Below are 72,089 nucleotides of genomic sequence, written 5' to 3'. Positions count from 1 at the left end.
CACTGCAGATCAACATTTTTTGTCATGTTTAGGCATCATGCAAATTGACTTCAACATGAAAGATTAGATTTTTTTCATTATCTTTTATATAAAGTGAATTTTGTTATTGGTTTTATTGGTAAAAAGTCACAAATAATCTAGTCTACATTACAAATATAGACTAGAAATAAGTGAATTTTATGTTAAAATGAATATATTTAAGAAAACTTGAATACTTCGCACTGCTCTACTAGAAGTGTTGAAACAGCACAATTCATGCTGGAAATTTATAACACTAAGTTCTTATAGATATTAATGTATTGAAGAAGATCTGTAACCGTGCTTCAAGCAAAATCTTGTTGCAAGTGGAATACTTTCATACTTTGAAAACCAAACAATTGGTTATGTTATGATATTATTATGTTAATGTTTGCTTGAAGTAATGCTGATTTTGTGGACCAATAGTATATTGAACCATGTATAGTCTACAAAATATACTTATACACATCCAGAGGTGATTCAAAACATTATCAGCTCGAGCCCAATTAAGGAAAGGTTAGCCCTGTCCTACAAAGCTGTCCTGATGAGGATTGTGTATCCTAAACATGTCAGCAGCTAGGGAAGAAACCCAAGCATTTATAAATTGTTTGTGAAGCAAGGAGCACACATGGAGTCAAAATAAGGTACTCATGTTTATGTTTTAAAACTTCTCTGCATGTGCATAACTATGTTTGACCTACTTTTGTATATTGTTGTTTATATATCACTGTAATACTTATTATTTATGATAAAAATAAAGAACACTTAAATTTGAATTCTTCTAATGAGTAATTTAAGATAATAAAGTGGGATATATACCTCCTTCTTTATATGCCTGATTTGGCTAGTGCAGTGAAGATGGACAAGGCCATGCAGTGTCCAATGAAGGATATTATGACATTTTCAACATGCACGGTCTGTTTGGTTTATCATTTTTCTTTGCCAACTAGAACTAACTGTTAGCACTTTCAAAAGCAAATTTAACCTATCCTTGGGCCAAGAAATCCCAACTAAAGATGATTTTATTGTTCAACACATCTGATTGGTCAATTACCAAAAAATGATTTTAAATAAAGCTATTCTCACCGATCAAGTTTTTATATTTCTTAAAATCTGGTTTTTATCTCTTAAATTTTGTGAAACATAGTCATGGGATTTAACCCTGGACCTGGGCCCATATTCTCGAAACGATCTTAGCGCTAGGATGTTCTAGGTTCTTATCGTCTAACATTGACTCTAGGACATCCTAGCGCTAAGATCGTTTCGAGAATATGGGGCCTCGAAGTCAGATAACTATTTTACTGAGACAACACGATCTCCACGCAAAAATATAACACAGTATCTCATATCTTCACAAAATATACATTTATTAACATTGTGATATACAGAAAATAATAGACTCAGTTCAGATATTTCTACAGATCCTAGGACAGCTTCAAAACAATAACATTGACAATTTCTTTTGTATAGAACTATAAACAGTCTGCAAATTATAACTGATAAATCTGCCCTTTTACCTTAGCTAAAAATATGGAATTTGGATTCAATTACCACAAATAAATATTAAGTTAAAGCTGGATTGACTGGAATTTATTGAGTGGACTTAAAAATGGGTTTCCTTATTTTTTTACTGTCAAATTAAGCAAACTAATTGATTAATTGGTGTTTCTAATGAATTATCATGTATTCTTAATCATATCATTATGTTCTTATTGCATATAATTATGAGTTTTAACCAATAATATATTTCCCTGTATGTACAGTCTGGATGAACAAAAAACACTTTTTGACCTTTCTTGATCGGTCACTCATTGGAATTCTACTGGTAATTCTCTTCTAATTTAGCTAATTATGAATTAATTATGGACAAGCGAGACAAACTGATATTTTTCCAAGTCATTAGAACACCTCTACTTTCTATTCATGTAAGTATTAGCATTTTCATTTTCATAAATGAAAATAAGGGAACCCATCTTTAATGCAAGGTCAAGAGACTTTCACACTCCGAGCGAGATTATGCCCCAAAAACAAAATAGACTGTTCATATCAATGTTTTTAGCTGTCCCTGAATGTAAATAAATATCTTTGTGTGATATACAAATAACTAATAGAGCAAACTAAAGTAGTCGATACAAAGAATAACACAAACACCGGCTGATAGAATAGTATATCACTCAAGAGTGGCAGAGGAATCAAATTCTTCCAACACTAGCCATGACTAAAGTGTTCAAGGGCTTAAGAAGAATTTGTATGAAGAAAGAGGTCTTAATATAATCTTCAAGACCATTTATTCTATTCTATTTCCAATGTAATGTTTCATTTATATAACAAATGAAATAACATAATTAAATCACTAACAGAAGATATTGCTCAATATAGAAAAACATAAATATTACACAGAATTCAAGATTACTAATGGAAAGCAATTAACATATCTTATTCAAACTAATTAATAAATCTTCTTCAAACTAATTAACAAATCTTATTCAAATTAATTAACAAATCTTATTCAGATTAATTAACAAATCTTATTCAGACTTGTTAACAAATCTTACTCAGACTAATTAACAAATCTTATTCAGACTTACTAACAAATCTTATTCAGGCTTGTTAACAAATCTTATTCAGACTAATTAACAAATCTTATTCAGATTAATTAACAAATCTTATTCAGATTAATTAACAAATCTTATTCAGACTAATTAACAAATTGTGCACTAATTATCTAATTATACAGTAACATTGTTCTTTTACAAAACACATTATCCATTCCACTAAAAAATAAATATAATATAAAATATTAGTAAATTGGGTGAAAAACACCTAATCAGAGGCCTTATTCTTCAAAACTTTAACTAACTTAAATCCAGATTCAAAATACAGTCATCTGATTGGATAAAAGAGCTAATTCTTAAATTAAATTTAGTGATTGACCAATCAAATGTCTGGAACACTAGAATCATTTAAGTCAAGTTCTTGAAAATAAGGCCACTATTCATATGATTGATGTTTAAACTGATATTGTTAAATGTCTAGTGAAATAGAGATGAGAGGTTCTATTGAATATAAACTCAACTTAAAATAATTTCAGCATTCTCTAAATCTGATTGGACAGTCTGTAAAATTGATATATAAATTTAGTTTATTATCCAATCAGATCACAGGATTTCTAACAGCTCTTACCAATTGTTAAGGACAAACTACTATCTTAGGTTTATGGAGAAACTGGTCCAGAATTTCAAGATTTTCACAGGAAAATAACAGAATGACAATGACTCACTCAATGAATATCAAAACAATAAAATAAATTATTGAAAATTTTCAAAAAACATTTTAATAGACAAAATTGTAACCCAATTTTTAAAGTAAACGAAAATTTGTTTAAGTAGATGTTAATAATACTTGCTCAAATAATCAAACAAAAATATTTACATACATTAGGGTCCGATTCAATACGGCCCACTTTATTTTTGAGGTAGGAGAAGTAGTTATGAACACAATATAAGTCTAGTGTATATAGGACTCATTGCTACTTTTCCGACCTCCAAACAAAATAGACCCTGCTTGCATATGTCTTGAATCATACCAGGATATGCATAATATCTCAGCTCAACTACAGGTTTTATGTGTATTTAGTTCAATTAGGACAATTTTAATACAAACTTGAACGTCACAAGAGATTTTTATCTTAGTAGATTTAATATGTGTCATTATGTTCACCTTAAATTACAGTAGAGAGACGATAATACTAAGAAAGTAGGACAAAGGTATTTCTGCACCTTCATCGATGTTTACAAACATCGAGAACAATCCACTAGGTTAATGTCCATTTTGACCCGTGATTTGGTTGAAATCATTTGGACCAAAACAGGGGCCATATTGACTACCTAACCCATCTGGTACACACTCATTGTGAAATATTTTTTATCAGGCAAAAATATTGGCTCACATTAAACGACGATTTAAAACAAATTCATGACCAGTCCATTTCAACTTTATATAAGTCTGACTTACCCAAAACTAAATAGACTGTTCTGATTTACACTTTTGAATCAAACTCTGTCAACCAGTTGAACAAAAATATTGGTGCAGATTCAAACAAGAACAGTTCACTTTTATTAATAGGTAGTTAAAGTAGTAATGAACCTGGCTTGTTCACTTGCGAATAATATTCAATCTACTAAAATAATGGACTGTCCTTGTGAACGTTTTGAATTAGATCTGGACGTGTACAAATATCTTTACCTGACCTAAACCTCAGAATATCGCAAACTGTTCGTCATTTGGTAATCAGATTCAGTTGCCACTTATTCCACCTTTAGACAAAGTGGACTCTTCTTGTGACTTTCCTGGATGTGCATTTATAACAATGACCTATATTTTACGATCATCTCTACAGTATTATTCATCTTTTTAGAGAGAAATATACAAACATATTATTGAGTTTTATTTACATTATTTTATACAGCTAAAACTTTATTACTATACTATCATTGCATCAGGAATTTTGATCCAATTTTATACCAACCGGTCATAACAAACATGCCTGGCGTTCATTGTCACAAATTCTGAATAAGGAGGAGATAGTCATCAAAAGATGAGCTTTAACAGCTGAGAAGTTTAGTTAAAAAGATGAACTTCAATGAAGCATTTTTGTTGAATATAAAGAAACCTCTTCTCAAATTTTAATTCTGAAAAGAGCTATGGTGCCTTTATATATATCACTCATTCCTGGGTCCAGTGCCACAAAATATCTTTCGATCATTTTTGCTGAAAGCGTAATATAGCTCAATGTAAAATTTTACGCTCATGACAAATTCTTATCACAAGATGGAAAAAGGACTCTTGGCTTTCTGTAACAATTTCAGAAATAATCAAGCTACTAACTGCTTATTTTTGCGTATCAAGCTCAAAGGGTTAGGTTTATCAGCTGATGAAGTAAATATCTAGACGACTATACCCCTTCTGATCAGTCTCATCTGTCTATTGTTAGACCTCAGTTTTATTCTATGACGTACAATAAAATAATAATTATTATAAAGCAAATAACGGGTTTTCTTCATCATCTTTTTGTATCTGTCTGTTACTACGAGTTGTTCCGCGCTGTGGGGTTCCCCCAGTCTCAGCAGGTATACTAGGTATACCACTATTACCAGTTGTTGATCTTTCATTTAAAAATCTATCAAATTCTGAAAAAGATAAAGTTACATTTAAGCTTTTAAAAATAGAATTTCTGTAATTGAAATAAAGTAGTAAAAACAGTTAAAACAGAGAAAACCAACTTTAATATCCTGTTCACAAAATTATGATTTATTGCCTAGTTTAGGACACCCAGACTTCTGTTCCCAACAACGCTGTGAATAAACAAAGTTGGACTGAATGACCAAGACTATATTTTCTAATTTATCTGATATTCCATGTAAATCTGTGAGCAGGATTAATTCTGCAGGAGTTGTCTATAATATTAACATCTATGTATTAGTTATTAACTATAAAGTTATAGAACAATGACTAATTTTATATTTCTAAGATGTGAGAGAAGAGATGAAGATTTTAACTATAAAATTGAAAGAAAACTACTCATTTTTAATTTTTTTTGGACATGACTGAGACCTAGAGAATACAGCTACAAAGTGAAAAGACAACTATGTGAGACTATTGTGAGTGATGCTCAGCACACTATTGAGATAAGTGAAGATATTTTTTAATATTAATCAAGAGATCAACTAGTAAGAGTTAAAAGATAAAGACAGGTTATTAATGTTTCTAGTCAATCATAAAAAAAATAAAATCAGTATTAATTTCAATTAAGTATATTAACTTCAATATACCAATAACCATAGCAATATACCTTAAAGGGAATGTAAAGAGATTTTCTAAATTTTTTTGAGTATAGGGGACACTGATAGCATCAATTTACACCATTCCAATTTTCAATCAGACGGCTGTAATTCCTGCAATTCTACTAAAACTAAGCGTTTTATGTCACTAATCGTAAAGTCCTTACGTGACAAAGCATATTTTACAATTAGTGACGTCATCAAACACTTAGTTTAAGTGGAATTGTATGAACCACAGACGTAGTTGGAAGGGCACAAATTGATGCTATCAGTGTTCCAGATACAGATAATAATTTTAGAAAACCTCTTTACAATCTCTTTAAATTAGTTTTTAATCTACAGTTAAAATTGGAGATCAACTAGTAAGAGTTAGAGAAAACAATAGGCATTAAAATTCCAGTCTAATGATTAACAGTATAAAATAAGTTATCTACAGGTTCAGTTAGATTATTATACCAAATACCAGGGCAAAATTCTTAATATTCAAAATTCAAAATGAAATAATAATAATGATAATATTTGTATTGCGCAGTAATTCACTCATTTAGGGAATGCTCAAGACTCAATGGAGTTTAACATCCATTTAGAACCTCATTCGTCATAAAAGCAAATGAAATGAAAAGGGATGTATGGTCCGTTAAGAATTTATCTATCGAAATAAAGATAGTGGACCACAGCAATATACGCCCACCACGGCATTCGGATGGTCAATATTCAAGATTTTAGGGCAAGGGCAATAACTCTGCTTCTAACGGTCGAAAATAGCTCAAATTCGAATTGATCTTCGTTTAATGAAAATGTATACACATACCGAATTTCATTTGATTCCATCAAAAAATCTAGTTTTAAGATCGTTTACAAGCAAATGTTGACGGACAGACGGACAGGAGTGCTAACAATATAAGTCCACATAGAGAGATGTGGGCATATAATGAAAAGGGATGTATGGTCCGTTAAGAATTAATCTATCAAAATAAAAAAGTGAATATGAAGTCAATCACAAAGCTAAACATGAAAACTTAAGAAATAAAATCTACCTGGATTAAGAACATTATCTACCAAAATCAAAACAAAAATTCAATTTCATTTTTTAATATAAAAATACTTTTATCGTATTTTTTTTTAGATAAATTTATAAGTTAGTTCTGTCTAAAGAAAGAATTAAGGAAAATAAAGGAAGACATAAATCACATCTTGAATACGTTTTTTCCTTTGTATCTTAGATCATTTAAAACATAATATAGAATATACTGGTGAATTGTTAATATATAATGGAATTCTATAGGTCATGCTCTTCATGTTAAATCTATATTGTATCTATTGTATGACAGACTGGAAATAAAGTGAAATGTAACAAAAACACCACTCTTAATTTTGAAAATTAAATTTTCTAGGCAAGAGGCAATTCTAAGGTTGTCTAAATATATCTGTTATGAGAATTTTGGACAAATACGACATACTATTTTTGACCTTCAAAGGAAGAAAATAATTTGTCGGACAAAAAAATCCTTAATTTGGAAAATGAACTGATCTAAAGATACATAACACTGTATCAAAATGATTGATGTAATGCATGTGTGGAAGAGTTCAATTGAAGTTTTAAGGGATCAAATAGATAATTGGAACATTAATTCATGTGACAGGCAACAAATGCCAACTTATTTTGACAATGAATTAATCTAGACATACAAAACAGTATAAAGTATGCACATGAGGAAAAGTTCAATGCTATTTTAAAGGGTATTTTGTCTTTAACAAACAACAATGTTTCCAGTCTATCTATGTATATCTATCATAATAAATGAACCTATATTACCTGAACTAGATATGGTATCTGCTGTTGCTGAATACTGTCAAAAATACAATAATTTTCATTAGTTATTTGTTAAATATAAACTAAAGTCTTTCAATTGTAATAATCTCTTAATCAGACAACAAGACAGATTTCTTGGCATTGATCTTTATCAGTACTCTTTCACAGCTGGGTTGGCCACAAAAAGTGAAAGCAGATGATTTATTCAAAGTCAGTGAAAATCTCATGGTAGTTATAGATTCTAATCCTGGTCGGCATGTGAAAGTCTGATGACCTTCAATAATTTCATCTTTGCTCATAATTCCAGTCGACCCAGCTGTAAACAGAAACAGCTAATTCAGGAAAAATCAATGCCAAGAAGTTTGACTGAGAACCAGACAGGATCCTTGTAATCCTACGTTAAATTTTTATCGTTGTGCATGTAGATGTGTGTTTACTTTCTTTTCAGTCTTGTGTCTGCTTCATTTTCAAGATTATTTTCGCAATTTAAGATCTGATGGATCATAGGATGAATATCAAGATCAACTAATCAGAATAAAAATAATAAATATTTACCCCTGGGTTTGTTTCTCTAATATAAGCCTCCATTTCATCATAATCACTCTCTTTATCTTGTAACTAGAAATAATAAGATTTATTAATTAATATTTTTAAATTACCACTGTCAAATTATTAAATTTTATGGCCATTTCACAAATATATGTTTCTGTATATATACAATACTGTACGCCACACCAGTATTATGACTTGTGAGTAAAGTGAGAGATTACAAAACAAGAATTTTGATGCCCTGAGCAAGATCAGGCCCAGTATTCTCAAAATGATCTTAGCCCAAGGATGTCCTTAAAACAGTTTTAGACATTAAGACCTTAGGACATCCTAGCGCTACGATCGTTTCGAGAATATACAGCCAAGAATACACAAATTTAAATCTGCATATTTAAAATTATATGCCTGCATTGACAAATCACAGAAAATAATGATTTTACGGTATCAAGCATGTTTAAGGCAGAATAAAAATGGATTATTACATTTAAAACATCTGGTTGTGCTTTGACATTAACAGCTTCTCCTAGCGAACCTTTCAATTGTTCATCTTGTTTAGAGTACGCCCTGTTAAAAAATATACAAAATAACTCAAATATTATACAAAGTTCTACGAAAAACATGTATTCATTTGCAAGAAAATTTAGAAATGAAGACATTTTTTCTTTTAAAAAATCAAATATATATGGCCAGATTTATGTAATTCTCTTATTTAACTTAATTCACTAAAATCTAGGAACATAAATCAACCCAACTACTAATGATCCGAACAGCAAAACGAAACCCGAAATCTGTAACAACGTATTGGCAAAATATTGATAGCAGCTAATGAACTTTTCACATGAAGAAGTATATCAATTTTAAGTGAAATGTTTCAAACTTTGATCAAAATTTAACCATCTCATTTAAAAGATAGCATCCAACTTGTTTATTATGGCTTTGAACACACATTGAATTTTCTTCAAAAGAACATACGTACCCTTTATTTTGTTTATTTTCATCGAAGGATTGTCGAGATTGAGCAAACATATCGAAATCATCAGATTTAGGCTGATATTCAGGTGGTTTACTAGAATCTGGTTGATTACTAACACCTATAACAGATTATATATTTCCTTTCAATAACCAGAAATACAATTTATTCTTTTACCAGATCAATTTCCATTATCCACAGGAAATCAAATATTATCAATCAATCAATGTAATTATCACCATTTTTAGTTAGAAACTCTTGTAGAAATATCATTATAAAAAATACAAAAACCTCTCAGCATGTGTATTTAAAAATTATGCAACGTTTTAATTTTCTGTGTGTTTCCATTCTACAGATATATTTAAGAATTGAAAAACAAACACAAGTGTACAGAAGCGTTGAAAAAAATTTCATGATTACAACAAATCATACTGGTACAGACAGATATTTAAATGTTCTGAATCAAGGTTAGTAAGTTATAATAACTGATATCAAATATACAGAGCAATATTTTTTACCACAAAATTTACTACAAAAAATAACTTTAGCCCAAAAATAGCATGAAAAATATATTTATGCACATCTATAGAGGCTTTCAAACAAAAACAGCCTAGTTTATACGTATCATAAATCATGGTGAATTAATTTGAAATCTGAAGTATGGAAATTTTTGTACAATTAATTTAATCATCAATTTTTTTTTCAAACAAAAATTCAAGGGATCACTTCAAAGAATAATCTTACGATAATAATTTATTGTAAGTGTGGAATTTTTCATTGAAAAATGTGGAGAAGCCCTCGAAAAAATTTTGTGATTAGGACTGAGATCTTTAATTTTTTCAGGACTGTGCAGGAGTAGTTGAAAGGATTAACATAATGCAATTGCAAAAGACTAGTTGAAAGTTAACAAATTTTCTCTCCATATAATGCACATGCATAAAACTGTCAATCATTCTCGGATGTGCATAAACATATTTGACCTATTTAAACTACAATATTGCACTACAACTAAAGAAACAAAACACCATAAAATATTGCTGTAGTATATATAATATAAGTTTTAAAATTATCAAAATTTGTTTGTCATTTTGAAATGAATGACTTACGAAGAGCGCCAAGTTTAGACTGAACATCTTCTGCAGACATTGTTGAAGGGGTTTCCCCAAAATCTATTAGATTACCTTCTGGTTGTTTACTGTTTGTCGTACTGGCATTTGAGGCTTGAACCTAGAGAAGTAAATATATACAAATATGACACAATAACAAAAAAAATCTATGTTAACATTGTGCTCAATACAATAATTATAGAGAGATATAGAAATATCACAAACAGAACCTAAAACATGTTGTTACTCTGAGTTTCAAGCTATGAATCTTCAGTTGTCTGTAGGTTCTGTTTTAATATTTCTACAATTATAATACATGGAGATGGGGTGCGCGTTATACAAGCCTGCGCGTTATATTCACCATTATACTGTATAAGTTAGGGATGATTTAGATTTGACTATAGATTTGTTGATAAGTATAAATCACACCTGGAAACGTAACAGGAAACTAGGGATATAATACAAGAAGTTGATATGGTGTAAGGGAAGAAGGTATCATTTCATTATTAAAAGTTTCAATATCTATACACATTTGTCTGGTTTGTCTGGTATTGTGAAGTATCAATTTCCAAAATGTAGTATTGCTATTTTCAATTGACTGATATATCAAGCTAGCATAAATATGTTATATTATGTCTGATTAGAATTCTCAAAAACACCAAGATAGAGAGATGTGTGGATAGAAAAGGCTTCCATATAGGTTAAATTCACAGAAACAAAGACAACATCATCAATTAGACACAGCAATAGTTAACATCAACATCTAAACTGCATGATAAATATGATATCTTAGATTTACATAGACTTAAATCAAAAACACACACACTTATAATTGAAGAAGCACAAAATTTCGTGATTTTATAAAAGCACAATTTTGAAGAAAAACAACTATTTTGAACAGTTAATATGTGAATTTGTATTGTCAATTATAAATATTAAAATCTATATATAAAACAAATGTGAAATTGAGCACAATTCTAACAGTAAAAAAACACTGTTACTTTATTAAATATTTACTATTAACATTTGTTGCTCAGTTTGAATATTTATGAAAGAATGGAATATTAATTACATCTCTTCTACTTTTCTACTAATTTATGACCCTTGACCACAAATTCATTCACTAAGGTTGGTTTTTGAAATTAATAAGGTAAATGTTTCAGTAAAAACACTGATATATGTACCTTTTTTTTCAGAAATCTGAGTGGTTTTGTCGGTTAAAGTTGGCTATATATTGTTTAGAAATGGATGAAGGAGACACTTTATTATTTATGAAGAGTATGGACGAATGTTTATATTTATGAAAGGTGATTAGACAATAAGTGAGAGGGCTTTATTCTGTGTAAAACTGAGATAGAGGAGGTATGGTGTACAGTGTGATGTACAGTGCAGAATAATCGATACAGATGAAAATAGAATAAGTGAAAACGAGGTACAGGTTTCTTCTATTTTCTACGTATCGATAATACCGCACCCGACACCGCACATCGTCTATTCCCACCTTTAAATGAAATGAAATGAATGGAGTTTTACGTCCTACTCTGTGTAAGCGTGAACAGGAAACAAATACAGATGTATAGTGAAAGCTGTGATATTTCTACCAGATGAAACTGTGTTTCCACAGAAATGAAATAGTAATCTAAGTTAATGACTTGACTCCAAGCTAGCTCTAATCCAACCTAGAACTTTCAGTGGAGACACGGATAATGAAATGAAATGAATGGAGTTTTATGTCCTACTTTTCTGCACCTTATGAGCTAAACGGATACAGTTAATAAAGCAAGGAAAGACAACAACAAGGCATATTTCTTACCACCCCTGGTTCAGTAGGCTGGACACTAGGTGAACTTATAACCTATAGAATACGGTACTTTATATTTATATTATCAATTCAATATCAATCTTAGGATTTTTCTTTAATTTTTTGAAATTCTTATCATCAAAAGAGGATTAACAATGGGGCCCCTATTAGTATGATATAAATAATAATCATGTTTTGAATGTTTATCAAGGATAATCAAAAAAATTCTAAAAGCTAAAAACCAAAAAGAGGAATCCCAAAAAGGTTTCAGGTACATTCTCAAAAAAAAAAATTATGGGATTTTAAATTCCATGCTTGATAAAAGGGTTTGAGAATACAAAATTCGAAAAAAATTAGTGATATAAGTAAGCAGGGTCACTGAATTGGCTAAGTCCAAGCTGTTGATTTGGCTGTATCTACCATATCAATGTCCTGCTGTCAAAATTTCAAATGAACGACCCTAAAGATAAATTTACCTGGTCGTAAGATGGAGGGAGATAACTCTCCTGTTGAGGAGGAGAAGAATGTGTTGTGTCTGGTGTTTGAGCGTCAGTTGTAGAATTACCAGTTCTGTAACGTTCGAAACGTTCATATCTTAAGAAAACATTGTTTAAATCATCGTTCACTCTCAATAACTCATCTATAAGAGATAAAATATTAAACACATAACTCACAGTGACAAACGACCAGATGGTGAATACTAATTACTATAGAAATTGATAATTCGTTCCTAATCATAGCCGTGCAGAACCAGGAATGTAATGACCAGATTAAGAAGTTATTTTACATTATAAATATTCAGTTCCAGTAAAAAGCGTGCAGATATCTGGGTTTCCAGATTATCGGCAATCCGATAAACACGGCTCCTATGTATCATTGTCAATTTTTTTCCTCGTAAGAAGGAAGAGTTCAATTTCAGCTCTTCATATCACTTGTTAAGATGAACACCCCACCCTCTGTTTTTTCTAAATCCTAAATCAATGTACAAGCATCAAGAATATATGAAGAAATTATGATTAGTTCCTCTTGCCACAGTAACAATACAATTGCATGCTCCACACGTGATTATCTACAAGGTGGAAAATGACAGACCGGAGATTTTTGTCTCCTCGTGTGCCTGTGTCAGTCGTTGACAATCAAGACAAGACTCTAATCGGCAACAAAAGTCTCCGTCCAAGACCGCTCCTGTGCCCGCACCTTTAAAGAGCACAAATACAGCAGTCTCCAAGAGAATAATATTAACTTACTTGTGATTTCTTCATTTCCTACAGTAGTTATTAATTCTACAGTTCTCTGTTGCATTTGTCTACATGTTCTATTTAATTCCTACAAATAACAGTAATAATTACAAGTTTCAGAATAACTTTAAGATAAGAAGAGGGCATTGTTTGTATGTGCTGTCATACAGTCATTGGATTATCAAAACACCAAGTGGATATACAAATATCATAATCACAATCAATAAATAATCAATAAATCATATGGGTATTAACTGTGAGGGTCTCATCTCCATCTAATACTTTGACATCATTAGGCACTGTTCTTTTACTGAGGAAGTTTTGTATTTGATTGGACTGTACCATAGTTAATACAGCCAATCAGAGTCCTTGACAGAAAGACTATAAATAATACAGCTGTACATGACTGTATTACTGTTCAAGGGTTTTGATTGTCCAAATTCACTAGCATAAAATCCATTCACATAGCTGTGATACAAGAAAAGTGCCTTTGATGCCAAGGTATAAGAAGTTGATGCGAAGTACATAATACCTTGACATTGTGAAGATGGCATATCAGAAGAACATCTGAAGTTAGTTTACCTGTAGTAATTCTAAATCTGACTGGTCTACAGACGTGGGAGATAATTCCGTTAACATTTCAGACATAACTCTCACATTTCCCTTCACAACCTCCATTTCACGTGTAATTTTAGTAAACTGATCTTGTGACGCTGGAACTGGTTCTTGTGATGGCATGGTCTGAGGTGTTTGAGATGTCTGGAAAAAAGAGGCAAAACATCTACTTGTGAATAATTATATACATATCTGATGGCATAATAAGAAAGATGGAACTATATTTTACAAGGATAACAACTTAGTTTCACAGTTAAGGATCCTTTTTACCAGCTGGTTCTTGACCAAACCTTTTGACATTGATCTTCCCGGATTATCTGTACCTATTTACAGCTGGTAATTATGAGTGAAGATTACTTATTCAAGGTCATCGAACTTTCACAGGCCGATCGAGATCGGAATTCACAGTCGCCATTTGCATGAACCAACGCTCTAACCGACTGTGCTATAGAACTTCACAAAAGCATTTGGACCAGCAGGTGGAGTAGAGACAGGGAGGTTTGGCATCTATAAAAAGCCTAAGCTTAATTTAGAATAGCTGCAACGTGTATCTACCCTAATCTTGAATTCTAATCAAGTATCTGCACGTCTTGGGACCAGGCCAGGTATTTTCGATATGATCTTAGCGCTAGGATTGTTTTGAGACTACGCGGCCAGGCTTTCTTGGGACATAAGAAGATAGAATAAGATATCTGCACCATTTCAATTTGTTCAAAAATGTTCCCAGTAACCATAATTTTGATGATTTTCAGGATTCAGGTCATGTCTCATTTGCCTATGTCTGATTATCTTTAGATGTTTATTATAAATTACTAATGGTGCGGGCACATGAATGCTCTAGAGTCTTGTCAAGTGTTTCGACCGTAAGCACACACACCAATGGACAATAAATCTCCAGTCAGTCGTTCTCCACCATGTCGATAATCTTGTGCAGATCATGCAATTGAAAAGACAATGAATCTGATTGGATAATGATACTCTGTCTTGCAGACGATAATACAATCTGTGACAAATATCGAACATGTTTGATATTATAAATCCTGTTGGCAATGCAATAACCTTGTGCAAGCTCAGGCACACGTGAGATTTTACTCAAGATTCGAGTTTGTGCCTGCACCTCAAGTGTTAACCAGAATAATAGTGCAGAGTAATAGGGACAAAGATTTTAGGGAATTCATTAGGTAAAGAGAAATAATGTGGTTGAATTGAAACAAAAATGGAAAGAAAGAGAAAAACTAATCAAGATAATTCTATATCCAGCCCATTGCAACCAGATAACAACCAGCTTACATTTGGCAAATCAGTTTTTCTGTTAGATCAAATAACAATTAATAGATGTGAAACAGGAGTTATTCTCAACAAGTTTTACCATTTCAGGTATCAAGTTTGTTATCGTCATGGAAATTTTAAATCCTTGGACCAAAGCAAGCGGATACAATTACAGGCATTGAGCATTTCAGAAATAAACTTTTTAAATGATGAAAAATAAAATAAAATATTGGTGTGAATTTTGAATTTTGACTGATCAACTTGGTTGAGAATTGCGGGAACTAACGACGTCAGCTTTTGTACGTCGCCAATTAATCTTATGACGTCGTCTAACTTGTAACTAACTTAACGTTGTCATGTCAGAATTTGAATAAAATGTGAAATCAACACAAGTAGTTTTTCCTATCTCTTTAAAACCAAACACAACGTGAAGCAAACAAACCAATCCCGTAAACTTCAAGGGGAGATCAAATCACTCATAGAGAGTTGTCAGTAGTACTTTCCAAGTTAGGCAAGGACAGACAACTCTATATGAGAGATTAGAGTAGACCTTCTTATTGGGTAGGATATAGGATTATTTAGAGTCAATTAATACATGCATTAGAAGATAGCTAGACTTACAGGTGGTACTCTATAAGCTTGACCTCTAGCAGATCGGTTAGTGTTAAGTTCACTATCAGGAACGCTCTACAAACAAGATAGAGAGGAAAAAACTACTTCTATATAGATATATACCAGAGCTGTTGATTTTAAAAATTCCAAACCAGACATTTTAACACCTAAAGTAAGATCTTGTACAATTTTCATTCAGAATGCATGAAAAATCCAAAAATTCTACCATAGAAAATGTCCTAAAGATCAAAATTGTAGTCAGTCATTTTAGAGCTTCATCAGACATGACTGGCAAAAACAGATAAATCAACAGCCCTGATAAAAAATATCCAACAAAAGAAATGTCTAGAATTATAAGCTATATATTTTTTTACAGATTTTTATGGGGTAATGCTGTGTTTGTTACCTCTTGGAAATATGGGAAATATGACTTCTGAGATGGTATATACCATTATTACTTCAAATTTTGCTCGGAAGTTGTGTTTTCTACTGGAGAACTCCCGTAGCTAAAATCATTTTGAGTTCACGCATATGACATATTAATCTTGTGCAACCAATCAGAATTATATAATGGACACACGTGATATAATTATTATGCAAATAAAGTATATTTCTCTCTATAGCACATGGGTCTGTACTAATATTTCAAATGTTTCCCGAATAGAATCAAGTGGTATTTACAACTTCCTAGTAGGAAACTTCCCTCTTCCCAGAGCTAACAAATACAGCATAAGTTGCCAAAGCCAGTATTAGAGAAACAGTGAAATGAGAATAGTATTCTCAAAAAAGCACTGGCCTAGGAAGCAAAATCAAAGGATGAAATAGATAGTGTAAACAATGAAAACAAATAAGAAAAGAGTAAAAAAATCTTCTTTTTTAGCCAGTATTAAGAGTAAAGAAGTTTGTAAAAACTCCTATGTAAGCACTGGCCAAGGTCACAAATACATAGATCTGTCAGATATAAGCCAGTCAAAGAGATCACCAGAAAACTCAGACTCATACAATGTGTAACATTATAAGATACTTATACCTATTACCTATTGTTTCCAGTCCAGTTTGACTCAAGGTTTTAACATAAACGATTATAACACAACGTCAACTTTGTTCCTTCGACTTATCGTTCTATTGTTTGTGTTAAAGGTAGTCTACCTCTTAGAATGAACATCAAATTTACATTCTAAAATTTGGCTAAAAGAGTGTATATTCATCATAATTATACAACAGAATAAATCTCTGTAAATCAATAATACTCAGTAATAATTAAAATATGATATACAAGGTAAGTTCACTGATGAAAATATACACTTATTGGCGTTGTTTGAGAATCTACATTCTATATACATTCTAAGAGGTAGAATTCCTTTAAACTCAACGGCCACAGTTCAAATATTGTCATGTATGTATTGAAGCTAAAAACTGGCTTACGATAGTTGACAAAAGGTTAAAGTAAGACTAGACTAATCTAAAAAAAATAATGAGACAAATCCAGGTATGTGGAGGTTTTCTCGTGTTAAATATTGATTGAACACAATATAGATCATAAAATATATAACATACATAGCATATTTCTCTATATTTACAGGTCACAGTGATATCATTTATATAATCAATTTTAATACATTAATCACTTTTAATTTAGTCTAATGAGAGTTCTCTATTGTCGATTTGGCTGAATTTACCAGTCAAGTCTGACTAGAGCTCTAGATTGTCGATTTGGATGAATTTACCAGTCAAGTCTGACTAGAGCTCTAGATTGTCGATTTGGATGAATTTACCAGTCAAGTCTGACTAGAGCTCTAGATTGTCGATTTGGTTGAATTTACCAGTCAAGTCTGACTAGAGCTCTAGATTGTCGATTTGGATGAATTTACCAGTCAAGTCTGACTAGAGCTCTAGATTGTCGATTTGGATGAATTTACCAGTCAAGTCTGACAAGAGCTCTAGATTGTTGATTTGGCTGAATTTAGCAGTCATGTCTGACTAAAGATCTAGCTTGTTTGCTGTATTTACTAGTCATGTCTGACTACAGCTCTAGATTGTTGATTTGGCTGAATTTACTAGTCATGTTTGATTTGAGATTCTGAGCTCCCAAACTGTTGATTTGATTGTATTTAAAGGCATCTCTGACTGGAGATCTAGCTTGTTGGCTGTATTTACCAGTCATGTCTGACTACAGCTCTAGATTGTTGATTTGGCTGAATTTACCAGTCAAGTCTGACTAGAGCTCCAGATTGTTTATTTTATTTCCTGATTGGGCCACAGTATTGTTAATGGGAGACTTACAGGCTATGCTCTGTGTATGTAAAATAATACAAATTTTGTGCATGTGGCGAAGGGGTAGGTAGCAGAACTGTGCCTTCTTTCATTCCGTCCCACTCATACAAATGTCACTGATCACGACCCAATCTCCATTCAAGGTCATCAGTTGAGAATTAGCGTTTAAAAGTACTGAAATGTCACCCAGGCCCGTAACCAGCCCATTAGAGAATTTGTTCCAAGTTTCCAGGGAGAGCAACGCCCCCCCCCTTCCCTTTCCCTGAACCCCCTTATTTATGGACCTGATGTCACCTCTTTACTTCTATATCAAATAAATATAAACAGACCATCAACTAATCAATATTTTATAATAAATGTTAGATAAAAGATGAAAGGTTATTTATTATGAGTCAATAATAACATTACACCAGACGGAAGATTGAAATATTCAACTGTCTGCTTTAGTCTGATGTAATTAGATCACTGTTGCAGAAATATATCACTGTCCATATAGTGGCGGCGTCTGCTTCCCAAAATTGGGGGTACAAATAGGGGGAAGACTGGCCCAATGGGGAGGACAACTGTATAGAGTCTGAATTAAGAATACGAACTCAACTCTCATGTAACTGAGTTGTGAGTTGCCTCAAGAACTCATTTTCATTATTCATAACCAGACACGACTGGTCATCGCTATGGTGAGAGGACATCTTTAGATTGAACAAAAATAAAAACTAACTTAGGATGATAAAAATATGGTTAACATCAGTTTTAGTGATTGGTTCAAAAACTGAAAAAAAAATAGCCCTGAATTTCACCCCAAAATGCCCAAGATCTCAATATTTCTATATACAATACCGATATACTAATCTAAAACTTACCCGAGCTGGGGTATGAATTGGTGCCATGCCATCTAAATCTGTCATTGGAAACTCAATTCCTTTTGTCTTTAATTCCTGGTACACTTTGTCCACCTCCTTCAATTCTGGTTGACCTCGGAAAGCGTCTGCCCATGTCTGTGAAAAAATATAGGAAAATGATAGAAATAAAATGGAGTATTACACCTTACTTTTCTGTTCTAAATTAGGCTCATGTAGATAAGCCATTTTTGGAATAATTAAGCTTAAAACATGAGGTTTCGTTATGTTTTAGTGCCAAATTAAGCAAACTATTTGATTAATTGGTGTTTCTAATGAATTATCATATTATATTCTTAATCATATCATTATGTTCTTATTGCATATAATTAAGAGTTTTAACCAATCATAAATGTCTATGTATGTGCAGTCTGGATAAACAAAAAACAAGACATTTTCACCTTTCTTGATCGGTCACTCATTGGAATTCTGCTGGTAATACTCTTTTAATTTAGCTAATTATGAATTAATTATGGACATGTGAGACAAACTGGTATTTTACCAAGTCATTAGAACACCTCTACTTTCTATCCATATAAATATAAGCATTTTCTTTATCATAAATGAAAATAAGGGAACCCTTCTTTAAAAAGAGCTTTTTCAGATGAAAGATAACCATTATTAATTAGGCTTGATAATTAAAAGGAGAAAATCTTGCTGTAATATTTTGCTCAATAAAAAATATTAATTAAACATCGTCTACAAAACTTGTCTGTTTAGTTTTCTTTAATTAGTCAATTTGGATCAATTTGAACACAATACATCTGTCAATAAGAAAATTTTTGGTTTCTATAGCAACTGACATCAATTGGAATACAATTTTATACTAGTACTAATTTGTTATTTCTTTTTTAGCACCATATGAATCTGAATCCTTGATGAATCTGTGATGTGTTCAATATGCTTTAATTTGTCTTTAACCACCAATATTTTTTTATAAGTTTTCCTATCAAAAAAATAACCATAAGAGATCTAACTTATCCCTAAATTAACCCCATAGGGCTTCAATTCCCTTTCATTTTTTTTACCATGATTTCTAAACAGAATTTTCCAAGTTTGAAAATTATATGTAAATATTTATGGCCAAATAGGGACTCTGTTCCTTTATTACCCCAAATTGGCTTTAATTTGTGGCCAAAAAAAAACTACAATAGGCCAAACAATAGTATTTTGAACTAATGATAACTATAATATATATTCATCTCTAATTAGGGCCATTCAACTTATCACTAACCCCTGCTATTTTTTAAACTATGATTCACAAAGTTGAAAAGTTGAAACAATGAGATCAATATGTCACCATGACCTGAGTTTTTTTTAAAGAAATAAAAAAGTGTCATTGTCTTGTCAACATTATTCTAATAACTTCACTTTTTATCTTGTCATGTGACACATTATACCTTACCTTATTATCATATTAAAGTAGGGTAGTCAGATATTAGATTATACAAATAGAACCTTTATTGGGTAACTGTATATTTGCCTGTATGGTGAACAGTTTTTTTTTTTCAAATGGCTTGCTAACATGGGTTCACAATCTATACCATGACACAAATGTGGGAATTTTTCACCAAAGGTTCTCTAGTATTGTTTATTATTTTTTTTTTATTTTTAGAGATTTTCCATATTAACTTGAGGGTATATTATATTTTAATATTATAATTTAATGGTAATCAAGAGAATGGATAAGATTGTATTCACACCAACACTCAAGCCTGAATCCAAACTTTTAATTGTGGAGTGTTGATGTCGGCCCATTTCCGGAGTATGTACCTAAACCCCTGGTTCCCAGCCTGGGTTGTTTTCACCTCCTGGGGATGTGAGACTAGGGTGTCAAGGGTGTGGCCAACTGGTGATTGCTCTAGGGGTGTGAAGGCTGAGAAAGGTAGGGAACCACTAACCTAGACTGAAATATCTAAATTAGCCTCCTTTAAACATAAAACAAAACAAAGAATGTCATACAAAGTGTAACATTTGGTAAAGACATTTTTTTTTTAATGATTAGGTTCAATTCATGGTCACCATGTTCATACTACTTACTAGTAAAGTAATATTTTGAGGATGTAGCATAAAAGCTGCTACAACAATACAATATTTTTTACAATTGTAAATATACATGAAGCGTAATAACTATTCAAATATAGTTTTGTTACATATATAGATATAAACATTGTTGACATTGGTACATGACTCACTCATGCAATTAACACTTAGCCAAAAAACAGCTAACATTTTGTCAATAGATTCAGTTAAAAGTAAACAATACTATGTTAGATATTATGTGAAATTATTTAGCATACCATCTTTTATAAAGATGAGAGTATCATTTTGAAGTTATTCATAGGAGTACCTTCACTATCTATTCGACCAATCATACCTTAGTTTCAGAAAAAGGATTTTTTTTAGCTTACATAATCAGTAATAATTTTCACAGCTCATCGTCGAAATCCATGTGTATCCATAATTATATAGAAAACACATATGTAGGAACAGAGAGTGACATTTCTAGTTCGAGGTATATTTGAAGGGATTATGCGAATTTAGTGCGTTTTAGTACTCCTTAAGACTATTAAAGCACAATAAAGACTCAATTCAATCCCTAAAAATGCCGATCGTTCCCCTTAAAATTAGTAGCAGTGCCCATATTGTGTATATGCACATATTTCGAGTATAAAGAAACCATTTAGCACTTTGAAAAAGAGAAGAGAACATCATCGAATATTTAAAACTATTAATCTGAGTAATTTTTATCCATTTATTTTTTCTACAATGTTATGTATGAAATGGTCAAAATAATTTGTAATCTTGCTTGATAAAAACAACAGTTAAGAAAGTAACAAATTCTTATATTAAAGTAAGTTTTACCCATTTAATTGTATGGACTAAAAACAAGTGTAAAATCATTTATGATTGGAGGTAATTTATATAACAAATTTGAGTACTGGTACAGCTATTTATGAGTCAGAACAATGTTCTAGTGTCTGATATATTTAATGAGTCTAATTACTGAAAACTGAACGAATAAAATAACCAAAAATTAGACTCTCTATGACTAGTCATTATACCATGATGATTCAAATGCACAATTTACTTATTAACTTTCAAAATTTTGACTCTTGGTGTCTAGAGTACAGAAAACAAACATCTTATACTGTTGACACTGTGTCTTGACTATTACGTTCTAATGAAAGCTTGTTTTTACAAATATGGATTGACTGTCCAATATAAAACTCTATCATAAAAGTAACATGTCAAACTGCCACATGATTCAAATAAAATCATGACAGCTAGGACAATATTGAAAATGAAATGAAATGAATGGAGTTTTACGTCCTACTTTTCTGCACTAGGACAATATTGAAACAGAAGACAGACTGCAGAAATATGTTCACATATAAATGAGGAAATCTAGTTTTGATATGGGGAGGGGGGTGGGAGGTAAGCTTTCCAACATAGGACAACATCATAATAGTAAATAAGTTGGCTATATATAGATATGACTCATAATTTTGTTTGTTTAGTTATAAAATTGTTTCTCACATAAAAAATTTCAACAAAGACTCAATACAACGTAAAACATACTTTCATTTCTACTTCATAACTGTTAAATTATACTTTGTTATTGGGGTGAGATGATATAAATTAAAGGGTGGGTGGGTGTCAAGTTTGTGTGTGTAATTTGTCAACATAGACTTTTTTACTTCATAACTGTTACACAATATTTTGTTATTGGGGAGAGATGAAATAAGTAAAGGGTGGGGGAGGAGAGGGGGGGGGGAGGGGGGCGGGGTGTCAAGGTGTCAAGTTTGTGATATTAATTTGTCAAAATAGACTTCTATACTATATAAGATTTGAACAACATTTAGAAGTTGAGAGAACATACAACAGAAACACAAGGGAATATAATATTATGGTATAACACACTCCTTTAATAACAAAGTACATAACTTTTAAACACAAGTTACAAGTGTCGTCATCAGATGAAAAGAAGAATAGAGGGAGGTAGTAAACATGGGAATAAATGGCTTCTATACCACAACTTTTCATTTTATGTCACAATCCCTCTCTCATCTTTTCTATCTTTTAATAGGACAGCTAATAGATATGTGAAATGGATTGGTCTAGTAGCAGAAGATAGTAAGATCTTATTAAGATGTTTATGGAACATAGCATGACATGTTTCTGTCCATTTTAGATTAAAAAAATCTGACATTTGTTATCATTGTATTTATCAAACATGTTGAAGAATATAAATATACATGCCTTTAGGCAAGGTGAATATATTCAATGAGAGTATAACACTATCAATAAATAGAACATCAATAAAGGTGATGTCAACAAAGACAGATTGTCTGATCGGGTGTTCCCGTAAAATGGACATACTCTGCCATTTTTGAGATGAACTTATTGAAGAGGAAGTTTAACTACAGATAACTGACATTACTCCTAGCACTGGTAGAGTTTATGAGAGAGAAGGGCTGAGTATCAATTACCCAATTGAGATCGATTATCTATGGCAGGCTATCGATCAATAACCCATTAATGATCGAAATATTTTAATTGAGAAATCTTCTAAATGAAGTTATAAATTCCTGGTGATGATAATTGATTATTTTATCCAGCCCTAGTGAAAGTATGAACATATTCCTTAATGATTGCTCACTGCAATTGTGTTGGAATTTACTAGTTACCAGGGTAAATAAATTCTTGTTTGCTGATGAAAAATGCTCATTTGACCATAACTGATTATCCTAAACTCCAGACCAACAGTTGTTCGTTACTATTGTATGTCACAATCTGCTGACTAATTGAACATGATATTTTGAATACGGATGAAGATGGCTCTCATTTGACCGTGACAATCTAGTGATTATCTGTGAAGATAAATACAGTGAAGATATTGATCAGTACAGTTGACTGATTTAATCTATCAATCATTTATTATATCAGTATACTATTAATAGTTCTATTGATTGATTTCTATTATATTGGCATTATATTCTGCATTCTTGAAGCACCAGTACCGTACCTATTACACAACAGTTCAAAACTGTTATAAACTTATATTAGCGATAGTGGAAAGATTTTAAACTACTGGTACTGAAAGGTGCTTATCTTGCACCAGTTTTATCCCTCATTTGTCTACATACTTTTTATATTGATTGATTTCTATTCTATAAGCATCAAATTCTTCATTCTTTAAGTTTATTTTTGGCAACAGTTCAAATTAAGCACAAAAAAAACTTTTGACAGTTTCTGCATATTTATTGCAATTTATATTGATTAATTTAGTTTCATTTTCTGGATTCGTTTTTCTCAAAGGAGTTAAAAATGTTACCAATCAAAAAGTATTCCTATGGGTATTATTATTTATAGCTAGTAAGATATATCTGTCAATCTATCCAATGTGATACAACATGTCTCGATATGTGTATTGTATCGCATGGTCATGTCTCGATATGTGTATTGTACCGCATGGTTGTGTCTCGATATGTGTATTGTACCGCTTGGTCATGTCTCGATATGTGTATTGTACCGCATGGTTGTGTATCAATCTTCGAAGGTATGCTCTAGAATTGAAGATAACAGAATGAGAACACATTGTCCACCCAATAAATAAAAGAGGCTTACCTGAATCAGACTGAGAACTTTTTCTTGAACTGCCTGAGGAGGATCATTTTTAGGTCCGATTATTTTGATGAGATCATGTAAAAAATCTTTGTGGGCCACTTGAAGGTGAAACCTTCTTTCACAGTTCTTGACACATGTTTCCAAACACTGCAAAAAAAATTAAATAATAATTCAAATGCAAATGGAAAGAACAAGTAGTCTTATATAATGAATTTCCTGCTTCATTTGGGCATCTGAAAAGCCAAAGAGAATGTAAACAGATGCCAAGTTTGAGGATACAGTTTAATAATTTAACAGTCAACATATGTTGGTATTGTCATCCTTTAATACTATTACAAATAATCTTAATAAATTAAAAACCCTGACAACTTACTGTAAGTGTGTACATGACTGCTGTATAGTTTTTACCAACATTCTGTGATAATCTCTTCTTTATAGCTTTTATAGCATCTTTAGGTCTGGAAAAAAATGGACAAATTTTAATATAACTATAATTCTAAGGTGAATTTCACTACAATTGCTAACATAAATTATAACACTAGTGGCCGCCACTTTACTAGCTACATAATTATATTGCCCAAGCAGTAAGTAGTAAGTGACTTGGTATAACGTTAACTTCATATACCTTCAGTCATAAGCTTATAACTTGGAGTATATGACGTTATATTTTGTTAACAATCTTGTTCAAACTGATAATGTACTGTTATTAACATCATATGCTTTCTTTAAGTTATATTACTTGGAGTACAGGGTATGTGACGTTGCATTCTTTTCACACTCTGTGTTCAAAAGCTTAAAGCTGATAAAGTACTATCACATTGTGACGTAATGGTATGAAAGAATGTCAATCTTTATTGAGGTTACAGTATCATAAGCGAGTTATTGTGAACAAAGAATCAGAAATATATTTTTAAACACATCATCATATTTCTGACTTGTCTAATAATTTCAATAAATGTTTACTTACCCTTCATCTGTGGCATTTATCTGATCACATATTTCCATAAATAAACCCCAGTTCTCCGAGGCTTGACTTCCATCTGTGGCCTTTTCTGGAGAAAGTAAGTAACAATAATAAAACGGCTCACGCTACTGACACAACCAAAATTCCCTGGCAGTGGCGGAGCCAAATGGAGGGCAACCGACCCCCCTAGCAGCCCCAAAAGCAAGTTTTTCGGGCAAAAATCACATAACCAGGTCTGCAATTTGTTCCCTGGTACTATTCCTGATTTACTGATTCTTAGTGAGATTCAGTCTGTTTTAAGCTCGCCAACTTTTAGACCAATTTGTAAGCCATCTTATCATCATGCAATAAGTTCAGTGAGTTAATGGAAGAGGTTCTGATCTGTTGTGGATAAATATCTCATATAAATAACAAAACTCTTAAGCCAAGATTTAGTATAGCTGGAATTCATCTTCAGGATCTCTTTGATTTGGGCCTTATCTATAAATAATTAGCCTTTATTTTTTTTTTTCAAATTAGCCATTCTTATTTGTTTATTTTCTAAAAATAGTAAAAAGCACTGCCATGCCATTATCAGAGCTACGGTATCAAATGAATTCATTGGCTGTCTAAGTTACATGAATATAACAGGACACATTTGTATCAACTAAACACAAAATATTGACATTAGACCAACAAAATAAATAGACAGTAACAGTACTGAAACATCAACCGACATCAATTGCAGTTTTCAGATAGTGTTCTAAAGAGAAGAAAGAGGGAATAAATATCTACACATTATCGTTGAAATTCGTCTTATAATAGATATTTACAAATGTCTACGCCTATCCACACATCAACCAGATAATACTGTATCAGTTTATGATATTGTCATCCTTCTGATGATTCATTCTCACCTATAAGTTGGCCAACTTGTGTAGCAAACGGATTACCGTGACCAAACAACGCAGCCATTTTGTTATTTTTATTGCCTAACCTCGGGATAGATGTCTAAAATATTTCCGGTTAAAATATTAGTCATCCCAGTAAAAAAATAAAATAATTTTGATACGAATGAAATGTGCATGAAAATTTGAAATATTTCTGGAAAATTTATGATTTTTGCTGGATTTTATATTTCGGTTTTGTTTTTGTTTAAAGCGTAATCAAACCCTTCTAGATAAAAACGTAACCATCAGTAAAATATAAATATTTATTTTTTGATATAAGTTACTTCTGTTGCAACTTTACATTTCATCAATGAAATAAAAATCTTCAAAATCTAAAATTAACGTAGATAGAAAAGCATAATTTGCCTTAAAAGCAAATATGGTTACGTTGTATTACCATTTGCCTCGTACCTACCGGAAATAATAACATCCATAGCTACGGGACGCCGTAAATTTATAATTTTTTAAAGATTTTTTTTAATTAATTGTAATTAAGGTCGTTGAAAGGAATTTTTAAATTGCATGGTAATGTTTGATTTAATGTTGGTTTCCGACAATCATGCGTGTCACATAGACATTCCTCCTCAGGGTCAGACTTGGAAAGAGTAGGCCAGATTTTTTTTTTGCATCAGTTTATTAGCAAAATAAATGTTCTGGTTCACAACCAGTATTGAGTATTCTATTCTAGAGTTTCCGAAACAAAATCACACAGTGTTGTCAACTCTCAAAATGAATAATTGAGATTTCAAATATGCAAGTTTAGTGTCTAGACTAGATTTAACCACTTAAACTTTAGTTCTTTCTGCAAATATTCATTGTACTCGTGTGTGTACAAATATTTATTGTTTGAAAATACTTTGAAATTTGAAAGGTGATTGCTTTTGTCCTTGCAGAAAAATTAACCCACAAAGATGAGTCGTTTATATGACACCGTGGAACCATCAGTTATTGATGAGGACATGTTACAGAGAGCAGTGGAAGAACAGGGACCTAAAGATGAAGCAGGAAAACTGGCGAAAGAAGAAGGCATTGATTTTAATGATGTAACAAGTTTGAGGCTGGATTTTAAAAGTAAATACTTTCTACAAAATATCTTCAAGTTCAATGAAGCATTCATTAAAAACATCAATGAATGAACTACAACTATCATCATGATTTTTATTTATGTATTAGCTCGCCATTTTCCACTTCAATGTAACTTTTTAAAACTTTTCATGAACTCATTATTTTGTTTCACAGATATTTTGAAGATAGATAATTTATGGGAGTTTACCAACCTAGTAAAACTACAGCTAGATAATAATATTATAGAGAAAGTTGAAGGGTTAGAATTATTGGTCAATCTAGTATGGCTAGGTAAGTCATTAGTTTTAAAATAACACTTGAGGCAATTCCATGACAAGGTTGATTCTGAAAGTCCACATAGTACAGTATTAAGTATATTTTGAGCATGGACTGTTGGTCGTGTACCACATAGTTTCTAATCTTGATCTGTGTTTGAAGTCTTTTGACCTTGAATAAGTCATATTGCTTCATTATTCCAGTTGACCAAATCCCCCAATTTATTTCTCAATTTCAAAATTGTAATATGATTTTAATTAGTTTGTCCTCAACCCAGCTGTCCTGGAAAGAACAACAACAAAATTTTGGCAAAGGTTTAGCTGATTGACATCATCCTGAAGAACCAAAGGTTTTTAGTAGTATGAGAATACATTAAAAATAAAATCTCTTTTATGGATTCAAGTATTCTATAAACATTCATACATTATTATTGTTGTTCTTTTTACAGATTTATCATTTAATAATATTGAAGTTATTGAAGGATTGGGTACACTGACTAAACTACAAGATCTAACGTTGTATAATAACAGAATATCTCGTGTCGAGAATATGGATAGTTTGACTAATTTACAAGTATTATCTGTTGGTAATAATCAGTTAACAGAATTAGAAAATGTAAGTAGAGCTACAATTTTTAAAATGATTGAAAATAATTTTCCCGAAATCGAAGTCGACTTTTCTTTCAAGATTACAATCAGCTATATGTTGGATTAATCAGCTTTCTGATAATTCCAGTCAACACGCTTATAATAGTTATTTGGTTTTTAGGTTTATTGCATTTTTGTGAATAATTTTGCAAAATCCATACAAGGACATGATAAAGTCTTATATCTTGTGGGCCACCTAATATAACATTCCTTTAACTTTTAACTTCTCCATTCCAGTTGATCTATTTACGAAGATTTAGACAATTAAAAACTTTAAATCTTAGTGGTAATCCATTCTGTGAGGACGTAGAGAAATATAAACAGTTTGTGGTAGCGTATTTATCACATCTAGAATTTCTTGATTACAGACTGATAGATGAACAATCAGTGAGTTATTTTTAGTCACTGTTATAGTGAAGCAGTGATATTTGTGAACATCTGGGTCCAAATCAAAACAAAAACACTAGTACTTCACTTATTTTGAGGTAGAATTATCAGTTTCATTTGAAAATTTATTAAGCAGCTACCAATGTTTCGCCAACATGTTGTTTGGGTTTCGGGTTTCATTTTGAAGTTTGGATTGTTAGTAATTGGTAATTTTGTTGACTCTGTCCATTTTTTGGTATTGTAGAAAGAAGCAGCGATAGATAAATACCAGATATCTATAGATGAAATCCAACACAATGAAAGAGCTGAGGAAAGAAAACAGGAAGAAAAGCAACAGAAAGAGGAAGAACTCAAAATTCACACGGTAAGTTTACAGTTTCATTATAACTGACTTCAAATTTTGACAATTTTTCTTCCTAATGTTTAGGACACTATATTTATAGCTTTAAGTTAAGGAATCCAAACACTTCACTCACTACAATTATTGACTGTGGCAGATCTAATCTTCCCTCATTGCGCACTGCATGGCATTGACGTGAATGCCAAATCATGTACAGAAAAGTAGGACATAAAAAACCATTTCATTCATTACCGTTTGAGATGGGAATTAAATGGGATTTTCAATTTAATTAATTCTTACTACATGTTATTTTATTGTGATATTTTACAGGCAGCGTACGTAGAATATCTAGATGGTAGCAGTCTGTTTGATAGTATGTACTCTGAAGATTCTGATGGTCAAAGATTAAATGAAATGCCTGGAGTGGATGAGCTGTTAGCAGGATATCCTTTTAAAAAAAACAAATTTAATGGCTGAATCTATAGCTTGAAAGTTAAAATTTTTAACAGAGATTTATTGATTTGTTGATATAAATCGTCATGGTTATGGGGGGGGTGTGTTGTTTCCGAATGTAAAATTCCACTATTTACAACTAATGGTTATTATAAGATATTAGAGAAATTAGGGCCTGGTTCGCTAGTTTGTTGGAGGGCTTAATTGTAAAAAGGCCCTGCCAACATATTTCCCCAAATGGCTAATACCATATTTTTGGCATTCAATTTTCATTTTATTCCTTAACTAATCTAACATATAAAGAGAAATTCCTAGCGGTATGTCAGAAAATATTTGAATATGGTTTGACTGAAAATGAGAAACGTCAGGCAGAAGTCAACCAGTTCTGGGAGTGTGTGGAGGAGGCCAAGACAGAAAATAAAGAGGCAGGTGTTAAAATCCTGGAGGCATTCAACGTTGAGAGAAAAAGGGTAAGCCAGTTGAATTGTTACACAAACACATATACTAGCAGTACTTATACTACAGCACTTAAAAATATATCGTTTGTAACCTGGGTCTGGGAGTTTTATTGGAATTTTATTCAATATCATATATTGATTATTTCTGAAAAAACTTTTCTATACCGATTCTGAGGTCAATTGAATCGTATCAGAATTTACCCTTCTATTCCATTCTCCACCATATGGAATTTTTTATTTTTAGTTATTAAATGAACTAGCCACAATAACAGACAATCAAGTTATAGATGATAAAATAGAGGCGTATCATGTCCAGATAACTGAATTATGGGATAAATTGATGGGTCTAGAATTACAACTCGTTGACCAGCTGGAGGTAAGTGCATTGCTGTATTTTTTCGTTGCTATACATGTCAAGGGCAGACTTCATATGGACCTCTCTTCTCTAAATTTTAACTAAGATTTAATCCAGATTTAATACAGCAATTTTATGGTTGATATAGCTGACTTTAAAATGATTTAAGTCATTTACCAAATACTAAGCTCATCTTAAGTTAGGATGGGGTCAAATTTTGTTGATTAGGAGAGATATATCCAAGGAATGCCTGTACCAGGCTACACAAATTCATGTCAAATTCCATCCTTCTTTTTAAGGAAATTATAAAAGATTTTGAGAGAAATATGCAGGAAATGGTATCAATGTTTATAGAAAATGTGAAAGGTCATTTAACACAATGCCGTGACCTAGAGAACATGCATCACGAACGAATGATGGAAATTTCCATCGTGACTCTGGAGAAGGTGATAAAGAATGAACTAGATGAAGAAATCAGTGAAGAATTGAGAATGGTAAGAGTTGGGTTGTTTAATCCATGTTTAGAATTTTCAACTCACTTAGTTAAGATTTATAGGTTTAGTTATAATATGCTAGAATTCTAGCATAGCTAAAGCAGGAGAAATCACTCTGTCATTTGTCTGAATAGAATACAGTAACATGTTTCAGGATCTTTTTAAATATCTATAAAACACTCTAAAATTATATTGTCCACAATTTTGACTGGAAATTTAAATGGAAATATAACCATATTTTCAGTATTTGTAAATGACACAATATTACTAAGAAATTACCTTATCAAAATCCTACTATTTATATTTCCAGCTGTTTGTGGATAAAGATACAATCATTGGAGCCGTGTCTTCGTCACATGACCTTCACTTACTAAAAATAGACAATAAGGAAGACGATATTGAAACAAGGATTAAGAATTGGTTGAGTTTGATGATGTCTAGAATTAGAAATGAAGAAGAAATCAAGAGAAATCGAGTTCGGGTCGTAGAAGTTAATCATCAGATTGACCAATTAAAAGATGAGATTGATAACCTCGAGTTTTTACAGGGACCTTAAATTAACGATGTATTGTAACGCGTGTTTATGACTGAAAACGGGCTTTTATTAATTGATGTAGATGAAATTGGGAAAAAGCGATACATCCACAAAAGACTTCAAACTACTAAATTAATTTGTGTTTTCAAAGAAAGGGGATTGTTTTGTGGAATTACAAGGACCCTAAAGTACTGAATTTAATTTTTTGACAAAGGTTGTTGCTTTTGAACTGAAGGCTTGGGTATTCAAAGGACCAAGATATGAATGAACTGTTGCTGAAAATGACTGGTTTTGCTTCATAAATTAATTTAGTATGTTATGGTCCTTGTAAAAACTGATTGTGCAAAAATTGTTGGGTTTGTTCAAATTATTAAATTTTACTCCATATTATTCTGAAGGATACTTGTGATCACCAGTGACAATATGGCTTGAGAACTTCTGTGATATTTCAAGATTTTTGTGAATTTTGTTCAAATCTTTTATAAATTCTTGTAAACAATGTTTGTAAATAATTTCTGTTTTATTTGTAAATATTTGTAATATTTATTTGTGTACATTTCAATTAAAGTCATTTTATTCCATTATCATGCAATACTTATTTCTTTAAAAACTCATTTTCTGAAAATAAAATTCTCTTTATCTTGAAAATCACACTCCTCTAACAGACGAAGCTTCTTAATAACTACTTCTCAATCTGCTGAATTATATCAGTCTATAGTAAGATAGTTATTGACTATTTGTGTACAATATTCTTTCTTAAGTCTTTGAGTTAAATGTCCATTTACTGGCATTTCAAGCCTTGGCATAAATCCACACTTATGACACAACAGTGTTTTCAGTTACCTTTACAATTATTCACCAATTGGTATAAACTAACAACAACAATAATAACTAAGGGATGAAAAATCACTGATATTTTTATACGGCACAGATATTCTGTCGTTCTAACGAGGCCTTTTGGATAACCGAGGAATTTTCACTGGACCAATGAATAAATAAAGCTGCAGAGGCAAGTCTAGACTGTAAATCAAGTTGATCTAAATCGTGATGCCATTCTACGTTACCCCATTTCTCAGACTGAAAAAAAAATATTCAAAAATTTAAATGAGTTTGGTTTTGATGTCAGAATTAGATATTCATATCATAAGACTATTTAAAACATAAATGTGCAGTCTATCATAGGTTATGCAAATATTTAGAAAATTTAACCCTAGAAAATATGGATTTAGATATTTTTCACTCATAATTTGTTTCCTCACATGCAACAAGGTGGTAATGAGGAAATATTCAGACAACTACATCACTACTATGATAAGAAAAATTGAGATATAGGGTTTTAAATCCTAATTTTCTAAACCTGATTGATAATGTAGACCAGAAGAGATATAGAAATAAATTACCTGATATTCCTGCTCTAACCTGGACAATTTGACGGCTGTTTCTACTGAGATAGATTTATCAACCAGCGCCATTATTAATAATAGTGACTTGATAGACTCCACAGCATAGCTATAACCTGAAATATACCATAGCATGGCTATAACCTGAAATATACCATAGCTTAGCTATAACCTGAAATATACCATAGCATGGCTATAACCTTAGATATAGCATAGCAGAGCTATATCCTAAAATATAGCATAGCATAGCTATAACTGGAAATATAACATAGCATAGCTTTAACTTACAATATAGCATAGCTATAACCTGAAATATAGCATAGCTATAACCTAAATATAGAATAGCATAGCTTTAACCTTAAATATAGCATAGCATAGCTATGACCTGATATATACCATAGCATTAACTTAAAATATAGCAAAGCTACAGCCTCACATCTCTTTCATTCAACTATGCTGTTTTCCTGTAAGTCTTCATAGTTTTGTTACAATCAATTCATTTTTTTAAAGACAGGAAACATTGTCATTTTTATAACCTACCAAATAACGCCCAATCACTATAAGATAACAGATGCCGTCTGATAATATCCTTAGATTCTGTACCCACTTCTGGTAGAGACATGGTATAAGTTGGTTTCACTTCAATTCCAAACCTGAAATATTACATTAACCATTTCTCAATTTGAACCAAATTTTTTTTTTAAACATAGTGTCACAATGCAAACAAAAATCTGTAGATTAGTGTTCAATGGGAGAATTATTACAGCCTATTTTGTTTCAGATAAGAGACAATACTATTGTTTATTTGACTATTTTATAGATATCTTCATCCAATATTGGGCCTACATTACTTCTTAATCATAAACTGCCGACAGATAACAAAAAGTTGTGTAATATAGGTAAGGCTAATCACTGAGGTAAATACACAATATATAACCTGCCATTACTAATCAAAGGTCAAGGGTCAAAGTTTGAAAATTTAGATGGAAAACAAGCTGTAATGAGTGTTGCACTGTGATCTCCATATGAAAAGTAAAACCAGCATTTCTGTTTATATTACAATGAACCAACTAAGGCCCACCTGCTTTCCAAAACCATCTGTTGTGATTGAATTCAAAAGGGGTTTAGGGGAAGGAAGAGCTGTGATAAAAATAATAAACCCTTCATTGACAGGCCAACTGTTTTCAAACATTTGGCCAGTGCTAAGACTGTTGGTATACTGTAAACACAGTCAACCAGTTTCAATATGATTAAAACTAAGATCTTGACATTTATTTCTTGTTTTATCTGCCTGTTAAAACACTTGCCAAATTATTTATAGTTCATAACAAAACCATTATACTGACCTGTGTGTTGCCCATTTAATAACAGGATCCCAGCTCTCCATCTGTAGCTGAACCAAATCTTCTGGTTCTTGTAATCTATAACTGATTAGCCAAAATAATTTCATTAACATTTTGTTGATAACCATGTAAATATATTATTGAAATATTTTCAACGGATAAGATAGTTTTTTAGAATTAACCTCTATTTAGTATGTCAAAATAATTTTAGAGAAAAAAATGATAATCCTGTGGAAATAATTCCAAATGTAAAATTCATGCATTTAATTTGGGTTTCATTTTTACCACAGGCCTAACACAGATCTGTTTCAATATTTGACAATGATGAGACTTTGCGGAATAAAGCTAGAAGAAAAATTTCTAGCTCTCCAGGTTAAAAAGCAATTGTATTGGGGCTATCTCTCCCAAGTAATAAAAAAGATCCTACGGTTGTCTTACCAAATTGTGTCTGTTTCAAGAAAATGAATGATGCCCTGTGTTAATATTTCACGACTCTTTTGAAAGGGATTGTCTAACGCTGTGTTACATAACGAAGTCTGAAAAATAAAACAAAATGGTTTCTCTAGTTTTGTAACTATTTGTTGATCTAAAAACAAAGTGGTTTATATAGTGTGTATAACTATTTATCGATCTAAAAACAAAATGGTTTATATAGTGTGTATAACTATTTATCGATCTAAAAACAAAATGGTTTATATAGTGTGTGTAACTATTTATCGATCTCAAACAAAATGGTTTATATAGTGTGTATAACTATTTATCGATCTCAAACAAAATGGTTTATATAGTGTGTATAACTATTTATCGATCTCAAACAAAATGGTTTATATAGTGTGTATAACTATTTATCGATCTCAAACAAAACGGTTTATATAGTGTGTATAACTATTTATCGATCTCAAACAAAACGGTTTATATAGTGTGTATAACTATTTATCGATCTCAAACAAAACGGTTTATATAGTGTGTATAACTATTTATCGATCTCAAACAAAACGGTTTATATAGTGTGTATAACTATTTATCGATCTCAAAAAATGGTTTATATAGTGTGTATAACTATTTATCGATCTAAAAACAAAATGGTTTATATAGTGTGTATAACTATTTATCGATCTAAAAACAAAATGGTTTCTCTAGTTTTGTAACTATTTATCGATCTCAAACAAAATGCAGTTAAAATGATTGTTCAGGGATATGCACAAATATCTTTGACTCGACAGCTATCAATCAAAATTACTTCTAGTTCCTCAGAAATACTGGAGAGTCCCTTCTCTAACACTAGGTCCTCATGCCTCTTGGTGAGTCCATATAGCCTATAATAAAAACATTATCCTCAATAAAAGTCCTTTTCTTAGTGTCCTTTAATATCATGAAGATTATTGAAGAAAATATTTATTAGAAAATTAACATACCAAGTGCATATTATGTCTCTTGATAACTTTATCTTGGGCATTCCATTCAGTAGCTACAGCTAGTGCCAGAGCTTCATTGGGAACTCGAAATAACTGACCACTTGGTGTTTTCAGTTTTCTTTTATCTAAGTTGATTTCAAACCACCCTAAATATAAGACAAAGACAAAATATACCAAAATTATTTCAAAGACAACTCAAAGTTGTTTATTTACGTGTTTACTAATGTATTGACATTGACAGAGACCTTAATCACAATCTTCAAGAGTTTAAAACTAATAATATGGCTGAAAGTCGATTGGTTTCATTCTGACCATTCACAATTGCCAATCTGCTAAGCACAATCAGCTAACAAATCATATAGAAAACTGCCATTGTGCAGAGCTGGACAGAAAAAGTTTGAGAGCTAGTAAATGCAAAATTCACTTCTTACTTACCATCTGATAATGCAATACTTGCATTTTTATAAAATTTCTTCACTTCTGCAATAAAATAACATTTTATATTAGTGTATTATAATCATGGATAAAGCTCATAAATTACTACTGAAGGCCAAAAAGAATTTTCGTTAACTTAGCTGCTGTCTGAGTCTTTCAGAATGAGTTGCCTCCCTTCGTAACAAACGAGTGTTAAATAAGCATATCAACAGATTTCTGTTGTTAAACGATAATATGATTGGTTTTAAGAGAATGGCTTTACCTCTGTATGAAGACATATATCGCTTAGAATGCGATAAGTTAGAAATAAGTGCATTTTGTTTTGGTATTTTAAACGAATTGTTAAGAAATCGACGGAAACAAAATCTAATGGGCGCCGCCATCTTTGTTTTTGCTAAGTATCCTTGGTTTTGATTGGTTTAATTTTTGACAGGGTTACGAGTGACCAATCAAATTTCAGGAATAAAAAGTTTTCGGTAGTCGGCTTGCCACTGTCGGCCGAGTAACACCTCTGAAATGCCCGTCCCAGTTAAACTTGACCCTCCACCACCAGCGGACTCAGTCCAGCCTGGAGTCACGACTTCTTTACTTTACAATGGTTCGAGATTCCAAGGACACCAAAAAAGTAAAGGGAATTCTTATGACGTGGAGGTTGTGTTACAGGTGAGAAGTCCATTAATGGTTGAAACTCAAAAATACAAAAACTGACACTTTCAGTTTCAGTGACAAGTCAAAGGGTCTACTGAATAGTCTACTGACTATTTCTTGAAAATGATACCTTTCTTTGCAACTGATTATGCTATTGAAGGTAGTTATGACATGCACCGTGCATGGAGGGCAGAGCATGGCCCTAAAACTTGAATATGTTACCAGGGTACGGAGGATGACAAATCAGAATTCGACTAGGCCTACCTGTTCTAAAATTGGTGATCAGTCAACTGGTTGCGTTATCTGTTATCAATCAATAATTGTTGAAGATATTCTATTTTTTCAGTACTGTGATATGGAAAAGGCGTATTTATGTGGATATTTGAAAATAAAAGGTCTAACAGAAGAATACCCAACCTTAACGACATTTTTTGACGGAGAGATAATCAGTGCTAAGCATCCATTTTTAACGAGGAAATGGGATGCTGATGAAGATGTTGACAGAAAACACTGGGTATGATTACATTTATTTGTGCCAATGGTAGATGACAAATTAACGTTCGCTTCCAGTGGAACTTCCAGCGGATGCTATATCACACTAATCTTATAGTCTTAACATTATAGCTTTACTCTGTGCCATTGCCCTCTGTTGAGTAGTAATTTATTAATTCTTAATCACCCTAACCCGATAGTCATATTAGACCTAGGGAGATTGCTCTAAAAATACAGTTGTCATTTCTGATAGTTTAGTAACCTACATTTTTTGGGGCATAACTAATTTTTAACTTCAATTTGGAAGTCTTATTAAAAATTCACTAAGATGGTCAAGAAGCTATGATCTGTTAGTACAGACCGAAAAAAGAGGAAGAATAGGTATAACTGTTAAAATTTCTACTGACAGCTGAGATTGAGCTAATATGAAGTTGATCAACAAAAGTTAGCTGGTTCACACACACAGTTAATTTGATTGACCAGAAGTGAAGGATTTATATCCATATAATAAGCTTAAATTCAAGGTTATTCATTTAGATATATTGTTTCTTTCATTTCAGGGAAAATTTTTAACTTTTTTTGAATTTGCCAAAACTTTTAATTCTGATACTTTTGATTATGAAGACTTAAAAAAGAAAGATTTTGTGTTTATGAGATGGAAGGTAAGGTTTCTATACAATATTTTCTTACTAATTACATTTTTCAAGGAAAAAGATGAGCTAATAGCAAATGAAATGACTTTCTAGAAAGCACAATTCAAGAAATCTCGCATAAGAACTAGTAGTAACATGCACAACTGTATTGTTTAGTTTTTAAGTCTAGGCCTCTGATAGACTATGTTTGCTACCATACAATCCAATCAAATTGCTGCAATTTCAAACTTTTGTGATACAAGAAATGTGCCTAATGATGTCAAGGTATTGGGCAGAGATTGTGATTGCTTGCGTTGTGAAAGTGATTTCTTATGATCTATATATAAAAATAGAACAAGAAACATAGAAACAGAACTAAAAAACATGTTATTTAGAGTTTCATGATATGAGCTCTTCAGACAACTGACTTATATATCCAGCCTGCATCTCTAATGTGAAGTTGGACAAGTAGAACTTATTCTTATGTCTACACTTCAAGACGAATTCTGGTATATAATGTGAGACTAATTTTTGTCCAGTTGTGCCAGGCTTACTGCTTCTCTATCAATACATATTCTCATATTTTCAGGAACATTTTTTGGTACCAGATCACACGATAAAGGATATTACTGGGGCTTCTTTTGCTGGTTTTTATTATATATGTTTTACAAAATCTACTGCTACAATAGAGGGGTATTACTATCACAGAAGCTCAGAATGGTAAGAACTCCGTGATTATTTTCTCCCTTCGTCTCAACAACTGTAATGGTCCATTTCAAAATTCTGTCATTAATTAAATAGAATTAAGTTATTCCATCTTCAAAATAATGGTTTATTACTGATGCAAATCATTTAATAGACCTCGTCAAATATTAACCTGGGTGTAATGATAGAATTTAGCAAGAGGTTTTTTTGTTGATTCCACAAATATATGTTGCAACCCGGCTTACAGTGAATAAGTAATCATAAACATTATTTATGAAAGCCTGCTGGATGAAGTCTTCAGCCTGATTTATTCTACATTTGTAAAAAGCTTTGTCAACCCATTTAACTTTAAAATCAATTTTATTTCCCTTTCCAGGTTCCAGTCGTTGAATTTACACCATTGCCCAGATCGAAGTATTCCTATCTATCAGTTTCGATAATTTGTAAACAGTAGTGATACTGAAAGACAAGAAATAACCCTGTCTTGAACTGTTTTACCAAGATTTTATATGATATTAGAGTTGATACATTGTTTATAGCATAACATAGCTTATCATCCGACGTGATATACAGGCGTTACTTGCTCCTTTGTCATGATATACAGACGTTACTCGCTCCTTTGTCATGATATACAAGCATTACCTGTACCCATGTCGTGATATACAGGCGTTACCCGTTCCTTTGTCATGATATACAGACGTTACCCACTCCTTTGTCATGATATACAGGCTTACTCGCTCCTTTGTCGTGATATACAGACATTACCCGCTCCTTTGTCGTGATATACAGACATTACCCGCTCCTTTGTCGTGATATACAGACGTTAAGTGTTCCTTTGTCATGATATATAGACTTTACCCGTTCCTTTGTCATGATATACAGACGTTACTTGCTCCCATGTCATGATATACAGACGTTACTCGCTCCTTTGTCGTGATATACAGGCGTTACTCGCTCCTTTGTCGTGATATACAGGCCCTTTCCTAGTCTTTATTATACAGGTGGGATTTGAGCTAGACATAAAATATCACTTTTATGGGGGTTGCCGATGTATCATGTCCAAGGATAAGGTAGGGTCAGGTTTGTCAGGCTAATATTGTTTATGGTGATGCATAATTGGAATAATATAATAATAAATATGCAAAGGGAAAAGATGTGTATAACTTGATATTGATAAATTATATAAAATATCAGATTTACTTACAAGTAATTGTAACATTTGTAAGATGAACTGGGACAAGTATCAATAAAAGCACTGGCCTAGGTCACAGAAGTTTGTGTTATTAAGACCAACGGCCTTGTTTATAACACTTTAAAACTATTGTTAGAATGACTTGTGACAAGGGTTTATCTTGATAAACTTTACAGTTATCAGTGTATAATCTTATAATAAGAAGAAAAAAACACACAGAGATATATAGATATATAATACTCATGAGAACTGACATTTGAAAGTTTTGCTAATACCTTGTTGTTGATGTCTAATATAATTTTTTGAATAATTTTGATTGGTGGAAAAGTAAAGTCTTGTAAGTTTCCTGTAAATTCATGTTATTTATGACTTAAATTGAAGGCAAATATTTTGGGAGAAAGTAAGCTTTAAGAATTCCATAGTCTTCCTTCCTTATCATTCTTTAGACAATTTTTACTGCTGTCTTTGAAGTTTTTGTAAAAAAGGTGTCAGAATTTTAACGGATCTGTCATGTCTTTGTTGTTTCTGAAAAATGAGTTTTTTCTTAAAATTACTTATCTGCTGAATTCTTTTTTCTCTTAAACATAGATTGTGAAGGAACTTGAAAATGAAAGCCAAATGGCAAAAATATTTTAAAAACATTTTTGTTTTGCAAAAAAAATGGAGTGAAGTAAAGATATTTTCTTATGTAAGAGAAAGTTATTGAAACAATTGTAACAAAAAATATTAATTGTAAGCTTTTTGAGCCCAGGGCCCTGTTTCTCTAAAAAATCTTACAACTGTTTTTGGAACTGGGCCTATCATTCTTGAGACAGAAATTAATCAGAAGATTTCTTGAGGAGAGGGCCCTTGTATATTAATTGTATATTTTGAAGCGTATTATAAAAAGAAAGCTTACAGCTCATGGCCTTGTTCTTCAAAAAATCTTGCGATCAATTTTGTCACAAGTGAGCCGTATCTGATGTAAAATTCCACCGATACAACAAGTTCTTATCGTAAGTTTTTTGAGAAACAGGCTCCTAAAGTCTGATATTTATTTTTGTACGATATTGTTATACCCAATAGGGTTTGTTTCTTTTTTAGTATTTTATAACTGTCTGTTTCTAAACTCTGTTTCTTTACCTCGTTTAATAAGAACACTACTTAAACAATAAAATCTTCAAAAAAAAAGCTGTGTAGACAAATCCATAAATAACAAGAAACATTTAAGCTAGCTCACAGAGAAGTGACAAATTCAAAAGATGTAAATAAATATTATTAACTATGTGGACTCTCTGAAAGAGCTGTAATTTTGAAAAACGAAGATAACCAGAAATATTGTTAGCTTCATAATATGCTCTCTGAAAGGTGAATACAAAGTTTCCCATTTATAAGCTATATGGATTGTTTGAGACATACTAAACTAATAAACCCAAAATAACAAATAAGCATTATAAGCCTTATTGACGTTCTGAATGAAATGCTAAAATGAAAAACTTGAAAGTGTACATACTAAGTATGATTAACCTCCAAAAGGGTGTTAAAAAGACTATTCTTTTTTGATTTCCAAACTGTCAAACAAAACTTTGTGTTGGTACTAGCCAGCAGTTGTTTCTGGTTTGAAAATAAAAATGGATGGCTTTGTAACAAATATTATTCCTCCGTTTAGATTTGATTCATTTGAAATGATGAGTTTTATTTTGTTTAATTGCCAGTATTTCGTTAATAAAAGATACATTTTGTACATGAAGTTTGTTTTTTTCTTCTCAAATTTGACCTTCCTCCTTATTTGTCCATTTGGGAATTTCAAGCAGTATTGACACTCAACTCTGAGTTATATTCTAGAGTGTGATGCACTGTCGTACTATTGTCTATTTATAGAAACATCATACATCATCTAACTCTGGGTTATATTCTAGAGAGTGATCAACTGTTGTACTATTGTCTGTTTATAGAAACATCATACATCACCTTATGGGTGATAATCTAAAGGGTGACCAATCATGAGGTAAAGCCCTTACTCTGGGATATTTCCAGAAGGTTGTAAGGACTACACAGATGTTCAAGGATGTTGACAAATGTCAGAAACACCAGACATGGCCTACAGATGGATTTTAGGTATTAATATATCTTAAATTTCTTGTGAGTTTATTGTAAATTTGGACTTTCTGTTAAAAGATCAAAATTATTTCAATAAGGTAGGCCTATGCGAAGGATTCTCTCAAATAATGAATTGTGGCCAAGTTTCTCAAATAAGCTATGATGCAAACAAGCTAACAAATTGTCTATGAGCAATCTTTCGTTTCGGGTTGTATTTTTCGTTTCATTTTTTAAAAGACCCGTTGTAAATTTTACGGTAGCCTCATCGCGCATGCGTCAAGCGGTGTTTTCAAAATTTAAACGGTTGGACATAGAAAGGAAAAATTTAAAATATTTCTTCATTTTCTAAGCATTTGTGCAAAATATCCATCGAAATGGATGACGAGGATAAGGAATTTGAATGGGAGCTTTGTAAAGAAAATGTTTTGCCTTTGCGTAGTGGCAGAAACTGTTCTACTTTGAATGCTGTTTTGCAACCAACCACCGAATGTCAACAATCATTGTTGAAATCTGAAAAACAGTGAGTTTTCTTAATTTTTATGACACCTATAGAATTTACAATAAAGCACTAAGCTATTTAATAGGGGGTATTATCTCTACCTACACCGATCCCTGGACTTGCAGGTAAGCAATCAAGCGTTTAGCTCACTGTTCCACCGCTGCTTTCTCTCAGGCTTGGGGGGTGTGGTCGACTGTACTGATGTGGGGTTTATTTCCTGTTCTAACTTGATTTATAAAATGGCATTTATTCCTTTTAATTTATTTCAGTGACTTTGAATTAGAATTACGAACGTATTCTGGTGATGATCCTCTAGATGTTTGGGATAGGTAAGATTTTTTAGAAGATTAGCTGAAGGCTACCGGTACCAACTTATTACAAGATGCCTAGACTTCTTTTGCCACTAGCTTACTTGCATTTTCCAGATTAAAAAACTGATATTTTCTTGGTCTGGTTTGGTATTAATTAACCACCAAAATTGGTTTTATAGTAATAGTTGTGATTAAAATGGAAGAAATATTATCTATGTTACTTTTATAAATATCAGGTATACCAAGTGGATAGAAAGAACGTTTCCATCGAGAGGAGCAGGGGGAAAGTTTATCGAACTATTACAGAATTTTTTAAGAGAGTTTAAAGATGATGCACGATATACTAATGATGCTAGATATATAAACTGGTGGATTAAATTTGTAAGTGTTCATGTTCTTCATGTCTTAATATCAATCAGGGGCCGTATTCACATTCTCTTCATCTGATTGGTTAATCTCTCGAATTGGTTTTAATAATGGAAACACGCCACATCTAATGTGGCCAAAACATGTACAATTTACAAGACTTAAGGATTTTATAAATTAATTTCATAGTTGTTTTGTTTATGTTGTTTTGATGAGTTTCTATTTCGCTGAATATTTGAGACAAGTTTGTTAATTGAATTAACCACTTTATGGCAGGCATTTTAAATCAGTCGCCAACATCAGTGACTTTCGATTGTCTGTGACAATAAGAATATTGTATTTGTCAAATTCATATTTCATTTTATGTTCAGATTTCAGAAATTGAATGTAAATGTAGTTGTTTCGTGTCATGCTTTTTCTGCAGGTGACTCCACTAACCATCCATGATCTGACAAAATTGTTATGCATCCGCTGCTCTGGATCATTTAATATTCAACCTATCAAATGCTCTGTAGTATTGAGAGTATTTCCTTACTAGAGGAATCGGGGATATTCATGCATATTGACTGGTATTTTCTAGCTCTTTTAAAACTTTTGGTTGGTCAGCATAGATTAATATACAGCATTCCTTGTAAAACACTATTATATTTGTTTATGATTTTATTTTGTAGGCCAATAACTGTGATGATCCTCTAGAGATTTATAGCTATATGTTTGACAACGCTCTAGGCTGTGATCTGTCTTGTTTTTACGAAGCCTGGACCGCTACATTAGAACAAGTGGGCAATATACAGAAAGCTGATGCTATTTATAAAGAAGGGTATAAAAGGATAAAAGAACCTCCAGCAAAATTAGAGGTCAAATATCAGTAAGTATTTCGTTAGCCCTTTAAACACTGAATCTGAATAAATTAATATATATCATATATCCTGAACTCCAAGTTATATATCTTAAAGTTTATGACATTTAAGTTAGGTGACATCATTTGGTAATAGCTGCTCGCGAATATATTATGTTATGTGGCTGGTAGCTTGGCTGCTGGTGTTATTATTGTTACTTCAACAGTTTCAAAGTTCTTATCTTCAAGTTGGTCAGTGCTTTTCAAGGCTAGCAATTCATTTTTCAGGATCCTTTCTACCAACTTGAATAGTGAACTTAAGATTTGAACAGCATTAAAAAGCAGAAAGCACAAAGGAATATATTAGGCTGTAACAGACCATTCTCCTTTTCAACACAATTTTATTAGCTTCTTTAGAAAAGAAGTGTCTGATACGGTCATTCCCTTGTGGTTTTTTAATATCTTACAGTAAACATAATTGTCTTGTTTTTTTTATTTTCAGAGAATTTCAGGCGAGAGTAGCAAATGGTACAGTACAGCAGAATACTGATATAGAAGATGACAATCCACCAGAAGAAAGAACTGCTCTAGGACAGTTGAAGGGACATGGTAAAAGACAGAAAGTTGGAACAAATAGAGTTGGAGATGCCAAACAGTGTAAGTAACATAATCCTTCATTTAGACATTTAGAAGTGTCCCTGTCAATTAAGAACAACAATGTTTAAACAATAACAGGGTTTTAAACCTATTTATAAGATCTTCAAAACCCAGATATGTTAAGAAAGATGAATATTTTTGTAGTTCAGTCATACCATCATTTTCTCCCTACACAATTTATGTCACGTCTTCAGTTTCATTTATTTTTTTAACAAAACTGATCTAGCATCCGCCATTTAAAAGTTCATAGGTCATAGAGTCACATGATACTAACAAAACCAATGTTAATAGCTAGAATTTTTTTTTACTTTGAATTGTTTTTAGCTTCAAGAGGTGGTCTTGGTATTCGCCCCCAGCCTCTACAGACCCAGAATCAAGGCTTTCAAATCTATAATGAAAACGCAGAACCTTCTCTAGTACCAGTTCAAACAGGAGAATGGCAGACATTACCTACTAGAAAACAGGTGAATAGAGAAAATGAACTACAACCTGGACCCTGGAAGACTAAGGTATTTTATACACAACAAAATTTTTTATTATGCCATTTAAGATCTTATTTTTTTAATCTATTTTTGAACTCCATTTGGACAGACTTATATCAGAATTTCAAAGATATGTTAACACTAAAGCCCTATAACCTAGGCCAGTGCTTTCATTGAGACTCATCTCAATACACTCTAACACTAAAGCCCTATAACCTAGGCCAGTGCTTTCATTGAGACTCGTCTCAATACACCCTAACACTAAAGCCTTAAGAAAGAAATGGTTTGTTTTTACCTAACCCTGGCTGTTCTGATAAATTTACTTGAAGTAGTAGTTGTCTGACTTCTTTTTTCATGTTTTGTTTGTTTTTTCAGCTACCCCAGAGACCAGGTAGTGTCAGTTCTATTAGTGGTGGTCAACAACCCAGTTTTAAAGTTCATGTAGAGGCTGATGATACTCTGGTGTAAGTTCCAGCTTCTAGATTACTTCTCGGAAAATATGATTATTTTACTATATTGATTGATTTAAAATACTACTTGCTATTAAGGAATAGTTCTTCTGCTTTTAAGTTTCTAGTGTGCAAGTCGGAGAGGATGGACTGACATACAAAAAGCGTCTAGTTGTTTGGATGGGATAATCAACCTAGCCCTGTATGTTACAGGCTGTGAAGGTTTAAGATCCCTATACAGTATACAGATTAGGCTATTGACGCTGTCCTTTCAAAATTTCCCCCTTGCATACTGCATACTGCCTATCTTAATCAGCCTGATCAGATACAGAAAGTAGCATGTAAACCTACATTTCATTTCTTATTTTTGACATTTATTTATGATTAGATATTAACCTCATGTTGTATTCTGTATTCTACAGAACACCAAGAAAAGGGCCTGTTGTTGATAATAATGTATTAAGGTATGTGTAAGAGAATTATATATCCATTACAAGCTATGTCAGGTCTCTGACAAAATGTGACAAACCAAAATACTAATTCAAAGAATATCAGCTAGATGTTGAGCTGACAACCCAAATACCAAAAAATGATTTTTAGCTACTCTCAGGAGTAGATAATATATGTAGTTGACAACCCAATTACCAAATAATCAGTTAGCTATGTAGACTCTTGGAATGTTGTTGAGTTGATAAACCTAGTTTCAGAGCTGTTTCTATTTCTTTGCAAAATGTGGAGCTCCTTCAATTGTATTTTAAGGAAATAGTTTTGATATAGTCCCATTATTATAATTTTCCATCTGTTTCTATCAGTGCTAGGAAACCAAGTAAAAGTTCTGCTGACCCACTAAATGCTATACGAACCAATACTCAGGGTGCAATAGACCAGGTACCAGCCTACTGTAAATCTAAAATCTATACTGGTACAGAGGAATTCTGTTTCGAAGAATTACGTGCTGCTAGGTATATGAAGGAGAAGAAAGAAAAGATGAAATTGGAGGAAGAAAAAAGAAAAATACAAGGTATGGATTGATCCAAATCTACTTCTAAATCAGAGATTATTCATTTTCATAAATTTCTTGGGGGGTTTTGTTTTCAATTTTGTATGCAGATTTTATGTTAACAAGCCTGATTACTGTATTTCTTAAAGCATGGTTTCATCTTAAACATATGCCCTGTTTATAGACAGTACCTCTGAAAGATTTTTCTTAGAAATAAAGAAAGAGTAGGGAGTTGCCACTGTCTAGGCAAAATTTTCCTATTTGCACACTGCCTAGTGTTACCAGTCTTCATTAGATCAATCTGTATCTTCACCTTGACATCATTATGCATTTTTCCTGTATCACAGGAATAAGTAAACACACTTGGATTGTACACAAGTAAGGTCAAGATATTGCAAGCTCAGTCTTTTACATTGACATTGGGAAGATGGTCAATCAGAAGCAGAAAGGTAGGTTATGACACTCCATTAAATTTTCTTATCATGCTGTTTCATTCCTGTTGTACTATTTAATATTTTTCAGCTGAGAAAGAAGAACTAGCTAGAATGAGAGAAGAATTGAACCAGTACCACCTGACAATGAGAGAAGAACTTCAACAAGAAAGACAACAGATTAGACAAGATATATTATCTCAACTTCAATCTAATGTCCAGCCATCTTCTTCTTCTCAAGCATCTTCTGTACCTCAACAATCTTTATCAAATCCACCACAAGACAGGTAAGATACAGGTTTCAAGGATCCTTTAAAATAGCCTGATCTTGGCCCTGTTCTTTCTCAGTGTTCCCATTCACCAGGTTGAGACATTAAAGGCCCGTTTACACGACCTGCCGCTTTACTGACCCGGCTTGACAAAACTCCAGGATCAACTCTGTTCGTGTTTACACGAGGACAGTCTGGTTGTAGCCATCTGTCGGTATAAAAAGCTGAACCCGGGACGAATTGGAGTTCGACCTTAGTTATTCTCATGTAAACGGCCCTTAAACCAAGGCTTTATTTTCTATAGCCTGTGCAAGTCAACATTTGAAAATTAAAAAAAAAAGACCTCTTATGTCACAGGCAAATGTTTTCATTGCAAACTGCCTGGCATTTCCCATCTTATATTACTCCAATCTGAGGCTGAAGTGTATAATGTAAAATCCATCCCATTTAATCTAATTTCAACATGTTTGTGATTTATTATTCATTTGTAAAGAAAGTTCTGTAACAAATGTTGAATATTTCATGACTTCATACTGATTGTTCTAATGATTATTTTGAAGAACATCAAGTCAAAGACCGGTACCAGTTGTCAATGACAATAGATTTAGTATAGTTCCTCCTGGTAGTTTGGACAATTCCAGGTAATTGAAATACCTTCATGATTAGCTATGTAGTCTTTGTCTTTGAAAAGTATTTGTTAACATTGCCTTATCTGTACACTTAAAATAACATAAATAAGGTTTTTTTGTCGAAGTGAATTTGACTAACAGCTGCAAAACATTACTGATAGTCTTCAATGACTTTTCTTCAATAAAATTTAAATTTTGTTCAAAAAGGATAAAAACATTCTTCCCTCCCAAAAATTTCAACTGAATATGTCCGCAGATTGTCCCTGCAAAAAAGTAAAAATACCTACACATTCTCAACATATATTACTGTAACTGTTAATGTGCCTTGTTTTACTACTGACTGTTCTCTAACAGAACATTACCTGGAAATTTCTTTTAATTACATTAATTTATATTTCAGAGAACAAGCAGTGACTAAACAGTTAAATTTTGATGAAATGACTGTCAGTACTACAGATTTGAATATGGCAAGTGGTGTCCAAGGCAACAGATCTTTAAATCACAACTCCAGTCAAGTTACGCCTAATTTATCAACCCATTCAGCTTCCACGACATTTTCCGCTGGTTCCCGTCACCATGTTAGTTTACCAACACCAGATAGTGACAGTTTATACAGACGACATGGGGTAAAGCATCTTCACACTGTCGATGAACTTTGACATCATTTGGCATCTGTATCACAGAAGTTTGTAAATGCAGTTATTTGATTGAATTGTATGTCAGGGAATGCAACCAATCAGAGACCTTGACTAGTAGTTACATGTGTCCATGTATTTGCTGGCATTTACAAACTTTCATGATACAAGAAGTCCAACGATGTCAAGGTATAAGGCATATTTTGTAATAAATCCTTGCTCATTGATTTCTGTACGATCTTTTTCAACCATCATATGTTTGTTTCAGATGACAGCCCCATCACCTACAGTACATACTAAAGAAGCCTTACAGGTTGTCATGGGGATGTTTAATTCATCTCTTCATGTTGATCCTCATTGGACGGATCTTTCAGAGAAAATGGAGGGAGTAGAAGAAGTTCAAGGTCAGCCAGAATTTAATATCTCTAAAATGATTGGTCAATGAGTTCACGCACTCTTCTCATGGGTCTCAAAGATGCAGAAGAACAGGATGTAAAACTCCATTCATTTCACTTTATGAGCTTCATGGAATTTGATTATTGACTTTGGGTGACATGACACCTTTGTATTTGTTTCCTGCTGATGAAATGTTGTTGAGATATATGATGCAAAACCATTGCCCATGTGCTACAGGCTGTGTATATTAACTACCATTCTAGAGTTTAATTTCATTGTTTTAGAACCACCTAAAGTTGAAGCAGCACCGTTTAAAATCTATGATGAAACTAGTGAGGGTAATAATGAACCAATACCTCCACCATTATCTGTTTATGTTGATAAGGAAAACATGGAATATCAGTGAGTCTATAATTTACATTTTTTCATCCTTTACTCTGAGGCTTTGAGTAACACACGGCACTAGAGAATTATTATCAATTAGACTTGAGAAATTTATGGTTGAATTGTGGAGAAAAAATTAATATAATTATTTATAGTGCCACTGGAGTCTGTTAGTTAGATGCTTGTCTGCTTGCCTTAAGGGCTTGGGTTCAATCAAAGTATAGGATAAGATGGATTTTTTGCACTGTCAGTAATGCAAGACAGAAGAGCTGACATGGAATAACCGTCTTATCATTCGTGAGGGACAATAAACGCATTCCTGTCATCAACAGGCTTTGCATGTTAAAGATCCATCAACAGTTGGAAATTGATAAAGGTTAGGCTTATGCTCTATCTTTTTGAAATTTCCCTCATTGGTCACTGCAGTAATGTGAGATGTAAAACTTCATTTCATTTCAATTACAGAATACCACTAGAAAGTAAAGTAAAGAATATAAAGAAAAAACCACTGGGTTTATGTACAACAGAGTCTGTAGTGAACAGTGAGATACCTACAGATAGATCATTACCTAAACCCAATATACAGGATAATCCTTCACAACATGTAAGCTTACATATTATCTTTTTATTGGCTGATAGAGTTTTGTTCATGTATCAACTGAACTTGAATTACAATTTTGTATCTATTTTTACTGATATATAGAAGAAAAAAAAAGAGACGAAATTGTAAATGATTGATTTCTGTTGTCTTAATAATAAATTCTATAACCCAAACATTGGCTTTCACTCCCTTAATACCTATCCTTGAATATATGAATATCTCCTGGAAGGGGTTAACAACTTTCCAACTGTGTAAACGTCAATACTTCCCTCTATCACTGGGTTGGAATACTGTCTTTTTGTGGTAGTGGAATAGCTCAGTCAGTAGCGAATTGGAATTTCGTCTGCTAGGCGATAAGATGTTGTGGGTTCGAATACTCAAGGTAAAAAAAATTCTGATGCCTGTGCCTGTGCTTCCATGAGTCGTCTCTGTGTCGGCTTTCACCCCCTAATACCAAACATGTAGTGACAAAATAAGAGAAGAACACATAAATATAACTGATCTCGATAATTCTATATGTTTTAACTATTTTCGTGAAAGTGTCAATGAACACGTGTTGTTTAAAAAGATGGTAGAAAATTTTAATTATTACTTCAAAATCTTAGAGAATTATGATCATGATGAAATGAATATTTTGTTTTATCTAGTGTTATGTTTATGAGGAGAAGATGGATGATTTAGAAGATGATTTCACCATGGCCTCGGTTGGATTCAGTGCCACAGCTCGTTTGGCTTCGACACCATATAATCTATCCAGTGACGTTAAAACATTGTTCGCTCCACCGCTAAGTACGATAAAATACACAGACAATACGATCCTTGACACCCAGCATAACAACGCCAACCAGTCAGCCCAGAATACATCGCTCAAACAACCTTCTATTAGTCAAGAGAAGACTTTAGATATCCATATGAATACTCCTAGTAAAATGAAATTGAGGTGGGTATATCTCTACTAATATGTATCCTGAAGAATGAAACTGAAAATTTGATGTTAAAATAATTGTAAATATAATGATGTATTCATTGCTTTTCGTAAAATTGGAATTTCCATAATATTTCTACTAATATGTCCTGTGTTAACTCTTGGAAAAATGGGAAGAAGAAAAATTTCTAGTTAGAAATAACAAATCCATTGACATTATGTCATTTTTTCTAAGTATTAGAGGTATTGAGCAATCCAAGTTTCCAAATTATGACCTAACAATGCATCTGTTCATTCCAAATTTCCAACATGTTCACTGAATACTGGTTTGTGTTTAGTCTATATTGACAATATTTTGATTTCAGCCCTATAATGGAAGGCAGTACAGAAGGAGGCAGCAGTGACGAGTCTACCAAATCACAAGCTAGTAGTTTAGCTTCTAGAAATTACAATCAAAGTCATACTCTACATACCAGTCATGGTTTATCACGCAATACCACACAGGGTCTTCCTAGCATTACAGAACATTCTACTTCCAGCGTGGCTCCTCTACACTTCCGTCTGGATGATCATGACATGGAGACTCCATTATCCCAGACTGCTTCTAAAACACAGGATTCGAATCATTTGTTGAAGCGAAACGGAGCTCAACCAGTGTTAGATTTAGAGAAAATGCAAACAGACGTTTTTGAGGATGAAGCCCCACCCCCACCAGAAATGGAAGACGCTACAGACCAACATGTGATCGATATATCGTGTTATGTTCATCCAGATAATGACGATAAAACAGAAGCGTTGTTATTGACGTCTGTGAAAGACCCGTTCGACCCGAACACTATACGAGACATATTAAGTAACTTGATACCACCATTAAAATCTGATCCTAGCTATATTGACTGTAGTATGTTACCAGTACCAGACATGAAAAGCAACAATTATGTAGATTTCGGTTAGTACCATAGTTTTTTTATAGGAGAGAAAGTGATATTTTTTAACTAAGTTTTAAGCAAAAAAAAGTAGAATGTTTGAAGAAGAGTTCTTGCTCTATTAATCAAAAACACATTGCATCAATTTAGTCTGTAGTCAACTTTGTGCAATTACTAATCATTGATAATGGCTACTATTTACATCAATCCAATTTACCGTCAGATGTCTGTGGCTCCTGTAATTATGTAAATACTCTACTGTTTATGATGTCAGTGACATTGTCACTTTTGCAAACCCTTCTTAATAAGCAGCTTTTGTGAAAGTGACGTCATATAATACTTAGTTTTAGTGGAATAGCTGATTGAAAATGGAATGGTGCAAATCGATGTTATCAATGTCCCCAATACACATAAATATTTTAGAAAATGCTTTACATCTTAAGTTACAAGAACAAGGACTGCTTTATCATTTCTTTGTCAAGGAATCAAGATATATGAATGAGCTGTTTTTTACCTGGTCTATTTTATTTTACAGGAGGAGAAACGTATCAAGTGGTTTCTAAAATAGCCGAAGGTGGCTACGCTAAAATCTATAAAGGGTTATACATGGATGAAGATTTTCTTGAAAGTGAAAACACGATGGGTCCGTCAACAAACGTTGTTTTAAAAGTGAGTTTAGAAATTTGTACGTTATCATTTCTTTCCTGTGGGTTGGAACAGAAATTGAAACAGTGTCTTTTAAAAAGACTGTCAGAAGTGAGGTCTTATATGCTACAGATTGTTAACGTTTAAACACCTTTCATTCAAGAATGAAAAAGGGAAAATTATTCAGTTTTCCTGCAGCAATGTTGAAAATAGAATGTAAAACTCTAGTTTTGTTTTGTTTCTAGGTGCAGAAACCGAGTTGTTTATGGGAGTTTTATATCTGTAAAGAAATAGAGAAGAGAATGAAAAAATTAAATGATCCTTTGAATGTTGTAAGTTTATTCAAGATTGTGCGATACAGTAATTTTACCCTGATTCCCTATGATATACTGAGAATATTGGACAGTTTGTGGACTTGTGTCTCCGAAAATAAGATAGTGTTTCTGTCTCAGTGCTGTTATCTATTTAATATAACTATCAGTGACTTCGTTTTCAATTTTATGCAGAGACAATTAGATATAAATTTCAAAATTAATTTTTTTACTGATAAATTTATATTTCAGACTGATTCAATACTAACAGTAAAAAAAGGTTATTTTTTCCATAATGGTAGCTGTTTAGTACAAGATTACTATCCACAGGGAACTTTATTGGTAAGACTACGAATATACTTGTTTCTCTTGTAAATGGCATCATCTTTAATCTGGCTTCAAATAGCTGAAAGGGACTGTTGTCAGGATTTTACAATAAACCAACGCAATGTGTGTTACAGGCTGTGAATTGTGTAAGATCAGCTTTCAAAATCACTATTAATTCCTTTGGCATATACATTTTATGGTATTTATTTCAGAATCTCGTGAATACTCTAAAGTTATCCCCGTCGTTATCAATGGCTGACCTGGAACCGTTTGTGACCTATATAACTATAGAGTTATTACATATGATACATAACTTACATCAGTGTCAGATTATACACGGTGATATTAAACCTGATAACTTTCTCCTACAGAATATGTAAGTACATCTCTCACTATTATTATCCTCAGTCTGATCTCCTGTCCTACCCCTTCAGAATATGTAAGTAGATTTCACTATTATCCTACCCCACTGAGTGTACCATCCTCTCCTGATACATTAATACATTAATACCAGATAATAAATAGTAATATTAAACACGTACACTTTCTACTTCAAAATTTCAGAAAAGTAGGACGTAAAACTCCATTCATTTCTACTTCAAAATATGTCAGTAAATCACACACACACACACACCACGTCCCCCACAATCCCTACACAACAATGTCAGAACATTCATTTGGATGAATTCCATTGCCTAATATAATATGACTCGTTAAAACAAATATGGCCAGAAGGTCAAATCAAAAATGTGAGTTGCCTTGGAAGCTATGTATAATGAGATAATCAGTTGATATAAATATTAATGATTTTAGCAGGTGGAATATCAGTACTTACCATAATAAAAATCTTATAAAACAAAGAAAGATACGTTTCTATTTTTTCAGCCCTAACATCACAGTTTCTCATGATAAATTAAAAGTGTTTGATAAATACACCAAGGTATTAAAGTTAATAGATTACGGCCAGGCTATTGATATGACCCAGTTTCCTAAAGGAACAGTATTTCTAGCTAAAGTTGATACTGATGGTTTTAAATGTATTGAAATGAGAACAGATCAGCCATGGACATACCAGGTAAGATGGCCTCTCAATTTATTTTGGTTTCTTGGAGTATTTTATCTCATGAATCTAACACTTCCCTATAAAATGAAATAAAAATGAGTTATATATACCTTTTTTCTGTACCAGTTTGGTCTGATACTCAAAGAGATGTTCATTTCCAAACAGTTTGAAATGAGAGAATTTTGCAAGAATAGTGGTTCTAGACTACTATTTTTCATTTCCATCTGTCAATGGTTCTTTTACATGTAGATCGTGTAGCACACGAGCTCAGTCCAGCTTATCAACTAGATTCTTTACCACTGTTAGCAGAGAACTTCGAAATATTCAAAGGTATCTGACATTGGACCTCCACATAAGCAAGCAAGTGTCTAAAATATTGAATAAGAATAACTTTAAACCACTAAAATAAATGGATATACTATGTATATTATTGTATTTACAGACTGATCTATTTGGTGTAATTGGTACAATACATGTGTTAATATTTGGTAAATATATGAACGTCTATCAGAGTAAAGGAAAATGGCATGCTGCTAGTTCTATACACAGGTAAGTTAATATAATAACCATTAGGTCTTCAAGGATTCTGTCTACCAACTTTCCTTATCACTGACTTTACAAGGATAACATCTTAGGATCTGGAGGATTCTGTTTACCAGCTGGTCCTTGCCCAAACCGCTTGGTATCAAACTTTCCTGTATTATCTGTCCTGATTTACATCAGGTTGACTGGAATAATGACTGATTCACTTTCACCGGGCTTTCCTACACTGTCTGAGATTAGAACCCGGTACCACAGTTTGCCTTCTGTTTCATTGAAAATGATTCAAGTGAGTCATGATCCAATGCTCTGACCTAATGAGCTACAATTTGTTCTAAGCTATGGTGGATGAGATTGTTCTTGATCATTCTTCAGTCATTAATTTAATAGTTGTCTTATCGTTTGCTTTACTCTTAGCTGAACGAGCTCAAAATTAGCTTTTTCATCATGAAAAAAAAGTGAAGGTCATATAAAAGTCCATGCCAAAAAATTAATCATGTTTCAAAACTTTTTGTATTTGCTGTTTTCAGAAAATGGAATCAGAGGCTGTGGAAAGAATTATTTGATACGCTGTTAAATATACCAAACTGTGAAGAGTTACCTAACTTGTCTGCACTACGACTCAAGTTTGAGGACTATTTTATGCGTGATCTAGTTTCTAAATATAATCAAGTAGCTGACTCGATTCGTACAGAAATGTTGTTAAAATCTTAGTCTTTTTTAAGGTTGGGCGACAGTTTGCTTTACAAGGTTTTCTATTCATCACTTACTAAAAAAGGAAAATCCGAGTAAACAGTGTGAGGTTGGTCCTTAGAATAAGAAAGTTTTGATATGAATAAGTCGGCACTCTGAGATTTACATTTACAGAGAGAAATCTTCAGCCAAAATTTTGTTAACTTTCTGGGAGAGTAGTGTTTATATTTTTATCAACGTAAAATCATTTTAAGGTTTTTTGAAGCTGATATTCATATTTAATTTACCTACCAATGTTGGAAGATATTAGCATGTGTATAGATGTATATAAGTTTGCTATTTAACTGAATTATTAGATGTAGCCATTGTCCTTCAAAAACCATTTTGAAACAAAAAAGTGAACAGCCATTTTTGCCTAGGTTTAATTTGAATATGAATGAATTATGTATCCATATTTCCTGGGTTTTTATTAATTGTCATTCTACCTATTTCTTTATTTTCTTCTTCTCCTCTTTCTACATGTATATTATCATGTTCTTTGACTGTTATACGGGCGCTTGATTGTTGAGTTCTGCACATTCTTGTTACATGGAATCAACAGCAAGTTCAATTAAACAAGTTTGAACAGATTTCGAATGCGCTCCAGTAGGTGTAAACAAATTAAAATTGTGGAGAGAGAAATAGACGGGTAAATTTTATCCACTTCCATACTGTTCCATAGAAGACAGATGGCAGACTACAATCTCCAGCCCTGGCATTTTGTGACATGGTGTTTATCAGGTTAGGTCAAAAGGTTCAAGAGGGCTGTCATTAGACCCTAACTGAAGTAATTGAAAAAAAAGATGGAATGAAAGATTGGTCTAATTTTAATTAGACTGTACAGAACTCACCAATCAAGTGGAAACCATAAACTGTTACCTTTTAACTGTAAGTCTGTGTATTGTTAATATATTCTCCTTCATCAAGGTCAGTAATGTGAATAAAGAAATTTAATTGTTAAAGTGTATAAGTTTATTTTCAAAGAAAGAATTAGTTGATGGTTTTGAGAATTGAAAAGAAACATTCATACATTCAACAAACATAACAGTTAACTAAAATCACCAGGATTTTTTCCATCGGACTAAAATGCAAATACAGTGGTATAGTTTGTTCTGAATCACTCAATTGTGAACCTTTTATCTGCAATGCTTTGGACATCACCACTGTTCAAAAACCAATTTAAAAAGACACTTTCCATTTCTCAAACAAATAAAATAGTTGGAATTTTACCAGAAAAATGGACATGTTACACACAAACCGATTTTTTGTTTATAACAAGGTTTTGGTGGAGAGATCGGCAATGATGTCATCGAGGTGGTTGGCGAATCACATGATCCACAACTGTTAGAGTGGTTTCTCCTACCAATTGTCCTACTCGTGTCATGCATGTGTTCTATTTTTAAAATATCACATCTAGGCTGATCTTTCCTATTACAGAATTAGACAAATATTGAAACAGTGCAAGAAAGAACAATCTTTTAAAATACAACTAAATCTTAAAATAACAATGTAACACATAAAAAGATAAAAGAAACAATTAGGACGGCAATGTACAAGCACCATAAAAAATTGATTTCTTGGGCCAATCTCACTTAAATATAACTCAGTTTTTAAGTTTTTGTGAGATTGGCCCACGGACGGATACATTAACTATAGTTACAACTTGTAACACAAATATTATCTATTTCAACAGATCAAAATCTCATTAAAGGTACCCTCACACCATAGTGATTATCAGTTGTGTATGGTTGTGAATAATAAAAGTGACCATGAGTTCTTGAGGCATCTCACAACTCAGTTACATGAGAGTTGCATTCGAAACTTTTGACGTGCTATTTTTATTCACAACCCTACATAACTGGTAATGATTATAGTGTGAGGGTACCTGAAGATATTCACGAAAATATTGGGATTTCAAAAATTTACCCTGATATTAAAATATGTGACCAGTTATATTCCACTTTTCCAAAAATGTATTTTAAAAACAATAACATTTCTTCATAAACATATTCTTCTTCTTCAGAAAAAAATTTGAGATTTTTTAAAAGTTTATAAAACAAGATCAACTAAAGCTAAAGGGATACTGTGATCTATTTATTTGCTTTACAAGTTGATAGAACTCTATTTCAGCTGTCTATATTTACCAATTTAAAACTAACATCACTTCAAGGGAGTTATTGAAATGTGCCTGAGATTTTAATTCTGCTAATAATGGATAACAGAACTATATTTTACAAGGATAACAACTTAAGTTCACGGTTAAAGATCCTTTCTACCAGCTGGTCTTTGGCCAAACCTCTTGGCATTGATCTTTCTCGGATCATCCGTACCAATTTACAACTGGGTCGACTGGAATTATGAGTGAGGATGACTTACTCAAGGTCATTGGACTTTCACACGACGATTGAAATTGGAACCCATAGTCGCCATTAATTCGACTTAACCAAGCAAATGACGTTGATGTAAAGAACCAACACTCTCACCGACTGTGCTAAAGGACTAGCTGAAGTTGAGTTCTATCAGCTTGGAAAGGAAATTCTTAAATGACTACGTCCCTTTAAATGTTAAGCAATAAAATATCTTTTTCATGCAAAACATTACAAATTCATTAACAAATAACAAATAAAAAAACTAAGTTAAATTTCTAATATATATAGGTCTATTTATAGTAATAATATCACTTTATTAAAACTTCATTTCATGCAAAATATAATACAACTATATTCATTGGCTGCTCTAAGCTTGATTTCCATTGGTTACCAGAACATAGTAGCACAAAACCTTGTTTCATTCAAAAGAACACAAAATAATCACTATAATAAAAGCAACTAGGTTTTGATTGTCGAAGACTAGAGCTAAGCACCCTGTTTCTCAAAATTCATACCACTAAACTTACACGTTAAGTGAAAAAAAACGCTGTTTTTGACGTTATTAAATCTTCAATTGTGCTCGTTTGTTAATCTACAATATTTTGAGAAATGGGGTCAAGGTTGTTTAATCTCTCAGAGATTACGAGGTGATGAACACGGAACAAGCAATGATGGTACAAGCCTCTCAAAACTTGTTGATACAATTAGGGAGCAGACTGATATAATATAAAATATAGTGGCTCTGTATAGCGCATAGGCATTAGCCTCCTCTGGAACACCTGAAAGGCTTTTTCAATAGAATTGAATTGGTGCATTGACACAAATTTGGGAGAAAAATGCGTAAAAAATCCAATTATTAAATGGACTAGAAACTAAGAGACAGTAAGTTTGGCACGTTACTAACAACTAAAATAAAATAAGGGACAAGTTGGACCAATAGAAACCAAGCCCATCTTGTCAGCCTGTGTAAAAATTCCACTATACAGCCAATCTGTATCCTCATTAGATATTACACAATGTTGGGTTTTTGACTTGTATGACCTAATTCAAGTATGGGGCCACGTTTTTTCAAAAATACTATGATAAAATTTATGTATGTGTAATCGTTCACATGAGAAAAATTTCTAGTTTCATGGGAATTGATAAAAAATTTCAGAAATGGAGCTCAAATCTTGGTTTTACAAAATTTTTCATTCAAATTCTGATCTCAAGTGAAAAAAAAAGAGTCCAAGAAGTTAAGATTTGGACTAATAATAAAATTTCATCTTAATTTCAGAATCAGGACCAGGTAAGAAAGTTCCATCAGCCACCTGTCACTCAGTATAAAACCCAACATGTCTTAAATATCATAATATATTTCTTCTATGGCAGAAATTTTGTATATTTTGAACAAAAACTACATCCATGGGTCAAAAAAAGAATCTGAGTACTAGCCATTCATCAAGATGAAATTGAATGCCATTGTCAAAATAGAGAGAACAATTATACAGTGGATCAAAAAGACACATCAATTTTATTTTTGAAAAATGTGGATCTCTCATGCCATCGTCTTTTCGCAATGATACAGTTTTTGAAATGTTAGGTCAAATTTTCAAAATGATCTCAGACAAAATTTCTGCCATAAAACACAAGAACTACGAGTGGACCATAATTAAAATAACACAAACAGGTTGATCACATGATCACATGATATTAAAAAGTTGAAGACAATTAACCGGGTTGACAATAATCAAAATATTTACTGTGAAATCATTTCAAATTCTGTGAATAAGTGTGAGAAAAAAAATGAGTCCTTATTGTATTTCCAGAGTATTTGTGTTCAAATTTGTTTCCATAGATTCACTGTTTGAAGGAATCCCCCCAAAATTGATCCTGAAGATAGACTCCAAATTGAACATCTTACTTCGCTATAACATATAACTAGGCCTACATAAAGGTATTTTGACACTATAGTGATTACCAGTGTGTCTGGTTGTGAATATTGAAAGTGACCATGAGTTCCGAATGCAACTCACCAATTAGTTACATGAGAATCATGTTCAAAAATTAAACAAGCTATTCTTATTCACAACCCTACTCAACGAGTGATCACAATGGTGTGAGGGCCCCTTTACAAACTACATGACAAAGTGATGCTTTACACTGCAAATATCTCATAAATATTCATGTCACTCATTTCTATTCACGTCACTCATTAATATTCATGTCACTCATTAATATTCATGTATCATGTCACTCATTAATATTCATGTATCATGTCACTCATTAATATTCATATAATGATAATGATTTCACAGTAAATGAAAATATCACAAAAACAACAGTTTAATTTATATACAGTGTAGTATATTTTGATACAAAAATGACAGCCAGACCACTTCTCTAAAAGACTTGCTTTATTTTCACTGAGAAAAGCTCTCGTTGAATATTTTCAAAACGGCAGCCTGCATGTTTCAAGTGAATGAGACACAATAAGATCTCATCTCTTAGAAGCTTGTCAAAACAATAAAACATCATATACCCTGAACTTTCAAAGGCATGACATTATGTTACACACAGTTATTTTACTAGTAGTCCAAAACCACTGCTACTGTCATCTTAAAGTTATAATCATACATGACTGGCTAAAACATCTGAATCAACAGCCCTGCATCTGAGCGTTTAAATTATGGAAAAAAAAATTCAACATTACTTTCAAATTGAAAAGATACAAAATATAGAAAATATCAAAAAAACATTTTAACATCAAAACTTGACAACAATAGGACGGAAAGACAAAAATATTCTTAAAAATTCAAACTAAAAATAAACTTTGTATAGCACTGTCGGCTTTAGTTATCACATTTCAATATGTACTAATAATACAAAACAACATTTTAATATCATTAACATTTCTTCCACAGACATTAAAATATATGTTAGGACAAATGCCTTTAAGATTTTCAGTTAAAAGAGGGTGAAATAATTCAAATTGTTAATTCAAATTGTTAATTTAAATTGTTTGGAATATGATTTATTTTTTCCGCTCATTTCAAGAATCAAAGCATATAACAGAAAATCTTTTACGCATGCTTATATCGTATAATTTCCAAAATATCACGATATATGGAAAAATTCATTCCACTGCAATTACTGCAAACAATGCAAGCGTAAGTTATTTCTTGTAACAAAGTCAATATCTACCTTGTAGACCTACAGTAATAATAACCCTCAAGAAACTGGAATCTGTATCTATATACAAGTACAGTCAGTTATTGTCAAACTAAGATATTAGTGTATATATAGATCCAATTCAAAACATAAACACATCCTCTTTATTTTCAGCTAGGTTAAGGAGTAATGGACACAATCGAAGTCGGTACGCACATTTATATGTTCCTCCACACGAAAATCTTGAGAAAAGACAAAAGATTTACTTTGAAAATGGGGAGAAACCAGAGTAACTGAATAATATAGGCTTTGGCTTGTTTCTGTAACCATTGTTTATCTATGTAAATGTATAATTAATATACTTCCTCATACAAATAGTTCAATTACTGCTACCAATGCATTGCCAAACTGTTATTTTGGATTTCGAGTGTGTGTTTTTTATTGAAAATCATGAATAATATAAATATTGTTAAAATATTAGTCTGACTTGCATAGTCTTAATTACTAAGTATTCTACTCAAATATAAAATGGACGCCTTGTGTTATGTTTTGAATCGTATCCAAATGAGTACAAATATCTTTGCTCCACTGTACAACAATGTATTTTAATAAACAAACATATAACAAGGTGAGACTAAAATTATAATTAGGTCCACTGTCATGTAGCTCGGAGATTTTTGTCATGTGATGAGATTCGCGAGTTTTGAGCTATTCTGTAGCTATATATAAGATAAGGCTACCTTAATCACCCCATTGTCACATTTACTTGTTAATAGTCCAGCAAAAAGCACCCCAGGAGTGCCCCAGATAAAAACCAGATTCTTAAAATGAACTCTTCTAAAATTACTTAACACTGTATCAGGTACATTGAAACAATGAATGTGCAGGAGAGTTCATTAAATAATTAAGGGGTTCCCATTGAAAATATTCTTAAAATTCTTAAAAATATTAACCAAAGTCTTAAGTAGTATATAGCCTTCTATAATAGAAGCGGGCAGTGTTTCTCAAAATATCTGACTTCCAAATTTCCCACCAAATTTGAGAATAACCATGTAAAAATCTTTACTCTTACAACAGAAATAACCATTATCCATTTGAGATTTGATTGGATCTACGGCAGTCCACTACCAGCTCCCTCTACCAGCGTCCACTAAGGCTAGGAAAGTCTGAGCGTGATCGTTGTATCATGTTATTTTGATCCGAAGAATCAGCAGTCGTATAGGGGGTACTGGATGAATTACTGGGGATATTTACATTACGTAATGTCTTTCTTTTATTCATATCTAAAAATAAAACAGACATTTTAAAATATCAGCCGGGAGAGTGCTTAGATACATATTTATGTACTATGGAGCCAAATAAGGCTTGGTCACCCTTTTGGAATACTTTCTGACAGCAGTAAAAACGTTCATTCCCAGCATCCCCTTCCCCCTTTTTCACCAAAATCAAACACAATTTAAAAAACGGAGCGTAGAGACTATGAGCTTCTTTTTTTTTTAAAATATCAAACATACCTGCAATAGCTAATAACATTTTTCTTCTGGCTCCAAATGTAGAAATACCCAGCTCGCGTAAATCCTGATCAGTGAGCGTCGTAAATGTAGATATATCAATCTGAAATAGAGTAAAAATAAAGCTAATCAGAACATCATATTATATGTTGATACTGTATGTCGCATTAAGTGGGATATAAACTGAAGTTCGCTGGTATTCCCAAGTTGGCAGCATGGGGCCAAGTTTCTTAAAGGTATCCTACACGATTTCAGAAATCCAGCTATCCCAACTCAATCGGGTAGCTGGAAAACTAAGTTACATTTTCTAAAACTGGTCCTGAAATCACTTTGAGAGAGTCCACACTCCAAATACTTAATTTTATTTGACCTACCTCTTGTTGTGAGAACAGGTCTGTATATTTTCCCAGACCCATGGTAGTGAATAGTTCAGCCAGGTCGGTTTTATGTGACCAATTTTTACACGGTAAGATAGCACTGTCTACATGATTACTGTTACTTAAACCAAACTCATCTAAAATACAGATAAATATTCTAAATATTATAACATCTAAAATACAGAAATATATTCTAAATATAACATCTAAAATACATAAAAATATTCTAATTAAACATATAACTAATAATATCAGCATGATTACATAGACCGAACTCATCTAAAATACAGAAATATATTCGAAAATATTACAACATCTAAAATACAGAAATATATTCGAAAATATTATAACATCTAAAATACATACAGACATAAAAAATCATATCAGCATGCAATTTTTAGTAACTTTATAGAAATAAATAGTCAACTCAGCAGTAAATAGGTACACTACATACAGTCAAATAGGTAAGAAAACCATCGGAAATTTGAGCTGCCATGCCAGTGAGCCAAATAAACAGCCCTGGTTTTGATTGTTATAAAAACATCAAGACCCTGTGATTGGGGGTACAAAGAGTCCAAAAGTTTTGAGAACCCTGGCTTTAAAGGGTGATTTACTTACATTTCTTTCTGGGACTAGGATATTCACCAGGAGCTTTGTTTAAAGGAGCATTAACTGGTACGATTTGATCTCTCCATGGATCTCGGTCTAAATCTATTCCTTCTGATATATCATTGCCTGGTGACTGAAAAAACACATCAGAATAACAAATCAAATCAATGAAAATGTATTTTAATCCAGACATAAATCAATAACAGTCATTGCTGTTTAAAATCAATATTAAATAGAATTTATATAAAAATAATATCAGAGATTGAAGCCATCTAATGTGTCAAATAATGAAATTTTTGTCAACACTCAATGAGACCTTAAAGGATCTTTCTTGTAATAAGTGACACTGTCGTGAAAGGACCGAAATACAGAATGGCTTTTGGAAATTTGAAAAATATCCACTCCATAACTAAGTCTGTAAGCTTATCATGCCTTTCATAAAATCTTCATAGACAATAATGTACATATTGGTATCTAATATTGCCAACTCGACATCTTGTTAAGAGCATCCACTCAGATAAAAACGTGAAAACATTAGAATTCTCATTAAAAACCTACCTGAAATGCGGCCATTGTAGAGTCACATTTAGAAGAAATACCAATTTGTCCCATTCTCTCTCTGATAGCTGATTCTGGCATAGATTTAGAGAATCCCATTCCAGACCAGGCGTCAGTAGGGTGTCTTGATTCACCCTCAGGTTTCTTTCTTATAGCTACAAATAAACAAGAAACATGATAAGTTAAACACTGCTGATGAGCTGAAAGCAGATTTAATCACCAACTATCATTATAATTACCATGTGTGCCTTTGAAATTACTTTAGGGACTTTTAATTTGGAAATCTACAAAGAATGCCACTTATATTTTAAATGAGCTAATCTACACATAAAACACAAGCCGTCCTGATGAGGATTTTATATCTGAAATACATATTGATAGCACGGTTGTGCTCTTATCCATTACAGTTTGAATAAAAGGATAATGAAGGTGTATGTACCTTTTAAAGCCATCAATTTCTTCTCCTCATAGTCAAACGGTGAAGAATAAGCCATGGCTGAATAAATAGACGACATGGAACTCTTTCTTTCAATACCAGGAGCTAGTATATCTGAGCTATTAGAATTAGTAAGTGACACATCTGACTGGTCTCCATTTCTATAAAATAATAACAATTAAAAGTTAAAAATACACTATATGTAAATTTGCATGAAAAACGTTAATATACACTCCAATTCTAAGGCAACATTTTTCAAAATTACTAGTTTTCTGGAATTTCACAATCTGATAAATGCAAATCTTGGTGTTTTAATTTGTGTTTTCTGACATTACAGAGATAGAAAAGAGGTTTTCTAAATTTGTTATGTGTATCAGGGACATTGATAGCATCAATTTGCACCATTACAATTTTCAATCAGACGTCAGCTGTTCCTGCAATTCCACTAATACTAAGTGTTTTATGACATTACCACTGCAAAATTTGCCTGTATCACATAAGGCACTTCTTGATTAGTGACGTCATAAAACACTTAGTTTTAGTAGAATGGCTTGAACCACAGAATTGGAATGGTGCAACTTGATGCTATCAGTGTCCCTGATACACATACAAAATTAGGAAAAACTCTTTACATTCTCTTTAAATCGTATTACGTGGAATCGTTTATATAATATATTTATTATGAAGACTAAGGTAACTTACCCAATATGTCTGTCAAGAAACATTGACTGTGATTTGGTTAAAGGTGGAAGGGCAGTAGTTTTACTCAATCCCAACAGATCTAATGTATGCCCACTGCTAGATAAGGGGGTATCTCTCTTTAATATACCACCAATGGCACTGCTGGCTGTCTGTATCCCTGATAAATCTATAACATCAGAATCAAATGTTGAAATGGACTTTTTACAATTTAATGTTTCGCTTCAATAAAAGTTGTATATCCTACTGTTCTACACTTTTTCAATTTCAAAGTAATAAGAGACCATAACAAATTGTCCCACATGAGCTATTGGAAACGCATTAAGGCCTACATGTTCTCCCTTTTACTTGTATCACTACTAGGTAATTTTGAAGGTACTATCTTGAGCTATGATTTAAATGAATCTTTAATCTATCAATAAATCTTATTGAAACAATTAAACACTAACATTAACCCATTACAGAAAAAGATAAAACTAACTTACCTGGATGACAGGGGCTACCTAGATTGATAGGACTAGAGCTGGACGTCGGAGTCTGATGAGGAGAATTCGTTGAATCACTATTATTACAACTTGATGCTAAAATAAAAAGCAAAATCAATAACAATTGCAGGACTAAGATGTGTTCAGGGAAGAAAATCACCCCTCATCGTACAGGCATAATCAGCAATATTAAGACAAAGGTAAAGGTCACAGCTCTTCAAAGTAGAAAACAAAAAAGGTTACAGTTCATCTGTTGCTACCCAAGTTGTCCCCAATGAGACACAACAATATTAATATTGATCAAACATGGCACAGCTCAGTTTCGTAAGGTTTAGGTTTTGTTCTGTAACCTCCTTCAACACATTTATATTCAGCAATATTATGATGAAGTTCAAATTTAGAGCTCTTCAAAATAAAAAAAAAAAAAGGTTACATTTCATTTTCATGACCTGTTGCTACCCAAGTTAACAGACTAAACTGGTTGGAGGTATTGTTTTACCTCTTACCTTGGTTAAAACAAGAAGTCTGTTGCTGTTGAATATTTTGATGTTGATGAATATTTTGATGCTGTTGATGTTGATGTTGTGGTATGACTGAAATAAAGTCGCTGGACGGAGGGTAATCATTCTGGTAGCCGTTGACTGCGGCCAGATTGTTGGTGGACGGGATGACGCTGGCTGGACATTGAGACATGATGTTTAATGGTGTAGATTGGAGGGCAGCGGAACAGGACGTCACTGGAGCGACCACCATCAGTGGACTGTACACATCTGAAAAGAAACAGGAATATATAGGATTAAGAGATGGCTAACACGAGAAACAACTTGTTGTGGCATCTGAATTTTTCTTAACCTGAGGGGGATTGGAACCCACTTCAACTCATGGCCTAGCAGACGACTACCTACTGACTGATTTATTCCATTGATAGGCATTGAAAGGAGAACAAATTATATGTACTCAATGTGAGAGACAACAAATCAGCACATCCAAACTGCCATCCACAAGCCTGAGGTCCAAAAGATCACAAAATTCATAGGATTGAAGAAATTCCAATGAACTGCTATTGCCAAGCAGAACTACGCATTATCAAATCAAAATCCATACAAGCAAGACAGTTCCATTAGTCAAAATCTCATCCAAAGTATGACAAAATCAAGAGTAGAAGTTGTGTAGTAGTGGACTCCTCCAAATAGAAGTACCATCAGGTGTTTCAAAAAGATTAAGCATGGCCTACTTCGTGTGATACACCTGCCATTACCACAATGGTAAAAATCATGAGATACAACCGGATTAATTCATTCAAAGGGATCTTTAAAATGCCTGTAGTCTGAAGGGCCCCAGTTTTACAGGTTAACTAGCAGCTACCTGAGCCCCAGCTGACATAAAACAGTAAAAGAAACATAAAGAGTACATACTATGTGTATTTTGTATCCAATGATTAGGACTGGTAGGGGAGGGGAGATTGTGTGGACTGGACGGACTACGATGACCGTTCAACATCAGCAGCGAATTACACGTTGAATTGGTATTGACGTTTAATATACTCTGACCAATATATCCTGAAATACATTAATATAAACGGTATTATTTCAAGATACAAGGGCAACAATACAATATATAATCTGTGAGGGAAAATCTGTAGTATATTTTATAAAACAATGATGGTATCATTGTGTATGACATTCACGTAGGTATCTGTTCAAGTTTCTAGCAGATTTCTTAAAATTTGTGGAATAAAACTGCTAAAAATATTTCATTTACTTGTCTCCTAACAACAAAAACTCAAAGGTTCTGAAGTCCAAAACTCATAATTTCTCAAGCTTTAAGCAATTCTTGAAAATTGTTTGATGTTTTTTATTACTTTTATTTTTTACTGTTATATTATGGTAAATTTAAATTTATTTTAAAAGTTATAAAATTTTCCCCAACTATAATGTTTAGAATTGAAGTAATAATATTTTATTTTTTTTACTGTTATATTATGGTGAATTCAATGTTATTCTAAAGGTTGGAAGACAAATTACAAAATTTTCCCCTACTTTAACATTCAGAATAAAGTAATAATATTTTCTCTTTTTACTGTTATATTGTGGTGAATTCAATGTTATTCTAAAGGTTGGAAGACAAATTACAAAATTTTCCCCTACTTTAACATTCAGAATAAAGTAATAATATTTTCTCTTTTTACTGTTATATTATGGTGAATTCAATGTTATTCTAAAGGTTGGAAGACAAATTACAAAATTTTCCCCTACTTTAACATTCAGAATAAAGTAATAATATTTTCTCTTTTTACTGTTATATTATGGTGAATTCAATGTTATTTTAAAAGTTGGAAGACAACTGATTACAAATTTTTGCCCTAAGATAATGTTTAGAATTGAAGTAATAATACTTCCCTACATTTTCTCTGCTGTAATATTATAGTTCAGAATTCAAGAAGTGTAAAACATAATTGCTAAATATAATTTATTTGACATGACTCGACATTCCTTTACGACAAAAACTGACATTCTATGAACTCATTTTGTCTAGTTAACAAGATTATTTCACACAAAAATTCAAAATGTTACGAAAAAAAACTTCTGTGTAATTTGCGTCTTTAAGTTCTCATTAAAAAAAGTTAGAATTAAAAGGTTGGTGCCCGTGCCAATACAAACAGCATGAGTACCGCCTGCTACAAATTACCTTGGCAACCATTCCTGTTATGTCATTTTATTCATCCCACTCATTAAGTAAGACTGTCTGCAATCATAGGATCAAAATTTCTTCGGGGTTCAGGTCTACAGCTCCCTTCCCTTCCTACCATTCAGCCCCACCCTCCTCCCTAGAACAGCTCTCTCCATTAAATTGCCTTAGCAACCATTCCTGACATGTCATTTTATTCCTCCCTCTCAGAAATTTCTGTCTGCAATCATATGATCAAAATTTTTCATAACTGGTTTAGGGCATCTTGAGTTCCCCCATCCATAAAATTCCAACCCCACCCCCTCCCTTCCCAAGAACAGCTCTCTCCACCACCGTACAGGGATTCTGATATATATATATGACCCCTGGTAAGTTCAACTCATGATTGCTCTGATTCCCTTGACCAAGTTTGAAACTGTTAAAAGATAGTATAACTTTAATATTGACTGTCTTCTTAGTTTTATGGATTTACCAGGTAATAATAACAGTTTTGCAACTTGTCTTTTGCAAGAATCTTTACTTTTTGACCTAGGCCAGTGCTTTTATAAGACTATGTTCTCCTCACCAAGTATACTCTTATTGGCCTCGTTTGAGAAATCAAATTTCATGTTTATTCTAAGAGGTAGTATCTCTTTAAACGAACACCAGGTGTATAATAATCAGTATAAAATAACAATGACGTTAATTTGAAGATTTGAAGATTTAAACTTTAGTTTATAAAAGCTGGGAAGTAATTTAAAAAGATAACTCTTTCTGTATTTACGTCACATCCTTACAAAAAAATCGATAATAAATTTTAATTTTATGGGAAAACGTTTGAAATTTAACGATAGTGAAAGAAACTGCTTTTGTCTGTCAAATTCTACAATAAAATCAAAAAAAAAATTTTGAATTTTTTAGAAAATAAATCATTGCATTGAAAATAAAGGACTTACATCATTTCATTTTATCTTCAGAGGCAGATAAAATCCTACTTTAGTCTCAGAAATGGGAATTGTTTAGCTTAACTAATCAGTAATAGTGTTCGAAGTTTACCATTGAAATTTGAGCCTTCAAATCCATCTGTGTCCAGAATTATCTGCATTTGAAAGTTAAAAAGACGACTTGTCTTTTTTTGAGACTGCCATATAGAGGAGACATATATAGAAATAGTGCAATAAGTAGAATTTCTAGTTTGAGGTATTTTTGAAGGAATTGTGATTTTCATTAAGTTTTTTAAATTTTACATTTATATTTACATATAATCAAGACACAAATCAACGATCAAAAATGGCAAACTATGGTCTTTAAATTGATCCTAAATCAAAAACAGTTTTCCCCTATAGAGTCTTGATGCATTTGTCTAGTGTAAGGGAGAATTTATTTTATATTAATCCAGACATACAATTGTAAATCTTTCTCAAGATATTTCATAAACTTTATATTAAATATGATCTCCTTTATACAGCCTCTATGATAATACGTGTTTACTTTAACATTGTTTCTACAAGGGAATCTTTCAATGTATCAACACTATGTATTTTTATATACACATTTATCATACACCAATAGGCCTATGATTACTAGTGGACAAGACTTTTCCTTAGGTTATTCTTTAGAATTCTTGAGCTCACGCAAAAATATATTATAGAATTTGGGTGGCACTATGATTTAATCACTGCGATTAAGCTTGCAAAGCAAGAAATGCTAATTCTTTCTATAACACCTATTGCCATTCAGCAACTGGGTTTGTGAGCTCAGCATCCCTTTCAGAGAGTTCACATAATTTATAATATTTATTTGGCAACTAGGTTTGTCAACTCATCATCAGTCCACATAGCTAGTAATGTTTTATATGGTACACTTATTACTACAAACTATTTTAGGCATTGGGAACCAATCGAGACATGGCGAATCAAGAACCAGATGAATCCTCTCATTTTACCAGCAGATTATCAGTATAAGTCTGATAATTATTACACAATTCTATTCTTTCTTATCATTTTAAGTACTCTAATAGATAAAGGATTCCACAATTTTAATGAGCTGTATAAAATATCAAGCAGACTATTTAAATGGTAGTAATTCACCAACAAACAGTGATAAATATTAGTAAACGCTGCCTGTTAATGTAACATCTTGTCTTATCACTTCAACTACTTCACTTTCAAGAATGGTAGACAGAAAATTACAGTTTACAAAAACTTTCGTCATCAATGCAGGTCGGGGTGAGAGGTCAAACAGTGTCATAAACATCATCATTAAAATTGGGTCAACTTAAAAAAAATTGGCCAACGTTGATTATTCTCCTAACGAAGAAAATTACATTTTCTCATCCAGATTAATTGAAAACCTGTCCAAGATATCCCCACCGTTACTTTGTTTACAGGGTCAAATGATGGTGCAAAGTTTTTATATTGCTTAACACATTACTGGTTTATATACAGAATGGCACCACAAATATATTGAATTTTTCATGAAGGATCTTGACAGTGTGTACTAAATTTTGGTAGTTTAGATCATAAATTGTTCATGTGACAACATCTTGCAAAGCGGAACAAGAGCTTGGTATCATTAATAAATGGGAAGAAAGCCAGTCTATGAGAAAAAACCCACAAACACACCAAAACAAGAAAATAAAACAGAATCAGCTGATCTAAAGTCGTCCTACTTGAAATCTTTTACAGGTCGTGCCGTTAACCGAACATTTTGGATTCCAGCCAAACAGTATGAATGCTTTTTCGACTTCATATCTGTTTCCCAGGTCTGCTTCCAGAAAAATGATAAAAATTATCTCTTTAATTCTGATAAATTGAAAAATTTAGATAGATTTTTGTTTTTTCTGTTACTTAATCTGCACAGGAAATTAAAATTTATCACAAACAAAACATCGTTAATAATCTTTAAATGATATTTAGAAGTAGACGTAATATTAGAAAATAAACACTATTATAGATATACTACTTCTTTCTTTATTTGAGCAACGTTTCAATTCACATACAGGAATCTTTATCAAGTATATATAATAATATATAGGAATCTTTATCAAGTATATATAATAATATATAGGAATCTTTATCAAGTATATATAATAAGTTATTAATATTGTTATTAATATCTAAAGATAAATGTCTAAACAGCTTTTATTTAATCAAATTTTAATGAAACGAATTTGAAATTTAAATATCTGCAGTTACACAATTTTGTTAAAGGAGCACCTTCACAATCCGTTCGCCCAATCATACCTTAGTTTCAAAACTAAGTATCCAAAATTATTCACGTTTGAAAGTTAAAATTTCGACTGGAATTTTAGTAAGATTAAGCCATATATAGAAAACACATATATATAAGAATAGACAGTGAAATTTCTAGTTTGAGGTATATTTGAAGGGATTATGTGGTTCTTAAGACTATTCAAGCACAATAAAGACCCAAATCAATCCCAGAAAATATTGACTGTTTCTCTTTAATATTATGCTTAATAAAACGCAATTATCAATTTCTGTTTGTTGAATTAACTTATTTTGACATTCTGATTTAATTTTCTGTCTACTTCTAGAGGGGTGTGATTCAGTTTTTCACAATTTCTTGTACATTTATTTAATGACTGACTAATTTTTTCTGATGTTTTTTTCAAAAGAATATAGAATATTATATGTTTCAAAAAAATTTCTTGCATATCATCATACAAATATTCCCAACAAATTGATAAATCATCAGTCTTAGCTAAATCTCATTCACAATACACCTTAATATTTATTTAATCTACAATATAACATAATATAAACTCAAGTTTCTGTACACCAAGATATCATCATTTACAAACCAAGATAACGTTGGTATTTTCTGATAAACGACATCCCTAATGGAGTGTATTTATTATTTTATTTACGTTAAAGTCCTGATACCATCGTATAAACTGCAGTCAGTTAAATA

At 32.3% G+C, this 72,089-nt stretch overlaps 7 protein-coding genes across 7 annotated transcripts; 4 read left to right on the top strand and 3 right to left on the bottom strand.

Moving 5' to 3' along the window:
• Positions 1 to 12,666: 12,666 nt before the first annotated feature.
• LOTGIDRAFT_93474 (hypothetical protein) lies at positions 12,667 to 26,529 on the bottom strand (the record flags this gene model as incomplete). Its single annotated transcript, XM_009047098.1, has 9 exons — positions 12,667 to 12,737; positions 13,345 to 13,423; positions 13,918 to 14,094; positions 15,850 to 15,906; positions 18,966 to 19,100; positions 24,633 to 24,779; positions 25,006 to 25,090; positions 25,600 to 25,684; positions 26,493 to 26,529. Coding segments are annotated over 9 exons (873 nt in total), but the record flags the coding sequence as incomplete, so codon positions are not given.
• Positions 26,530 to 26,966: 437 nt separating this feature from the next.
• On the top strand, positions 26,967 to 32,302 carry LOTGIDRAFT_212018 (hypothetical protein). Its single transcript, XM_009047097.1, has 12 exons — positions 26,967 to 27,050; positions 27,419 to 27,596; positions 27,765 to 27,881; positions 28,315 to 28,481; positions 28,751 to 28,900; positions 29,145 to 29,264; positions 29,571 to 29,674; positions 29,857 to 29,879; positions 29,997 to 30,179; positions 30,433 to 30,527; positions 30,806 to 31,000; positions 31,311 to 32,302. Exons 2-12 carry the CDS (start codon positions 27,437 to 27,439, stop codon positions 31,554 to 31,556), a joined length of 1,560 nt encoding a protein of 519 aa, XP_009045345.1. The 5' UTR covers positions 26,967 to 27,050; positions 27,419 to 27,436; the 3' UTR covers positions 31,557 to 32,302.
• Positions 32,303 to 32,453: 151 nt separating this feature from the next.
• LOTGIDRAFT_110395 (hypothetical protein) lies at positions 32,454 to 36,174 on the bottom strand (the record flags this gene model as incomplete). Its single annotated transcript, XM_009047096.1, has 7 exons — positions 32,454 to 32,612; positions 32,936 to 33,051; positions 33,476 to 33,588; positions 34,282 to 34,362; positions 34,717 to 34,814; positions 35,694 to 35,839; positions 36,129 to 36,174. Coding segments are annotated over 7 exons (759 nt in total), but the record flags the coding sequence as incomplete, so codon positions are not given.
• Positions 36,175 to 36,623: 449 nt separating this feature from the next.
• LOTGIDRAFT_185216 (hypothetical protein) lies at positions 36,624 to 41,519 on the top strand. Its single transcript, XM_009047095.1, has 5 exons — positions 36,624 to 36,791; positions 37,123 to 37,290; positions 37,829 to 37,930; positions 38,490 to 38,620; positions 38,982 to 41,519. Exons 1-5 carry the CDS (start codon positions 36,645 to 36,647, stop codon positions 39,043 to 39,045), a joined length of 612 nt encoding a protein of 203 aa, XP_009045343.1. The 5' UTR covers positions 36,624 to 36,644; the 3' UTR covers positions 39,046 to 41,519.
• A 656-nt stretch (positions 41,520 to 42,175) lies between these two features.
• LOTGIDRAFT_185215 (hypothetical protein) lies at positions 42,176 to 46,478 on the top strand (the record flags this gene model as incomplete). Its single annotated transcript, XM_009047094.1, has 9 exons — positions 42,176 to 42,396; positions 42,645 to 42,704; positions 42,923 to 43,067; positions 43,724 to 43,920; positions 44,393 to 44,547; positions 44,872 to 45,056; positions 45,405 to 45,493; positions 45,901 to 45,942; positions 46,291 to 46,478. Coding segments are annotated over exons 1-9 (1,206 nt in total), but the record flags the coding sequence as incomplete, so codon positions are not given.
• A 6,341-nt stretch (positions 46,479 to 52,819) lies between these two features.
• Positions 52,820 to 56,251, top strand: LOTGIDRAFT_212008 (hypothetical protein; the record flags this gene model as incomplete). Its single annotated transcript, XM_009047093.1, has 5 exons — positions 52,820 to 52,972; positions 53,170 to 53,333; positions 53,843 to 54,032; positions 54,463 to 54,569; positions 55,091 to 56,251. The coding sequence occupies 5 exons, from the start codon at positions 52,820 to 52,822 to the stop codon at positions 55,272 to 55,274; spliced, it is 798 nt and encodes a 265-aa protein (XP_009045341.1). The 3' UTR covers positions 55,275 to 56,251.
• A 5,697-nt stretch (positions 56,252 to 61,948) lies between these two features.
• On the bottom strand, positions 61,949 to 68,366 carry LOTGIDRAFT_156458 (hypothetical protein; the record flags this gene model as incomplete). Its single annotated transcript, XM_009047092.1, has 11 exons — positions 61,949 to 62,094; positions 62,326 to 62,425; positions 62,697 to 62,872; positions 63,318 to 63,441; positions 63,867 to 64,021; positions 64,306 to 64,463; positions 65,005 to 65,170; positions 65,487 to 65,582; positions 65,993 to 66,256; positions 66,902 to 67,045; positions 68,306 to 68,366. The coding sequence occupies 11 exons, from the start codon at positions 68,364 to 68,366 to the stop codon at positions 61,949 to 61,951; spliced, it is 1,590 nt and encodes a 529-aa protein (XP_009045340.1).
• Between the last annotated feature and the right edge of the window lie 3,723 nt (positions 68,367 to 72,089).

Source organism: Lottia gigantea, assembly GCF_000327385.1.
Source record: "Lottia gigantea unplaced genomic scaffold LOTGIsca_11, whole genome shotgun sequence".
Taxonomy (NCBI): domain Eukaryota; kingdom Metazoa; phylum Mollusca; class Gastropoda; family Lottiidae; genus Lottia; species Lottia gigantea.
The sequence above is the reverse complement of the archived record's forward strand: the minus strand, read 5'-3'. Positions and strand labels throughout refer to the sequence as shown.

What these genes read in the sequence shown, in the direction of transcription:
- LOTGIDRAFT_212018 (XM_009047097.1), top strand. Translation starts at nt 27,437, where the DNA reads ATGAGTCGTTTATATGACACCGTGGAACCATCAGTTATTGATGAGGAC. An exon ending in GACTGATAGATGAACAATCA is followed by an intron (nt 28,901 to 29,144) that starts GTGAGTTATTTT and finishes TTGGTATTGTAG; the next exon opens with AAAGAAGCAGCGATAGATAA. An exon ending in AATTAGGGCCTGGTTCGCTA is followed by an intron (nt 29,880 to 29,996) that starts GTTTGTTGGAGG and finishes TAACATATAAAG; the next exon opens with AGAAATTCCTAGCGGTATGT.
- LOTGIDRAFT_185216 (XM_009047095.1), top strand. Translation starts at nt 36,645, where the DNA reads ATGCCCGTCCCAGTTAAACTTGACCCTCCACCACCAGCGGACTCAGTC. An exon ending in ATGTTGACAGAAAACACTGG is followed by an intron (nt 37,291 to 37,828) that starts GTATGATTACAT and finishes CTTTCATTTCAG; the next exon opens with GGAAAATTTTTAACTTTTTT. An exon ending in TTGTGTTTATGAGATGGAAG is followed by an intron (nt 37,931 to 38,489) that starts GTAAGGTTTCTA and finishes TCATATTTTCAG; the next exon opens with GAACATTTTTTGGTACCAGA.